General features: G+C 45.0%; 1 protein-coding gene across 1 annotated transcript; it reads right to left on the bottom strand.

Annotated features, from left to right (window-relative positions):
* Nucleotides 1-19,371: 19,371 nt before the first annotated feature.
* SLC34A3 (solute carrier family 34 member 3) lies at nt 19,372-31,728 on the bottom strand. The gene is made up of 13 exons (XM_044268774.1): nt 31,659-31,728; nt 27,572-27,709; nt 26,856-26,963; nt 26,638-26,766; nt 26,414-26,557; nt 25,461-25,572; nt 25,115-25,310; nt 24,894-24,989; nt 24,416-24,533; nt 23,392-23,559; nt 21,999-22,115; nt 21,561-21,685; nt 19,372-20,576 (listed from the first exon to the last, which is right to left on the bottom strand). The coding sequence occupies exons 2-13, from the start codon at nt 27,663-27,665 to the stop codon at nt 20,064-20,066; spliced, it is 1,920 nt and encodes a 639-aa protein (XP_044124709.1). The 5' UTR covers nt 27,666-27,709; nt 31,659-31,728; the 3' UTR covers nt 19,372-20,063.
* Nucleotides 31,729-61,636: the final 29,908 nt, after the last annotated feature.

Raw genomic sequence — 61,636 nt, 5'->3', positions numbered from 1 at the left:
TCATCAGGATCCCCTTCTTCCTCAGGATCCCCGCTTCTTCATCAGGATCCCCCCTTCTTCATCAGGACCCCCCTTCTTCCTCAGGATCCCCCCTTCTTCCTCAGGATCCCCCCTTCTTCATCAGAATCCCCTTCTTCCTCAGGATCCCCGCTTCTTCATCAGGATCCGCCCTTCTACATCAGGATCCCCCCTTCTTCATCAGGATCCCCTTCTTCCTCAGAATCCCCCTTCTTCATCAGGATTCCCCCTTCTTCATCAGGATCTCCCATCTTCATCAGGACCCGCACTTCTTCATTAGGACCCGCACTTCTTCATCAGGACACCCCCTTCTTCCTCAGGATCTTCATCAGGACCCCCCTTCTTCATCAGGATCCCCCCTTCTTCATCAGGACCCCCCTTCTTCATCAGGATCCCCTTCTTTCTCAGGATCTCCCATCTTCATCAGGACCCGCACTTCTTCATCAGGACACCCCCTTCTTCATCAGGATCCCCCCTTCTTCATCAGGATCCCCCTTCTTTATCAAGATCTCCCATGTTCATCAGGAGCCCCTCTCTTTATCAGGCCCCCTCTTCATCAGGACCCCTCTTTATCAGGATCTCCTTCTTCCTCGGGACCCTTCTACTTCTTTAGGACCCCCCTTCTTAATCAGGACCCCCCATCTTCCTCAGGGCCCTTCTACTTCATCAGGATCCCCTTCTTCCTAAGGACCCTTTGACTTCATCAGAACCCCACTTCTTCATCAGGATCCCCCTTCTTAATCAAGACCTCTTCTTCATCAGGATCCCCTTTTCCATCAGGATTACCCTTCTTTATTGGGATTCCTCTTCTTCATCAGGACCCCCTTTTCCATCAGGGTTACCCATTATCAAGATTCCCCTTCCTCATCAGGATCCCCACTTTTTTTATCAGGATCTCCCATCTTCATCAGGACCCCCACTTCTTCATCAGGACCCCCCTTCTTCATCAGAATCCCCCTTCTTCATCAGGATTCCCCCTTCTTTATCAGGATCTCCCATCTTCATCAGGACCCGCACTTCTTCATCAGGACACCCCCTTCTTCCTCAGGATCTCCCATCTTCATCAGGACACCCCCTTCTTCCTCAGGTTCTCCCATCTTCATCAGGACCCCCCTTCTTCATCAGGATCCCCTTCTTCCTCAGGATCCCCACTTCTTCATCAGGATCCCCCCTTCTTCCTCAGGATCCCCCCTTCTTCCTCAGGATCCCCCCTTCTTCATCAGAATCCCCTTCTTCCTCAGGATCCCCGCTTCTTCATCAGGATCCGCCCTTCTACATCAGGATCCCCCCTTCTTCATCAGGATCCCCTTCTTCCTCAGAATCCCCCTTCTTCATCAGGATTCCCCCTTCTTCATCAGGATCTCCCATCTTCATCAGGACCCGCACTTCTTCATCAGGACCCGCACTTCTTCATCAGGACACCCCCTTCTTCCTCAGGATCTTCATCAGGACCCCCCTTCTTCATCAGGATCCCCCCTTCTTCATCAGGACCCCCCTTCTTCATCAGGATCCCCTTCTTCCTCAGGATCTCCCATCTTCATCAGGACCCGCACTTCTTCATCAGGACACCCCCTTCTTCATCAGGATCTCCCATCTTCATCAGGACCCCCCCCTTCTTCATCAGGATCCCCCCTTCTTCCTCAGGATTCCCCCTTCTTTATCAGGATCCCCTTCTTTATCAGGATCCCCCCTTCTTCATCAGAGGTCACAGCTTGTTATGGATGAAAACTACCTATGTTCATATTGGCTGTAAGTCGTTCTCACTCCTCCTGTCTGATGACCTTAATAAACCCTCCGACTTTATCGACTGGTTTACAGTCATGGTCTGGTCCAGCTATTGTGTGCTGAGAGCACCCTGCACATGATGGCACCGCAGGTAAGTCTCCACTGATGGGCACTATCAGGCTGCAGTGGCACTGTGTGGCATTCATATATACTGACCGGGTACTACTATATAGGCACAACTGTGTGGTGCTATTAAATGGACACTACGATGCGGCACAGGACTGCTACACAGGCTTTACTTTGTGGTTTATGTGTATGGGTATCACAGTATGGGCAGTTTGGGGTCACATTAGTTTATGTTACTGCATTGGTACTACTATATAAACATTGATTATACATATGCTAACAATGCCACATTAATGCATTACAATACTACAAGGGCACTACTATCTAGTCATCCCTCACATTGATTATTTGGTACTATGATATTGCATGGGCACTACTACGGTATATAGCATTGCTGACATTAATGTATATTGCAGTATGATAGTACATGGGCAGTATTATATACTAATTCCTTAATGCATAGGCGCTACTATATAGCATTGCTTACATTAATGTATATGCGGTATGATAGTATGTGTGCAGTACTGTATAGTGACTCTTAAATGTATAGGCACTATGATACTACATGGGCACTGCGATATACAAATTCCTTGGTACTACATAGGCACTATTATATATTCATTGCTCACATTAATGTTTACCACAACCTTGAATTATATGTATTTTATTTATTGCTTTGTTTTAATCTTTTCTTTTTAATAACAATTTCTTTATTTTCTGCACTTTTTTTTTTTACGTTTATTTTACTATTATGTGAAAAATGTTTATTTTTTATTTTTCTTGTGTGACAAAAGCAAAACGTTTTTTAAGCTTTCAGTGGGAAATTTCACAGAAAAATCTCAAGCGCATCTCTTAATTATTTGACATTTTTACCGAGCCCCCGTGAAACAGAACCAAAATAAACAAAAGCAAAAAAAAAGCAAAAACACAATGATTTACATTAGACCCTTCCATAATATCCTATTATAAATGACTCTAATGACTACATGAATTATCTATGATATAATATAATCATTTGTAAACAATTGCTTATGCTGTAATTTTTGGAAATTTTGGTAGAAGAAATTCCTCAATTTTTTAAAAAATTTTCTTTAAAATATTGACCTCATCCCTGAAATCCACGCATCCTATACTACAATAAAAGCTATTTCATAGGTTTTTGCTGACAACCATCTTTTTTTATAATACGGGAGGTTGTCACCGCCCTGCAGCCTGTACAATAAGTATGAATATAACCAAAAAGTTTCTTCTTTTTACAATTTTATTTATTTTTTATGCTTTTTTTTTTTTAAACAGACATCCATCAGAAAATAACGATGGGGTTTGATGAAGAGGGTGTGTGTCTATATATATATATATATATATATACACAATATAATTAAAAAAAGGGAATTTTTTAAAGTTTTTTTATTGTACAATGTAACTGAAAATAGTGGGTCTCATCGCTGGGTCTCAAAGTCCTGCTGGGAAAGTTGGGTCAGTCGGTTCATGGAGGACTTAGAACGTTCTTCTTATCAGTGACCTTTGTTACGACTTTGCTCTTGACGGATCGAGATAAGATTCACGAGGAGAAAAACCTTTAATCACGATTATAACCATTCAGAAGCTCCAATTTATTTATTTTTTTACAACTCAGCATGCCAGTCTATAAATTCCTATGATTACAGAACATGTTGATCCACTGAAGACCTCAACCATTAGGTTCTTCCAGGTAAATTTACCTAGCATCGTCTGCTATAGGGTTAAATTTGCTTAAAGGGATCCTGTCACGTTGAACATGGCGTCCGATCTGTGGGCACCATGTGATAGAGCAGGAGGAGCTGAGCACGTTGATATATAGTTTTGTGGAGAAGGATACAGAAGAACATACATTTTTTTCCAATTCTAAATTCTAATCATTTTGAGCCTAGGAGAAATGTGGGCGTGTCTACTTCCTGTCAATCACTGGTGGCACCGCCCACTGATCTCCTAAGCCCAAAAAGGAACAGGAATTGAAATGAATAAAGTACAAGTTCTTCTAATCTTTTCCCATCAAACAATATATCAATCTGCTCAGCTCCTCCAGCTCTATAACCTGGTGTCCTCAAATTGGGATTCTTTTTGAATGTGTTAGGGTCCCTTTAAAAGTCATTTTGACTTCCAGCACCACCATGAAGCTGAGAAGTGGTGTGATCAGCGGCAAATAGATTTTTTTTTCACGTATGAAAGGAGCGGTGGGCACATATGTGTACTACTGCCCTTATTCAATGACAGATGAGTGCTGTCAGCCCCATAGATGTTCTGAGCATGTGCGACCACCACCAAGCAATGAGGAGGATCCCCCAGTGATCAGATATTGGTGACAACCCCTCTAAACCCCTTTAAATCTCATTGCCTTTTTTTCTTTAGTTGCTCTTCTCTGTGTAAATCTTTATTCTAATAATCTCTTAGATAAGTGGAAAACAACTTAATTGGATGTTTTTATAACTTTTTGTCCAGATAAAAATTCCCAACCCATAGATTACGGTGACTGGGGCTCCTCGGTGGTGTAACTAGAAATGACTGGACCCCACAGCTAATTTTTAAATGGGGCCCCCTTGCAACTGATGATGATGGGACACGGGGCAGCTGTGTGGAACTTGTCACTTTCCCCTCTTTCTGCACAGATTGTCTTACTCATATCTGGCCACTAGAGGTCACTGTGGTCTCACATCTGATACCAGCAAACATTTCCATTGCAATGCCTCTGCCTAAGCGATTGTCTTCAGGCATTGTCCCACTGACAACTTGTAAAGTAGGAGAAGCACCGCTGCTCTGTAGGTGCTTTTAACAGGACCATTTGATGCAGAAAGCAGAGGGTCTGTTACAGTGTTCGTTCTTTAGCACATCCTTACCCGCTTTCACAATGCCCACCAGATTTATTTTTTAAGCTGGTCATCTCGCACCGCTCATCTGAAGACAAGAGAAAAGGTAAGGAAGGACACAACTGTAAATCTTTATGAGGGTCTGTTTTTCTGATACAAAGTTTCGAATTCCCTGCATATTAAGGGATAAATGATAAAATGCTCACTTGCTGCAGCCACCACTAGAGGGAGCTCACTGCACACTGAGTTGTTACGGCTTCTACTGCAGCAAGCTCCCATTCTCCCTCTAGTGGTGACTGCAGGTTCCACACTCTTTTACATAATATATATTCTGGACACTTTTCAATTTACTTCTGCCAGACCATGAAGCCCATATACATTTGCTATGGGGCCCGAGGGTAAGGGGGCCCCCACTCACGTTAGCACTATCCCCCTTTTCTAATGAACTGAGCCTGCACATGGTGAGGGAGCAGGCAATATGCACGGTTCGTTTGTGTTATGCCATGTAGCATGGACCTGGATCACAGATGGATGGATGGTTCATGAGAATGATTGCAGCAGCACAGAGTATTTCAGAAGGAGTATCCTGACTGTGTAGGACTGATTGACTTCATGTGATGAAGGCACCATGCATGGTCATATAGAAAGGAGTGGAACAGAGACAAGACAGTGGAAGGAGCAGGTCTGCAGCAGCACAGAGTATTTCAGGAAGGAAAGGAACCTGGTGTTTTTTGGGGGCAGTGCATTCTCTGTGGGCAGAGCTGTATGTGACAGGGCGGTGTCATGTGAGACAAGTGGAGGATTGCGATGAGAAGGCCTCTCCAGCAGCACATAGTATTTCAGCCGAGGAGTGTACTATTACCCTGTATCCATCCATTACAGACCAATGAGACAAAGTTCACACCGCCAAGTGCAACGAGCGCCTCCCCCCAGGGCACTCTATATATAGAACGTGCGTCCCAGGTGTAGAAATGCCGAGTGGTATAGTGCAGCCTAAAATGTCCCTTTACATGTGTCACGGTGCTCCTACCTGGATACGGCTGGACCCCAGGCTTTGGCTCCAAAGCAATAAATAGGGGGAATAATTAAGGGATTTGAAAGAAAGACTGAGTCCAGACCTTGTATGTAGTTGAACAGCAGCTTTACTTTGCATAAACGTTCTCCAAAACGGTTTACAGGCTTTGTCTTAGTCCCAGCAGGCAAACTCCACTCTGCTACATCTGTTGCCCTCTGGCTCTGCTGCGCTGACAGGCTGACTGTATGACTTTGCTTCTTCTTTATGCTGCACTTCTCTTTGTATGGTCTGTCTCTAGATTAGGCCAGGGAACTTTCCTCCTGGCTCCTGAGGCTCTAAGCTTTGGCCTCCATGGCCAGCAGAGCTCAAGGTGCTCTGGCTGGCGTGGGCACATCTAGCAGAGACGTTGCCAGCAGGGGATAAGCTAGACTAACTCCAACTGGTCCCCACCCTTCCTGCAGGAAGTGGGACTAGCCCACTTCTCCACAGAGGGGGGGCTTAGAATGGAATAGAAAGTTCAATTCTATCTACATACAGCCCTGCTGTGTTTGCTGCCACCTGCTGGTGAACCAGGCACATTACATGTGAACATAACAGTTGCATAACAAAATAGGAATGCACATTATGGAGGACCTGGAATAAATACACAAGATGACATCAGGTTAGACCAATAAGGACAGTAACAAGGTGCAGATGTGGTAACACCACTTGTGGCTGTTCCACAAGTGCGGTACTACGCACCGTGTGTAATCCGTAATCTGCTGCCTGTCTGATATCATGACAGCCGGTCACAACTGGCGGCCAACCTTGTGCAACAGGGATGTGCTGTACAAGAAGCCACACATATCTAGGAGATAACGGCTTCCATTGTGTCCTGCTTGTGTCTCACTTACCCCTTTTCACCCTCAGAAGAGTTTCAGAAGCTGAGATATGGTGGACATGGGGTCCTGAGCTGCTTTGACATGGAGGAAACAGGGTGGTCATCTGAGTTTTTCAGTTTTAGTGTATGAGGACCCAGCAAACAGCTCCTCCTATCTCAGCTTCCTTGGAAATGTGAGTGTGAAAATAAAGGGTGAGGAACGCAATGTACATCAGAAAGATGGAGAACTTCTCAGGATCCCTGGTGTCAGGATAGGACTCGCTCTGTCTTCTCCCATAAAGTAGGACAGTGGTCTAAGGTCTGGCAATGACTCATTGGGATCTATAGGTGGCGCCAACAGAGGCAGAGCTCGTCTCTAACCACAGAAGGTTCAGGGGTGACTGCAATGAACCCCTACGTCTCACTTATAACTTATCACTCTCAGAAGAATCCAGGAAGCTGAGATATGGTGGGCTGTTTGGTGGAGTCCTGAGCTGCTATGACATGGAGGAATCAGAGTGGTCACCTGAGTTTTTCAGTTTTAGGGTATGAGGACCCAGCAAACAGCTCCTCCTATCTCAGCTCCCTTGAAACAGAGTGTAAAAACAAAGGGTGAGGAACGCAATGTACATCAGAAAGATGGAGAACTTCTCAGGATCCCTGGTGTCAGGATAAGACTCGCTCTGTCTTCTCCCGTACAGTGGGACAAGGTGACCCCATGGCCTCCTGGAGGCCCGTCTGTGTGGGCAGCTTAACTGTAAGTGGACCTTTGCCCCGTTCTGCCGCCGAGCTGAGAAAAGTCTACAGGAATGAACCCGGTTACATCTCTCCTGCGCCAGATAAAGGAACAGTCCGTACGCCGCAGACCTCACGATGGAATCCGACCCATGGATCTGTCTCAAAGGTCGAGAAAAACGCCGGAAATATGCACAGAAAAAACTGGGCAAAGTCTGAAATTCAGGTTGTGACACCACATAATATAGAATTATCTATAGGTGTACACGAGGCATAGGTACCCCCCCTCTCGGACAAGGTAGATGTGCCCTCCAGGAAAGTTGGGTGACCACCCTAGTGGGAGAAGGTTGTCATCGAGTGGGCTATGACATGACATCCTTGTTGAGTCTCATATCCTCTTTTTTAGTAGGGCTAGGACTGGTAGCGGTGGCTGGATCTGGAGAAGATGGGACTGGTAGCGGTGGCAATGGGGGTGGTGGTTGTCCTCACGGCGGCTAAACCCTCGGGCGCTCACGTGCAGTGAGTGGAGGGGCACAACCCTTCTCTTGCACAGGACACACCCTTTCCACATGCAGTAAAGTCTTTTGCCATAAACGTTTGTTTACTTTACTGTCTCAGCCTTTATTAGTGGTCCTCAACCTTCTGCACGCATACTCAGCACTTCGTTCTCCCCGGGGCAGTCTCTCACTTCAGTTGCTCTTCTGGCAGCTTTCAATCTCAGGGATGGCGGTTTCCTAGACTAGGCCTAGTTGTCCGCAGGTCACACACATGTCTTCTCTGTAGACCTGCTCAGCAAAGACCCTTAACCAGGGGGGTGGGACAAGCCCATCACCCTGGCAACTGCACTAAAGACTGACAGTTACCTATTTGCTGCCTATACACAACCATCTGGGATACACAGTGCACAAGACTACTTTACGTTGGCAATGAATCACAACATTAACTCTTTGGCAGTGATCCACTGGGTCACTGAAGTATTTATAGTGTATGGCACTGCTGCTTTATATGGTATAGTACGTTATTTCTGTGTATATAGAGGTGGCGGCACTGTATAGCATTACTATTTAGTCCACACTTACACAACTTTTTCAAACAGGTACTTTCTAAAAGATGGCTGCTAAAAACGTCCCTCCTCGATTGTATCGGGGACGTTGGTTTGTGAAAACGGCAAAAATAGGACATGATCTATATTTTGACGGATGTTTTTAATGAGACTTTTCAAAAAACGGCATGTGAATAGACCAATAGACCTCAATGATTCTAAAACTGTTGTGTAAATGTAGCCTTAGGCTGCTATATGGAAGTATTATGTGACCAACATATGGCAGTGGTATATGGCCACCATAGCGTAGAGCACTTACAAATAGGTGATGTTGGGTGTGGTGGCTGTATACCATATGGGAGGAGGGGGTCGGCCAACACAAGGTACACCATCGACAGTAAGGTGAGCCTTGTGTGTGTGATTACTGTACATTGCACAGTTAAAGATGAGATGTCCCGAGCGCTCCCTGCGGTATAACAACTGCTTATCACTGCATTCCCAGGTTACCGACAAAATTGTTAAGTTAATAAACCTGTAATGAGTCAGCCATTAAACATGCATAACCATCATATCACCAGACCGTACTATATGTCAGAGAATCACAGACTGTATCCACATCACTGGTTAATGCCACATTCTCCAAGTGGCGGTATTATTATAAGACAACCTCACTGACAGCAGCATAGACCCAGTCCTGTAAATTTGTAACGATTAAAAAGCAACGATCATAAACTCCTATACAGTGTGCAAAAGCGGGTAGTCGAGGCCCTTGGCTGCATCCGCTAAATCAGAGACAGAGGGCAGTATTATAGTAGTTATATTCTTGTACATAGGTGCAGTATTATAGTAGTTATATTCTTGTACATAGGAGCAGTATTATAGTAGTTATATTCTTGTACATAGGAGGCAGTATTATAGTAGTTATATTCTTGTACATAGGAGGCAGTATTATAGTAGATATATTCTTGTACATAGGTGCAGTATTATAGTAGTTATATTCTTGTACATAGGAGCAGTATTATAGTAGTTATATTCTTGTACATAGGAGGCAGTATTATAGTAGTTATATTCTTGTACATAGGGGCAGTATTATAGTAGTTATATTCTTGTACATAGGAGCAGTATTATAGTAGTTATATTCTTGTACATAGGAGGCAGTATTATAGTAGTTATATTCTTGTACATAGGAGGCAGTATTATAGTGGTTATATTCTTGTACATAGGAGCAGTATTATAGTAGTTATATTCTTGTACATAGGAGGCAGTATTATAGTAGTTATATTCTTGTACATAGGAGGCAGTATTATAGTGGTTATATTCTTGTACATAGGAGCAGTATTATAGTAGTTATATTCTTGTACATAGGAGGCAGTATTATAGTAGTTATATTCTTGTACATAGGAGGCAGTATTATAGTAGTTATATTCCTGTACATAGGAGCAGTATTATAGTAGTTATATTCTTGTACATAGGAGCAGTATTATAGTAGTTATATTCTTGTACATAGGAGGCAGTATTATAGTAGTTATATTCTTGTACACAGGGCAGTATTATAGTAGTTATATTCTTGTACATAAGAGCAGTATTATAGTAGTTATATTCTTGTACATAGGAGCAGTATTATAGTAGTTATATTCTTGTACATAGGAGGCAGTATTATAGTAGTTATATTCTTGTACATAGGAGCAGTATTATAGTAGTTATATTCTTGTACATAGGGAGCAGTATTATAGTAGTTATATTCTTGTACAGGGAGCAGTATTATAGTAGTTATATTCTTGTACATAGGAGCAGTATTATAGTAGTTATATTCTTGTACATAGGAGCAGTATTATAGTAGTTATATTCTTGTACATAGGAGCAGTATTATAGTAGTTATATTCTTGTACATAGGAGCAGTATTATAGTAGTTATATTCTTGTACATAGGAGCAGTATTATAGTAGTTATATTCTTGTACATAGGAGGCAGTATTATAGCAGTTATATTCTTGTACATAGGAGGCAGTATTATAGTAGTTATATTCTTGTACATAGGAGCAGTATTATAGTAGTTATATTCTTGTACATAGGAGCAGTATTATAGTAGTTATATTCTTGTACATAGGAGGCAGTATTATAGTAGTTATATTCTTGTACATAGGAGGCAGTATTATAGTAGTTATATTCTTGTACATAGGAGGCAGTATTATAGTAGGTATATTCTTGTACATAGGAGCAGTATTATAGTAGTTATATTCTTGTACATAGGAGCAGTATTATAGTAGTTATATTCTTGTACATAGGAGCAGTATTATAGTAGTTATATTCTTGTACATAGGATCAGTATTATAGTAGTTATATTCCTGTACATAGGAGGCAGTATTATAGTAGTTATATTATTGTACATAGGAGCAGTATTATAGTAGTTGTATTCTTGTACATAGGAGCAGTATTATAGTAGTTATATTCTTGTACATAGGAGCATTATTATAGTAGTTATATTCTTTATCAATTTCTTTTTATTGAAGTAATGCACAAAGTTATGTAAAATAACATACATCACGTGAACCAAACGCAGCTGGGTAATTAATTAATCAGCAAGTACACTACACCTCAGATGGTGGCATACATAACACAAAACACAATCAATCTGCGAAACAGATATATGGTGGGGAGAACACGACAAGACAAAGGAAGGGTAAAACTAAGGGAGGGAAGGGAAGGGTAGAGCAGATGTCAATCCTGTAGCTTTCCATCTAGTCAATCAAAGCTCATAACTTGCGGAATCGTTTCCAGGGGAGCCATATTTTTTCAAATGTCGCTCTAGAATGACTTTCCCAGTGGGCCAGTTCTTCAAACCGGTATAATTGGTCAATTTTTTCGGTCCACATCACGACCGAAGGGGCCGCATCGTTCTTCCAGAGGAGAGGGACCAGCAGTCGGGCTGCTGTTATAAGCATGGTTGGTAGGCTAGACTTTGAAGGCGTAAGCGTGCTATTAGGGCACCAAAGTAATAGAAGCTTTGCATCTAACCTAACCTGGGTGTTACAGATCTTATTTATAGTTGTAACCACTTCTGCCCAAAAAGGTTTGATTTTCTCACAATTCCACCAAATATGTGATAAGAGACCGGGCCTCCTCCACACCTCCAGCAATTGTCCGGGATAGCGGGATTAAGCTTATGAAGGAATTCTGGCGTTTTGTACCATCTTGTAAGTAATTTATAAGAGTTAGCTTGAATCTTAATGCAGCGGTTAAACCGTGCGAGTGTGTGAGGATAAACGCTTTTTCAGGTTCCGATAGATGTCATGGACAATTCTTTCTCCCAGGCTGCTAGGTACCACAGATCTGGAGGCGTGGAGGAGAGCAGCTCCTTGTAAAATGTGGAGAGAGGTTTCTTTGGGCGAGTGGTGATAGAGAGTTTCCCTTCTAACCACGAGGGATCCGTAGTAGGCCTAGGGAGCGCTGCTAAGCACGCCAAGTCCTTTTTAAAAGCCATGACCGCTAGGAAAGAGAGCTTCTGGACGCTCGGAATTGCGTCTATTTTGCTCCAGTCTAAAGCACCCGACTCAGTCGTGATGTCTTGTAGTTTGAGGCCGGACAGCAATGCCCAGATTCCTGATGCCCCAGAGGTGGTAGGATGAATATATGCCTGCAGCAGTTGCAGGGGAAGGTTCAAACTAGGAAACTGGAGGGTAGAAGAGCTATATAGTTTGGACCACTCTATTAATAAACCCTTCCATAAGGGCGATGCGAACTTATTGTTGGCGGTGCATTTGCGTAAGCCCCAAAGAACTAGCTTATCGTTGTATGAGAGCATATCGCACTTCCAGTCGGGAGACAAGGCCGGGGGGGACGCCAAGATAAGAGGCTCAAGGCTCTATTTAGCATTGACGCCCTATAATAGAGGTACATGTCAGGTAGGCCGAAGCCTCCCAACCTTCTCTCCCGAGTGAGAGTCTAGGGGAACTGCCTGACCACACAAATGCTGAGAAGACTCTGCGGACCTCCACAAAGAAGGAATGGGGTAGCCAGATAGGGAGTGTTTGGATGAGATAGAGCAGTCTGGGGACAATAAAAGCTTTGAGGTAGTTCTTCCTGTCCTATCCATGAGATAAACGGGAGCTTTAGAGAGTGTAGGTGAGACTTCATGGATTTTAGCAGGGGGGCCTGGTTCAGCTCAAAGAGCTCCTCTGGATTAGCTGAGATATTAGTGCCCAGGAATGGGATTGACTTAGAGGCCCACGAAAAAGCAGTGGAACTTTTGAGCGTCTCAACTGTAGGAGATGGGCAAGTGATATTCAGGGCCTGTGACTTTGTATAATTAATCTTAAAGTTTGAGACCTTACCGTATTCTTCAAAAAGGGCCTGAAGTCTGGGAAAAGAAGTTAAGGGATTGGACGTTATGACTAAAAGATCGTCTGCAAAAGCAGCCGTCCGATGACTCTGCGACCCCACAGTGAGTCCTTCAATGTCCGGGTCCTGCCTGATCTTGGCCAGCAGGGTCTCCATGACAATAACAAAGAGAGCAGGTGAGAGTGGGCAGCCCTGCCGCGTCCCATTAGTGATGGGAAAGGATGGGGAGAGTGTTCCATTAATACGTATTCTGGCAGAAGGGAGCGAATACAGTGAGAAGACGGATTGGATGAACTGATCCGGAAGGCCAAATTTCGACAATGCTCGTGACATGAATTGCCAGCTAATCCTATCGAAAGCCTTCTCTGCATCCGTACTAAGTAGGGCTAGCGGTATCGAGTGCTTCCGGGCATGCGTAATCAATTGTATGACACAAACTGTATTCTCACTCCCCTGTCTGCCAGAAACAAATCCCACCTGCTCTTCGTTGATAATGCCAGGGAGAACCGCCTGAATCCGCTGAGCCAGGATCTTGGCCCACCACTTCACATCCGTGTTTAGGAGCGAAATTGGGCGGTAGCTCCCACAATTTAGGGGGTCTTTATTTTCCTTGTGGATTACCGTGATGTGGGCTGAAAGCGACTGGGGCGGGAGGGAACCTCCTTGAAGTAGATAGTTACACAGGGTGTTAAACCGGGGGATTAGAATATGCTTAAAGGTTTTATAGTAAGAAATGGTGAAACCATCGGGGCCTGGGCTTTTCCCTGAGGGTATGGAGGAGAGGACCTTACTGATTTCAGTGTCAGTGACGGGTGATAAAAGCTGAGCTGACTGCGCTGGGGAGATAGCAGGTAACTGTAGGGAGGAGAGAAATTTCTCCGTTGCTTCTCCTAGCTGTTCTGGCGATAAATCGTCTGGTGTTTTAAGATTGTATAGGTCTCTGTAGAAGGCACAGAAAGACTTTGCGATATCCGGAGTACTTTTATGCAACACGCCATTGTTGTCCTTAACTGCAGCGATAAAGGAATCAGTTTTCTGCTTCTTGCACTAGGGCGGACATTAACCTGTTTCCTTATCTCCGTGGGCATACGAACGGAATTTGGCTCTGAGTAACAGCTTGGCTGATGTGACATTCATCAGGTTTTTGAGCTTAGTGCGGGCTTCTGCGAGCTCTGAGGCACAGCTAAGAGCCTGGGAGGTTTTATGTGATAGCTCCAGAGCCTGAATCTGAGAGAGAAGTGTCGCCATAGCCTGAGTCCAGTTGTCGTTTAATATGGGCACCTAAGGCTATTAGTTCCCCTCTCAGGACCGCTTTATGGGTTTCCCAAATAATGGAAGGGGAGGGTGCAGTCAGGGCCTGAAGCGTTAGCTGTGAAGAAATCAGTTATGATAGAGGAGAGTTTAGCAGCATGGGAGGGGTCCGAGATAATGGTCTCGTTTATGCGCCAGTTCCATTCCCTCTTTGGGAGGTCCTGCAGAGAAATGCTCAGGAATACAGGGGCATGGTCAGACAGGGTGATGTTCCCTATGTGAGAACCGATAGCCCTATTAGCAAAGGATTTAGATAAAAATAGATAGTCTAGCCTATGGTAGGACAATTTAGCTGCTGAGTAAAAGGAAAAGTCCCTACCAGTGGGGTTAGTGGTACGCCAAACATCTAAGACTCCCAACCTCTGTAAGGCGCGTTTGAGGCGTCTTAAGCGAATGTGTGTAATGGCCGATTTCCCAGATGAAGAATCTAGTGCAGGTTCAAGGGTAGCATTAAAATCGCCACCTAATATAACCATTCCCTCCTTGAAGGAGGACAGTAATCCCAGGGTCTGAACGAGCCAAGCAACCTGTCCTCTATTGGGGGCATATACAGTTGCCAGGGTAACAGGAGTGTCAGCGATAGTGCCCTTAACAAACAGGTAACGACCCTCAGGGTCTGCAGAGACGGCAGAGTGCTTAAAGGGGAGCTGTTTGTGGATCGCTATGCTGACACCCCTGCTAGCCGAACTGTAAGTGCTGTGGAACCATTGGAAAACCGTTTGGGGGGCAATTTGGGGGTCTTACCCTCTCGGAAGTGGGTTTCCTGAAAGAAGGCTATAGACACTTTATCCCTCTGTAAAAGGGCCAGGATTTGGGACCGCTTGCAAGGCTCGTTCATTCCCCGGCGTTAAAGGATGAAATCACAATAGACGACATTCTGAAATAAAAAATGGACAATCAGCATCTGACAATGCAATATATGACATCTGATGGTGTAGGAGGGGGAGGGGAGACACACAAGGGAAGGAGGGGAGACAAACAGGTAAGGTACATAATAATGCAAAGACATATTGCAGAGAGAGCTCTACTGAGCACCCGACTGTGCGACCCTTTCTCATTATGGCTACCAGCCGGGGTCTGTCAGGTGGGGGGTCCCGCAGAGCTATAACGGGCCACTTACTGGCCATCACACAGGGGAAAGGTGACCCAGAGGTAGTACCGGGTTAACCCCTGCAGATTGAGAAAAGGGCAGGGGGTAGGCAAGAACAAGAACTACAGATAGACCGTATGAAAAATTAGAACTAGGTGATCTGGAACTGGAAGTTGGAACTCTTGGTTTCCACAACAGGCGGACATGAACTCAGGCCCATATCTTACCAGCAATCAGGGAAGCTTCAAGTCACTTCACTGTAAGGCACTAAGTCCCAGGCAAGCTGAACTGGAGCTGGAACTAAATGAAAATCTTCCAAAGGGTGATCCCCTGCTCATGTAGGGGAGTTAGCAGACTTCTCAGCCCTGGCTTTGGGCGACTTTTTATTATAGACCTGTCGCCAATCAGCTGCACGAGGTGGCGGGAGAGGGGGGTCCTCAATGTCGGCCGGCATCCAGGAGGGGATGTCAATCGGGTTCAATCCCAATTGATCCCAGCTGGCCTGAAGATCCCTCGGCGTACGAATGGAGACCTGGCGTCCGTTTTTGAGGACCGCGATCCCGAACGGATAAAGCCACCGGAACGGGGTAGCTGATGCTCTAAGAGCCTCGAGGAGCGGCTTGAGGATGCGCCTTTTCACTAAAGTGGACGGGGCCAGGTCCTGAAAAAACATAATCGGGGTACCTTCATAGTGCAGGCGATCCGATTCTCTGCCAGCCCTCATGAGCGCAGCGGTATCGATGAAGCTAAGCAGACCGCAGATGACATCTCTTGGGGGATCGGTATTCTTAGGCTTAGGCCTAAGCGCCCTGTGGATCCTCTCTATCACTATGCGCTCCGCTCTCTCAGGCCCCAGCAGGTCAGCGAACACTTCCCGCGCCACTTTCTCCAGCGCTTCACTTGCTATTACTTCAGGGAGCCCACGGATCCTCAGATTTCTCCTCCGGCTCCGGTTCTCCTGGTCTTCAACCCTCAGGAGCTGCATCGTTGAGAAGGTCAGTGTGTGAATTGAGCGCCTTGAATGTCTTCTCTTCCCGTCGGAGAGCCGCCTCCTGCGCGCCTTCCAAATCAGACACGCGGTGGCCGATGCTCCGGAGATCTTCTTTAATGTCGGATAAGTCCTTTTTAATCGGGGCTAGAGCCGAATTCAGCACCTCCAGTAGTGCCGCCTTAGTGAATGAGCCTCTCTGCCTCCTTGACTTGCAGGTGGAGGCATCTGAGACGCTGCCGCCATCAGTGTCTTCCTCCATATCAGATGCTGGGGCTATAGCGGGGGCCATCTTGGGGGTCTCAGCCGACCTCAGCTTCGGATGCTTTTTTAGGAAATGATCCATATCAGCCTGTCTGGATCTCCTAGGAGATGGATCAGCTTGATCTTTAACACGATCCTTGCCCGTTCTGCCCATAAAAGCGGTGCTGTGTGCTGAATTAAGGGGTTAAGTCACCGGTAAGGATGAGGAGCTCAGCAGGACACAGCCATTCAGCTAGGCAGCCAAGCTCCGCCGTAGTAGTTATATTCTTGTATATAGGAGCAGTATTATAGTAGTTATATTCTTGTACATAGGAGCAGTATTATAGTAGTTATATTCTTGTACATAGGAGCAGTATTATAGTAGTTATATTCTTGTACATAGGAGCAGTATTATAGTAGTTATATTCTTGTACATAGGAGGCAGTATTATAGTAGTTATATTCTAGTACATAGGAGGCAGTATTATAGCAGTTATATTCTTGTACATAGGAGCAGTATTATAGTAGTTATATTCTTGTACATAGGAGCAGTATTATAGTAGTTATATTCTTGTACATAGGAGGTAGTATTATAGTAGTTCTATTCTTGTACATAGGAGCAGTATTATAGTAGTTATATTCTTGTACATAGGAGCAGTATTATAGTAGTATTATAGTAGTTATATTCTTGTACATAGGAGCAGTATTATAGTAGTTATATTCTTGTACATAGGAGGCAGTATTATAGTAGTTATATTCCTTGTACATAGGAGGCAGTATTATAGTAGTTATATTCTTGTACATAGGAGCAGTATTATAGTAGTTATATTCTTGTACATAGGAGCAGTATTATAGTAGTTATATTCTTGTACATAGGAGGCAGTATTATAGTAGTTATATTCTTGTACATAGGAGCAGTATTATAGTAGTTATATTCTTGTACATAGGAGCAGTATTATAGTAGTTATATTCCTGTACATAGGAGCAGTATTATAGTAGTTATATTCTGTACATAGGAGCAGTATTATAGTAGTTATATTCCTGTACATAGGAGGCAGTATTATAGTAGTTATATTCCTTGTACATAGGAGGCAGTATTATAGTAGTTATATTCTTGTACATAGGAGCAGTATTATAGTAGTTATATTCTTGTACATAGGAGCAGTATTATAGTAGTTATATTCTTGTACATAGGAGGCAGTATTATAGTAGTTATATTCTTGTACATAGGAGGCAGTATTATAGTAGTTATATTCTTGTACATAGGAGGCAGTATTATAGTAGTTATATTCTTGTACATAGGAGGCAGTATTATAGTAGTTATATTCTTGTACATAGGAGGCAGTATTATAGTAGTTATATTCTTGTACATAGGAGCAGTATTATAGTAGTTATATTCTAGTACATAGGAGCAGTATTATAGTAGTTATATTCTTGTACATAGGAGCAGTATTATAGTAGTTATATTCTGGTACATAGAAGCAGTATTATAGTAGTTATATTCTTGTACATAGGAGCAGTATTATAGTAGTTATATTCTTGTACATAGGAGGCAGTATTATAGTAGTTATATTCTTGTACATAGGAGCAGTATTATAGTAGTTATATTCTTGTACATAGGAGCAGTATTATAGTAGTTATATTCTTGTACATAGGAGGCAGTATTATAGTAGTTATATTCTTGTACATAGGAGCAGTATTATAGTAGTTATATTCTTGTACATAAAAGGCAGTATTATAGTAGTTATATCCTTGTACATAAGAGGCAGTATTATAGTAGTTATATTCTTGTACATAGGAGCAGTATTATAGTAGTTATATTCTTGTACATAGGAGCAGTATTATAGTAGTTGTATTCTTGTACATAGGAGGCAGTATTATAGTAGTTATATTCTTGTACATAGGAGCAGTATTATAGTAGTTATATTCTTGTACATAGGAGCAGTATTATAGTAGTTATATTCTTGTACATAGGAGGCAGTATTATAGTAGTTATATTCTTGTACATAGGAGGCAGTATTATAGTAGTTATATTCTTGTACATAGGAGGCAGTATTATAGTAGTTATATTCTTGTACACAGGAGCAGTATTATAGCAGTTATATTCTTGTACATAGGAGCAGTATTATAGTAGTTATATTCTTGTACATAGGAGCAGTATTATAGTAGTTATATTCTGTACATAGGAGGCAGTATTATAGTAGTTATATTCTTGTACATAGGAGGCAGTATTATAGTAGTTATATTCTTGTACATAGGAGGCAGTATTATAGTAGTTATATTCTTGTACATAGGAGCAGTATTATAGTAGTTATATTCTTGTACATAGGAGCAGTATTATAGTAGTTATATTCTTGTACATAGGAGCAGTATTATAGTAGTTATATTCTTGTACATAGGAGCAGTATTATAGTAGTTATATTCCTGTACATAGGAGCAGTATTATAGTAGTTATATTCTTGTACATAGGAGGCAGTATTATAGTAGTTATATTCTTGTACATAGGAGCAGTATTATAGTAGTTATATTCTTGTATATAGGAACAGTATTATAATAGTTATATTCCTGTACATAGGAGCAGTATTATAGTAGTTATATTATTGTACATAGGAGCAGTATTATAGTAGTTATAGTCGTGTACATAGGAGGCAGTATTATAGTAGTTATATCCTTGTACATAGGAGGCAGTGTTATAGTAGTTATATTCTTGTACATAGGAGGCAGTATTATAGTAGTTATATACTTGTACATAGGAGCAGTATTATAGTAGTTATATTCTTGTACATAGGAGCAGTATTATAGTAGTTATATTCTTGTACATAGGAGCAGTATTATAGTAGTTATATTCTTGTACATAGGAGGCAGTATTATAGTAGTTATATCCTTGTACATAGGAGCGGTATTATAGACATTGTATATGAGACTCTAGTTCCTCTCTAGATTGATATAATTCCTAAATAACATTTTTGCCATGTTTTTCTTTTTTGTAGTTTGTCAGTTGTAATGAGCCAGTGACCACACCCAAGAAGACAAATGACCAGTTTGAGATCTTTGTTTTTTTATTTTTTTATTTCATACATGAAAGGCTGAACACCCATGTCTGCCATTTTGCAGTTATCTGCTGGGTACTGCAGAATGTGATTCTCCTGGCAGGCAATCTGCATTGACCTTACAGATGCTGTGGTCTATTCCGGGAGGTCCCATAGGTGACAGTTGGGCTTTGTTTAAGGCAGTTGTTTCATTTGACGTGCTGTTTCTTCTGTCCTCCTATAGCATTGCTCATCTTAATCTTCCTGGTTCATATATAGAATACCAAGAGTGCAGGGAATACTGACACTTAGCACTTGGTAGGACCGAACTGGGGAGGGATCTACACTACATTACAATACATATTTTTTTGATATTTTTCGTGTATGTCTTTGTCTGTGACCTCCTAGTAGCTGCTGAGATTGGAGCTAAGGCTTTACCCTCACCCCTGCAAAGATTATTATATTAACCTTACTTTTTGAATTTTACGATGAGAAGCTGCTAAATATCAAGTACTAGGGCTCGGGCCTGTATAACATGGTCACGTGATCCAGATGCCAATGTGCTTGGTTCTCTGGAGCAGAGCTACGTACAAAAAGCAAGAATTTTAATAAAATACAAAAAAAAATATTTTTATTTGCCATAAATAATTTGGGAGAGTCTTAGTGAGAGTGGGAATTTTTAGTCCGTGGTAGGGAAAGAGTGGTCATAGATCTTGTGATTGAACATAGTCCGGATTTTCGTAGCAGTGAGTCTCAAGGGATGGGATATCCACGGGCAAGAGATCTTTTGATTTTTCTTCTTCGTTGTCCGTGTGCTGGGAGCATTTCTTACAACAGCAGCCGCACATTTTGAAGATAAGCCTGTCCCAAGGAGCCAAGGAGTGTAACCAGAGGGGAAGGAAGTCCCAGTTTCTCAAGAAAGACGGAAGGCATTTAGGGAACCTCTTCTGAAGGACACTAATGATGATGACGACAATGAACAAGAAGAGGAGAGGACCACCCACGGCAGCTAGGACAATCCATCCAGCCATGGACAGGCCAAATATGGCCAAAGGTATGATTAGGAAGGTGAGGAGCAGGTACAAAACGGCAAACCAGCGGTACTTGGCTGTGATATTTCCAAATTTCTTGGCCACGTGGATGGGAAGACGAAAATAAGGAACAACATACCAGAGAACGATGCCGGTGAGGTTGAAGAACAAGTGGATGAAAGCCACCTGGAACAGAGAAGACAATTTAGATGTGTTATCAACTTGTGGAGATTTTTTGATGACTAGGACATCTAGATGTGTTATCAACTTGTAGAGCTTCTTCAAGACTGGACAATTGCAGCTGCTATTAACTTGTAGAGCTTCTTCAGGACACAGATGAATAGTTCCTAGTCAGAAAAGCCTTGGTAGACTCCCAATATTCAGTACCTTGTCATGAGGGTTCAGGTGGGGACAAGTCATGTATTAATGTACGGTATATAGCTCCTGACTTGGTGCTAAAGTCCCCCTGAAATCTGCAGGACAAAAAGTTCTGTGATTGAACTTTGGACGGCAGGGCCAGAATTCCCACCACTGACTGAAGGGCATGATGTTTTCATTTGCCACTCCATGGCCCTTGGACCAGTTCTTCATCTCCTGCAATAACAGAGGTTGGGTACGCTCTCTCAAAGGACCTTATAAAGGAACCAATGTCTGAATGGTCCTATAGTGTCCCTGGACCCTACTTTGACCACTGGAACTTATTGAGCTTAGATCCTTCCCTTCTCTATATAAATAGTCTGAATCTATATTTTCTTCTGATCCCCCCCCCCCCCCCTACATGGGGTATTTTTGGACTACTCATTGGACGTATGGGCCCACCTTGAATGGGCATTAGCTGCAATATCAGTCATGGCCAGCAGACAAGAGTGGCCCAGTTTGCTGGATAAGTCCTTGAAACCCCTTACCCCATAGGATGTTGTCAGTGGGTGCCACCATTTTTATTGGCATCCACAGACATGTATAGGTTTATGGGTGGTTCTTTGGCACCCTTTGGACCTCTGTTTTCCAGGGAAAGTTAAGTCCTTACCCCATTGTTTGCCCTCGACATCAGGCTAGAATTTATATCTGTATAGCTCCATGCACAGGAGAACATTGTAACATGTATAGTCAACTTAAGAGTCTAGCGCCACCATGGCTTCAGGATAGTCAGGGTATTACAAGTCATTTTACCTGTACTGATTCACTCAGGGACTCTGCAGGACTGGCCAAGGCTGCCAACACCGCTGTGGTGGTAGTTCCGATATTAGATCCGAGGAATAAGGGGTATGCCCTGTTCATGCTTATGACCCCGACACCTGAAAAACAAGACATTTAGGATGCCATGACCTTAAACCACTAAATATGGCTTCTCAATTACTATCATTGCCACTGAATGATTCTTACAAAATGGGTTATCTTGGATTAGCTAAAAGGATCCGATTTTTGTTTCTCCATAAACAGCGCCTCTCTTGTCCATAGGCTGTCTGTGGTATTACAGCAAGTAACTGGGGTTGAATACCAGGCATAGTCCATGGACAAGAGAGGTGCTCGTGCATAGGCCTAATGATAAAACACTGTAATACTTGACCCTGTGTCCTATATCTTCCATGTATGTTCTATTTCACTCACCCATTAAAGGCACAATAGTTGCAGTGAAGACAGAACTGCTCTGGACCACGAACGTCATTATAGCGCCAACAATAATCGCCAAATATCCGGAGAGCCAACTGAATGGGAATGGAAAGTCTGTAGGTATATAAAGGAAAACAGTGAGACGGATCATACTGGTAGAACCTGGGCATCTCCTGTATATAATTATATATGTACAGCTGGTATAACCTGGGCATCTCCTGTATATAATTATATACGTACAGCTGGTATAACCTGGGCATCTCCTGTATATAATTATATATGTACAGCTGGTATAAGTTATACATTTTCTTGTATATAGTGATATGGACCATGCTGGTATAACCTGGGCATCTCCTGTATATAATGATATATGTACAGCTGGTATAACCTGGGCATCTCCTGTATATAATGATATATGTACAGCTGGTATAACCTGGGCATCTCCTGTATATAATTATATATGTACAGCTGGTATAACCTGGGTATCTCCTGTATATAATTATATATGTACAGCTGGTATAAGTTATACATCTTCTGTATATAGTGATATGGACCATGCTGGTATAACCTGGGCATCTCCTGTATATAATGATATATGTGCAGCTGGTATAACCTGGGCATCTCCTGTATATAATGATATATGTACAGCTGGTATAACCTGGGTATCTCCTGTATATAATTATATACGTACAGCTGGTTATGATATATAATATCTATGTGCTGCCAGTAGATGACACTATTGCTCTGCAGTTGCAAATGGTAATATTGTTTCGGACATTTTTCTATCTGGTGGACGGGCCCTCGTCTCACACAGTGGATGACATTTAGTTGATGCCCCTCAGGTATCTTTTGCTCCAAGGACTCATAGCTTGCAACTCCTAGGCCCCTTTTCATAAGAGCGAGTTTTCCGCACAGGCGCAATGCGTGATGCGAACGCATTGCGCCCGCACTGAATCCGGACCCATTTATTTCAATGGTTCTGTGTACATGAGCGTTGTTTTTCACGCATCAGTTCTGCGTCACGTAAGAATCGCAGCGCGTTCTATATTCTGCGTTTTTCACGCAGCCCTGGCCCTATAGAAGTGAATGGGGCTGCGTGAAAAACGCATCGCATCCGCAAGCAAGTGCGTTTTTCACTGATGGTTGCTAAGAGATGTTGTTTGCAAACCTTCAGTTTTTTATCACACGCGTGAAAAACGCATCAAAACGCATCGCACCCGCGCAAAAAAATACTGAACCGCTGAATTCAATCGCAGACAAAACTGACTGAACTTGCTTGCGGTATGGTGCGAGTTTTCCTAACGCATCCGGACCTAATCCGTATCGTTCGTGTGCAAGAGGCCTTCCGTTTCCTGGGCTTTGTGGCCCTTGTGTCGGCCTCGGTGCTCACCTGCATTAATGATCTTCTTGATGATATGAGCGATCTGGCCCTTCAGGACGGAGTTGAGAAGCTTGACGATAAGGATGAGACATGTGCAGAGGACCAGCAGAGAGGCGGTCAGGAGGATGAAGCCCACCGCTATGTCTGGGAGGTTGGCATAGGCAAAAATATGGGTACCTAATAAAGAAGAGCAGGAGAACTATTCTCATACACCCCAAGGATCAAGATTCTTAGCCTTCCAGGATATATAATATATAATGAAACAAGAGCTGCCTGGGACCAATTTAGTCTACAGTCATCCTTAAAGAACATTTTCCAGCAGGATCAACTCTATTAAACAAGGCACACTGTTTGGTAGGGCTGATCCTGCTGATTAAAATGATACCTGTCTTGTGAGAATCGGTTGTGGTGTCCCCCCAAAAAAAAGTTTTTATTCTTTAAGCACATGATGGCTTTAGTGCATGAAGGGGCGTGGCTAGTTCTTAGCTTGTCACTGCTGACCACGCCCCTCGCTGCACTGCAGCCCTCATGTGCATGAAGAATGAAAGTATATTTTTCTCGGGAACAGCACGCCCGATTTTCACAAGACAAGTATCGTTTTAATCAGCAGATTCAACCCTACAAGACAGTGTGCTTGGTTTAGTAGTGTTGATCCTGCTGAGAAGTGATCTTTAAGCGGGTCACTTATATATAGAGGCTCGTTACAACGTATCCGTGTAAGTAAGAACTGTCAACCTGGACGCCAGGACAGAGGATAAATTGGTGTTGCCGTGTAGGGAATTGTCTAGACCAGGCATGCTCAGCCTGCGGCCCTCCAGCTGTTGCAAAACTACAACTCCCAGCATGCCCGAACAGCCTACAGCAGGGCACTGTGGGAGTTGTAGTTTTACAATAGCTGGAGGGCCGCAGGTTGAGCATGCCTGGTCTAGACCGATACATTGTAGTGCTGTCTGACCTTCTGAATGTGATCGATGTTTCCACTTACTGACAACAAGCAGAGATCTTGAAAAATGCAGAGGAATCATTTACTTACATCTCTCCACATTCTCTTTATTTGTGACGGTATTTTCTATGAACGTTCCACTTGCATTGGTGAAACAGGTGACAGCGCTGCAGTTAGTCAGATTTGTGGCTGCTATGTATTCTGTTACCTGCAACAGCCGACAGTATCCAATGATAATTGTCACACATATCATTGCCTGCACATATACGGTAGTTACACACATAATTTTCCATTGTGGAAGTCTTTCACCTAACATCCTACTGATTTTTAGAATAAAAGTTTTGATTTTCACTCAATATCTCCTTACAATGATAGAAAGTTATTGTATGACCTGCAGTACCACTTTCAACCACATACTTACCATAGCCACTAATGGAACAGCGCCCCACTTGCAATCTATCTGACATTCCATACATTTTGGCTGTTTCTAAGCAGCGTCACAGTACTGTTTCAATACAGTAAGCAGTAATGGCTGCCTGGTGAACTGCCGCATGATACCCTTGCTTACATTTGTTTCGGTGGTGACGCACCATCTCTTGATCAGGCTTTTGTTTGCAAATTCTTCATTTCCAATAGCGTTTCCGGCGATAACGGAGCTGTCCAGCTACAAGACATGAAATTGAAAGCCACTGAGCTGGAAGATCTGGTGACAGTCCGGGGTCTACAGTGTTAGCAGCTCATTTCAGGGAACGAGGAATCTTTATCACTTAAAGGGGGCTGACATCTTACCTTGACGATGAGATCAGTTAAAGGCCGGGTGATGACTTTAAGAATATCCGGTGCGTCTCCTCCTGCATGGATGTTAAAACTCTTGATAATAGCATCAGAGACGTAAAAGAGGTATCCTGTTCCAAGCTCGATAGGTAGCAGAATGATGACTGTCAACCAGTTGAACATTCCATGCACAGCGGAACCTCCAAACGCCCTAGAACAAACCAGTTCATGTCCATTATAGTGTGCACTTGGGAGGTTGGCACAAGCCCATAGTCATGGGGCATCTCCAAAGGGTACTACTATACTTTATAAGCCTTATAGACGTAACCCAAAACCATATAGATAAGCTCAAGGACTCTACCTTCGAAATTCATTGCGGTCTCCAGATTGAGCCAAAGACACCAAGGTGCTGGTTACCGATGTTCCCACATTGACCCCCATGATGATGGGAATAGAAGCTTTCACATTCAGAACTAGGGAAGAACAGGAGTCATATTGGGTAAAATGTTCTTCATATGCAACCAAGCTCAGCTCTACCATTAAGTGCTAGAGTTAGGTCTTCACTGTCTACCCTCAAGATGCCTCATCATGTCTACGCAATAAATCCTTGCTTCCCATGCAACTCAACCCAACCTGAAACGCCAACTTAACTAACAAGTTGTTGCTTCATATCAAACCCAACTCAACCCTTCACCAAATGCAAGACTTACCCCACAAATTATTTGTCAAATGTAACCCAACTCAACCCAACCCCAACATGTTAACTTAACTAACTAGTCCTTGCAATTCAATCCAACCCTAGAATGACTTACTCAACAAATCCTTACTTTGTATACCACCCTACTCAGCCCAACCACCAAATTCTAGACTTGGGTCTTCAACATCCTCCAGCTAGTCCTTACTTCATAAACCGAACCCAAACCTGAAATACTGAATTTAGAAGGTCTTCACCATCCACCCTCAAGGGGTCTCATCATGTCTACCCAATATATCCCTACATCATATTCTACCCTACTTAACCCAACCCTCAAAATCTAGACTGCGGTCTTCAACATCCACCCTCAAGATACCTATTATTTCTACCCAACTAATCCTCACTTCATAAACTGAACCCAAAGCCTAAAATGCTGGGCTTAGAAGGTCTTTATCTTCCACCCTCAAGGTGTCTACCTATCAAGTCCTTATTTCATATGAAACCAAACCCTGAAATGCTATACCTACCCATCAACCCAACTAAAATTTTAGACTTATTCATCAAATACCTGCTTTATATACAACCAAACTCAACCCAACCATGAGCCAACCAGTCCTTACTTCCAGATGAAACCATGCTGACAATGATGGAAGATGAGGTACTTGAGCTCTGCACCAGTACTGTCACCAGCACACCAATGACCAGGCCGGCAATGGGATTGGCAAGAACATCGTTATCGCTGAAGATATCTCCTGTGAGTTTACCTAAGATACAAGACATATTGAGATCCTTGATACATTCTGAAGATGAGGACACATATCACAAGAGAGAATGGGTCACTTACTTCCAACAAGCTGGAATGCTGAGCTCAGAACGTCCAAGGAACAGATGAACAAGTAGAGGAACCCAATGAGAAGACAGCCCTTCACGATCCCACTTACGACACGTTTTACCCTCTGTTTGTTGTTCAACTCTAAAGAATGATCATATATAATATCACCAGTAATATCAAGGGAAGATACTGGGGAATACTAGTAAACAACAGCTACAAAAATAACCCACCTTTCCAGGAAGGACCAGAGGCTTGAAGTTCTGGTAGAGCCCACGGATCAAATTCTTCATGTACTTCTTCATATGGTGCCAAATCCATGGATAATGTGAAGGCGGAGTCTAAGGAGCAACATATAAGTGGTATGGGCTCAGTACATGGCCCTGGACATTGGGATCTACTATGTCTTAAAGGGGCTCTGTACTTGCCCCATAGGGAACTTATATACCACAACCTAATTGTGCCTCCTTACACAGATCACAGGGCTTGTGGGGGTGATTTAGTACAGCCCTTCCTGGACGAAGTGAAACTAGTGAAAGTATGTAATAAAATCTGATTTCTGCCACAGCCTTTAGCTGAGGACTGATTTATAAGAGTGCGTATCCATTGCAACCTGTATGACCCATTGACTCATCTCAATGCTGTTCCACATCCCAGCCTGCAGTATTAATCAGATTTTTCTTTAGTAATCAGATTTTTCATTAGTAAACAGATTTTTTTCTGATTTAGTAGAGAGACTGAACCCTTAAATCCTTAATAGAAACAACCATGTGATGACCCTTATAAACATCCTCCAGGCCCTGATAGAACCCCCTGCCTTGCTATGCCTTTGGTTTACTCCTTTTGGGTTTACTTGGATAGGGTGATCTCAGGATATGGGACTAAGGTGAACTAGGCCGCCCATCCATAGCGTCAGGGGGCACCTCCATGTCACTCATGCAAGTCTTACCAAGATTGTCCTGTGGGACCTTCATGGGAGTATCATCGATGGTCATCTTCATGTCAGGCAAGGGAACCTGTGGGTTGTTGCTGGTGAATGGCATGTTGGTTGCTTTGCTCTAAGACTCTTGTAAAGTCTGGTGTTACTCTGCAGACGAAAACATCACATCAACATGGAGCGCAGACACTATATTGTCATGGAACGTATAGATTTTAAGGTTGGTCCTATATAGGACAAACTTCACTGACTTCGGCCTCATTGATGATCTTTGAAGATCAACTCCACTCCTTAAAGGAATTCAAAAATTACCGTATCAATACACATTAGGGTTCCAAATTCTGAAGTGCCCATGGATTCTCTCCTAAAGTTCATCATCCTTGAAGTCGCGCCAAAGCTACAACTTCAAAGATGTCCCACCTTTGTGTGGTGGGAGGAGCTTGACAACCTTTACAAGTTTGTGACATGCCACCAAGAGTGGGAGGTCTCTTCTACAGCCCTCCAGGCCATTACCTGGGTGGAAGAACCTGCAGTGTATAAAGTCTTCACAGGTTGGAGACTTCATACACTGCATGCATAAATGTCAACCAGTATTATTTAGATTTTTGAAGGACAGTTCCTCAAAGGGATTGTCCACTTGCTGTATTTTCTCCCATGTGTGGCAGTGTATCATCATCTATCAGAGCTTGGACCTTCATTAATACCCAAGATGATGGACCTTAGTTCAAGACAATCCATTGACTTCAGGTGCTGGGTCCTTTAAGTGAGCAGCTCCTTGAAGTCTTCACACGTGTACATACGTTATCTCACTGCTTTTTTTAAGTAATTGCCACTCTGCAAATATTCTGCGAGTATCTTTGACTTGTTCATTCTTTCTGGTTCTTCGCTCGTACAAAGTGCGGAAGGTTGTAACTATTTATGGCCGTATGAACGCAATGCTTTTGTATGGTAAAGGTGTCCTCTGCTCCTCTGCTCCATGGTGTAAAGACCTGATGAAGACGGGGGGGGGAGGTCACAGACTGATAATGGATGGAGCAGTTTCCAACAGCAGCACAGAGCATTTCAGTAGAGGAGGGACCTTTTGACTCCAGGGATGATGTCAGTAGGGACAGGGCTGTATGTGACAGGGGCAATGTGGGAGATCACTGACTGATAGTGGAAGAAGCCCGGGCAGCACAGAGTATTTCAGAAGAGGAGGGACCTCTCAGTTCATGTGATGTTAATGGAAAATGCAAAGAGAGCTCTCCCCCCTGTACATATGAATGCTTGGTTCGGCTGAGTATGCATGTGTTCTCAATGAGGAGAGGAGAATAAGCTGTTGCCTGACATCGTATCTCAAATGGGGATAAAAGGATCTGACATGTTGAAATCCAGTATGCTTGATCCTCCTACCCCCCCCCCACATTTGCTGAGGTGTTGGTATGACCCATACACATAAGGGGATCAGCCTAAAATCGGTGGGTTTGGCTTTGAAAGAGAGAGAGAGAGAGAGAGCAACTTTTTGGGGAAGGGGGGGGGGGGGGGGGGGGGAGCAGAGGTTATCATTAAGGAGACCCGACCATGTATGTAGTCCGTGCCCTGACTGGCACAGGGTGGAGGCATCAGTGCAATGACTGGCACAGGGTGGAGGCATCAGTGCAATGACTGGCACAGGGTGGAGGCATCAGTGCAATGACTGGCATAGGGCGGATGTATCAGTGCAATGACTGGCATAGGGCGGATGTATCAGTGCAATGACTGACACAGGGGTGGAGGTATCAGTGCAATGACTGGCACAGGGTGGAGGTATCAGTGCAATGACTGGCACAGGGTAGAGGTATCAGTGCAATGACTGGCACAGGGTAGAGGTATCAGTGCAATGACTGGCACAGGGTAGAGGTATCAGTGCAATGACTGGCATAGGGTAGATGTATCAGTGCAATTACTGGCATAGGGCAGATGTATCAGTGCAATTACTGGCATAGGGCGGATGTATCAGTGCAATGACTGGCACAGGTTGGAGGTATCAGTGTAGTGATTGTCACGGGGAGGAGGCATTGATGCAGTGACTGGCACATGGTGGAGGCATTGGTAGAGTGACTGGACATGGCAGAGGCATCAGTGCATGACTGGCACGGGATGGAGACATTGGTGCAGTAACTGGCACAGGGTAGAGGCATCAATGCAATGACTGGCACAAGGTGGAGGCATCAGTGCAATGACTTGCACAGGGTGGAGGCATTGGTGCAGTGACTGGCACAGGATGGAGGCATCAGTGCAATGACTGACACAGGGTGGAGGCATTGGTGCAGTGACTGGCACAGGATGGAGGCATCAGTGCAATGACTGGCACAGGGTAGAGGCATCAGTGCAATGACTGGCACAGGGTAGAGGTATCAGTGCAATGACTGGCACAGGGTAGAGGCATCAGTGCAATGACTGGCACAAGGTGGAGGCATCAATGCAATGACTGGCACAGGGTGGAGGCATCAGTGCAATGACTGGCACAGAGTAGAGGCATCAGTGCAATGACTGGCACAGGGTAGAGGCATCAGTGCAATGACTGGCACAGGGTAGAGGCATCAATGCAATGACTTGCACAGGGTAGAGGCATCAATGCAATGACTGGCACAGGGTAGAGGCATCAATGCAATGACTGTCACAGGGTAGAGGCATCAATGCAATGACTGGCACAGGGTAGAGGCATCAATGCAATGACTGGCACAGGGTAGAAGCATCAGTGCAATGACTGGCACAGGGTAGCGGGATCAGTGCAATGACTGGCACAAGGTGGAGGCATCAGTGCAATGACTGGCACAAGGTGGAGGCATCGGTGCAGAGACTGGCATGGAGTGGATGCATTGGTGCAAGTGATTGACACATGGAGGAGGCATTAGAGGTGTACGATGTAACCTTTGGATAAGGAAGAACTGAGAAGCCCCGTGTGAGGCCCTTACTGCGACCAAGGGACCACGGACCGCTACTCAAACCATCTTCCCATTTCTCATCTGACAAACCATCAATATCTTTTTTTTTCCTTTTTTCTCTGGTATTTTTCTCTCTATTTGTATTAATTTCATTAGCATCTGATATCTCCTTTATCCTTTCCATCCCTGAGAAACTGATCAGCATTTCCCGAAGCGGCTCCTTTATATTTCCCACCTCTGCTGATGAACTGATTGCTTCCCTTATTTGCTAATATTCTAAATAATCTTTTCTTAACATCCCAAATTCCTTCAATTTATCCCCATCAAAAACGTGACAAACGAACCCCTCCAGTCTCCCAAGTTACCTATTGCCTAATTTTCTGAATCTCACGTAAATTAATAGTATTCCATATTAATATATAATATTCCATTCCTTTTATCCCCATTATTTTCTTGTATTTCTCTCCAATAAATTCAGTATTCGGTTATTAGTGCTTGTATTCCCCAAAAAGTGCCTGATTCTAATACTTCCAGCAAACTAACCTGATTACCCTTAAGGGAACCTGTCACAGGGATTTTGTGTATAGAGCTGAGGACATGGGCTGCTAGATGCCGCTAGCACATCCGCAATACCCAGTCCCTATAGCTCTGTGTGCTTTTATTGTGTCAAAAAAACCGATTTGATACAAATGCAAATTACCCTGAGATGTGTCCTGTCCCCTGACTCATCTCACGTACAGGACACATCTCAGGGTAATTAGCATATGTATCAAATCAGGTTTTTTTGACACAATAAAAGCACACAGAGCTATGGGGACTGGGTATTGCGGATGTGCTAGCGGCATCTAGCAGCCCATGTCCTCAGCTCTATACACAAAATCCCGGGACAACCCCTTGTTCAATACTTTCCCTCCCAACAAGGGGCTTTCTTCACTCACCTTCATGTGTTCATATTGTGCCATTAAGAAATATAGATACCGATTTGGAAGGGAAAGACCCCCTTTTTTTTTTATCCTCCTTTCCAAATAAATTCCCCCATTAACCCATGCACCATCTTAAATACATTATTTGGCAACCAAATTGGGGGAATTTTGCAAAACATACAATATCTTGGGGAGAAAAACCATCTTTGTCAAGTTAATTGGCCCCCCCCCCCCCCACCATTGAGAGTGATAACCGGAGAAGTCACTTACCGGTGAGAGCAGGCTCTGCAGCTGGCCCAAATGCGAGGAGCAGAGGTGCTCGCCCCCTATATAAACCTCCAGGAGCGAGGTCAAAGTTTTTTGCCTTCTCAGCAGCTCGTCACTTTCTATTGCTCCCATTATTAATGTTTATCGGACGCGGTGTTTTTTTCTCTCAGGTGGCGCTGTTCTCATTTGCTGCTGAGATATATTGTCCTGTTTACTATGCTCACGTTATCAATATTATCTCCGGGGGGGTTAAGTACATAATAACAATCACCTTGTTCACTATTTACATCCATTCCATACTGTGACCTCCCCCTCCCCTCTTCTATCTTGGTAGGACCCATAGTTCAGCACATCCTAAGCTTCCTGCCTCATGAATAGAATGTCAGAACTACAGTGAAGACTGACACACGGTCAGAGGGATGTAAGTATTCATTTACCCAACTTTTCCAGTGTCTATCCACTATTGCCGAAGTTAACGGCTGATGAATGCAATGGCAGGGCTTACAGTGAAGACTGACACAGAGATAGGAGAGAGGGCTCTAGGGGAATTTAACCATTTCACCACAAGCTGGTTCACAAATATAATGCTAGGAAAACAGTGCAGACTGACATAAAAGGGTCTGTTCCTGCTGAGCTTACTGGTCCATCAAAATAATTCCAGAAATACAGTAAGGACTGACATACAGTCACAGAGGTAGGAGATGTAACCATTTTTACCACTATTTCTGTCTCTTCCCACAATCCCTGAGCTTTCGTGAATATAATGATAGGACTACAGTGAAGACTGACACTCCGCCAGGACAGTCGGCAATACGGTGAGGACTGACACACAGTCACAGAGGTAGGAGATAGGAAGCTAAGGAAATGTAACCATTTTTACCACTATTTCTGTGTCTTCCCACAATCCCTGAGCTTTCGTGAATATAATGATAGGACTACAGTGCAGACTGACACTCCGCCAGGACAATCGGCAATACGGTGAGGACTGACACACAGTTACAGAGGTAGGAGATAGGAAGCTAAGGAAATGTAACCATTTTTACCACTATTTCTGTGTCTTCCCACAATCCCTGAGCTTTCGTGAATATGATGATAGGACTACAGTGAAGACTGACACTCCGCCAGGACAGTCGGCAATACGGTGAGGACTGACACACAGTCACAGAGGTAGGAGATAGGAAGCTTAGGAAATGTAACCATTTTTACCACTATTTCTGTCTCTTCCCACGATCCCTGAGATTTCGTGAATATGATGATAGGACTACAGTGAAGACTGACACTCCGCCAGGACAGTCGGCAATACGGTGAGGACTGACACACAGCAATGCAGAGTCTGCAAAAAGCTGGGTGAACAAATCTGAGACCTGGAAAAAATTCCATTCTGTGCTGTAATCCCGCGACGTTGCTGTAAGATAATGCGCCAAAGTTATAAAATCCTTCACATCGGAAAGCGCTGCGAGGAATGGCGGGAATCCATAAATTACTCCTCATTAATATGCATCATTGCTTTATTATGAGATTTGCTAAGGGCTGAAGACGCGGATACGGGGAGTGCGCCGCGCGCCTCGCGCCTCTCCTAAGTACTAAGCCCATTAAGGGAGATGGTTCTGGTATGAAATGCGCGGCGCTCTCCCCGGGAGACGATTGTGAATCTCTAACAGAGTTAATGTATCCTTTAAAATATTCCTTCAAGATCTTCACGGTTTTCATGAAGGGAAAACTTAACTTTTATAAATTGATACTAAAGCAATACGGAAAAATTCCTTCAATCCAGCATCAATGGGATATGACCGATGCCGGATTATCAGATGCCCTGGATTATTGGACAAACATAGAAGTTATTTCTTGGCATGTTAGTTTGTCAGTGGTATATACAGTCTATAGCTCCTGGTGGTCAGTCATATATACAGTCTATAGCTCCTGGGGGTCAGTGGTATATACAGTCTATAGCTTCTGGTGGTCAGTGGTATATACAGTCTATAGCTCCTGGTGGTCAGTGGTATATACAGTCTATAGCTCCTGGTGGTCAGTGGTATATACAGTCTATAGCTCCTGGTGGTCAGTGGTATATACAGTCTATAGCTCCTGGTGGTCAGCGGTATATACAGTCTATAGCTCCTGGTGGTCAGTGGTATATACAGTCTATAGCTCCTGGTGGTCAGTGGTATATACAGTCTATAGCTCCTGGTGGTCAGCGGTATATACAGTCTATAGCTCCTGGTGGTCAGTGGTATATACAGTCTATAGCTCCTGGTGGTCAGTGGTATATACAGTCTATAGCACCTGGTGGTCACTGGTATATACAGTCTATAGCTCCTGGGGGTCAGCGGTATATACAGTCTATAGCTCCTGGTGGTCAGTGGTATATACAGTCTATAGCTCCTGGTGGTCAGTGGTATATACAGTCTATAGCTCCTGGGGGTCAGTGGTATATACAGTCTATAGCTCCTGGTGGTCAGTGGTATATACAGTCTATAGCTCCTGGTGGTCAGTGGTATATACAGTCTATAGCTCCTGGTGGTCAGCGGTATATACAGTCTATAGCTCCTGGTGGTCAGCGGTATATACAGTCTATAGCTCCTGGTGGTCAGTGGTATATACAGTCTTTAGCTCCTGGTGGTCAGCGGTATATACAGTCTATAGCTCCTGGTGGTCAGCGGTATATACAGTCTATAGCTCCTGGGGGTCAGTGGTATATACAGTCTATAGCTCCTGGTGATCAGTGGTATATACAGTCTATAGCTCCTGGTGGTCAGTGGTATATACAGTCTATAGCTCCTGGTGGTCAGTCATATATACAGTCTATAGCTCCTGGGGGTCAGTGGTATATACAGTCTATAGCTCCTGGGGGTCAGTGGTATATACAGTCTATAGCTCCTGGGGGTCAGTGGTATATACAGTCTATAGCACCTGGTGGTCAGTGGTATATACAGTCTATAGCTCCTGGTGGTCAGTGGTATATACAGTCTATAGCTCCTGGTGGTCAGTGGTATATACAGTCTATAGCTCCTGGTGGTCAGTGGTATATACAGTCTATAGCTCCTGGGGGTCAGTGGTATATACAGTCTATAGCTTCTGGGGGTCAGCGGTATATACAGTCTATAGCTCCTGGGGGTCAGTGGTATATACAGTCTATAGCTCCTGGTGGTCAGCGGTATATACAGTCTATAGCTCCTGGTGGTCAGTGGTATATACAGTCTATAGCTCCTGGTGGTCAGTGGTATATACAGTCTATAGCTCCTGGTGGTCAGCGGTATATACAGTCTATAGCTCCTGGTGGTCAGCGGTATATACAGTCTATAGCTCCTGGTGGTCAGTGGTATATACAGTCTATAGCACCTGGTGGTCACTGGTATATACAGTCTATAGCTCCTGGGGGTCAGTGGTATATACAGTCTATAGCTCCTGGTGGTCAGTGGTATATACAGTCTATAGCTTCTGGGGGTCAGCGGTATATACAGTCTATAGCTCCTGGTGGTCAGTGGTATATACAGTCTATAGCTCCTGGTGGTCAGTGGTATATACAGTCTATAGCTCCTGGGGGTCAGCGGTATATACAGTCTATAGCTCCTGGTGGTCAGTGGTATATACAGTCTATAGCTCCTGGTGGTCAGTGGTATATACAGTCTATAGCTCCTGGGGGTCAGTGGTATATACAGTCTATAGCTCCTGGTGGTCAGTGGTATATACAGTCTATAGCTCCTGGTGGTCAGTGGTATATACAGTCTATAGCTCCTGGTGGTCAGCGGTATATACAGTCTATAGCTCCTGGTGGTCAGCGGTATATACAGTCTATAGCTCCTGGTGGTCAGTGGTATATACAGTCTATAGCTCCTGGTGGTCAGCGGTATATACAGTCTATAGCTCCTGGTGGTCAGTGGTATATACAGTCTATAGCTCCTGGGGGTCAGTGGTATATACAGTCTATAGCTCCTGGTGATCAGTGGTATATACAGTCTATAGCTCCTGGTGGTCAGTGGTATATACAGTCTATAGCTCCTGGTGGTCAGTCATATATACAGTCTATAGCTCCTGGGGGTCAGTGGTATATACAGTCTATAGCTCCTGGGGGTCAGTGGTATATACAGTCTATAGCTCCTGGGGGTCAGTGGTATATACAGTCTATAGCTACTGGGGGTCAGGGGTATATACAGTCTATAGCTACTGGGGGTCAGGGTATATACAGTCTTTAGCTCCTGGGGGTCAGTGGTATATACAGTCTATAGCTCCTGGTGGTCAGTGGTATATACAGTCTATAGCTCCTGGTGGTCAGTGGTATATACAGTCTATAGCTCCTGGGGGTCAGTGGTATATACAGTCTATAGATCCTGGGGGTCAGTGGTATATACAGTCTATAGCTCCTGGTGGTCAGTGGTATATACAGTCTATAGCTCCTGGTGGTCAGTGGTATATACAGTCTATAGATCCTGGTGGTCAGTGGTATATACACTCTACAGCTCCTGGTGGTCAGTGGTATATACAGTCTATAGCTCCTGGTGGTCAGCGGTATATACAGTCTATAGCTCCTGGTGGTCAGTGGTATATACAGTCTATAGCTTCTGGTGGTCAGTGGTATATACAGTCTATAGCTCCTGGTGGTCAGTGGTATATACAGTCTATAGCTCCTGGTGGTCAGTGGTATATACAGTCTATAGCTCCTGGGGGTCAGTGGTATATACAGTCTATAGCTCCTGGTGGTCAGTGGTATATACAGTCTATAGCTCCTGGTGGTCAGTGGTATATACAGTCTATAGCTCCTGGTGGTCAGTGGTATATACAGTCTATAGCTCCTGGGGGTCAGTGGTATATACAGTCTATAGCTCCTGGTGGTCAGTGGTATATACAGTCTATAGCTCCTGGTGGTCAGTGGTATATACAGTCTATAGCTCCTGGTGGTCAGTGGTATATACAGTCTATAGCTCCTGGTGGTCAGTGGTATATACAGTCTATAGCTCCTGGAGGTCAGTGGTATATACAGTCTATAGCTCCTGGTGGTCAGTTGTATATACAGTCTATAGCTCCTGGTGGTCAGCGGTATATACAGTCTATAGCTCCTGGTGGTCAGTGGTATATACAGTCTATAGCTCCTGGTGGTCAGTTGTATATACAGTCTATAGCTCCTGGTGGTCAGCGGTATATACAGTCTATAGCTCCTGGTGGTCAGTGGTATATACAGTCTATAGCTCCTGGTGGTCAGTTGTATATACAGTCTATAGCTCCTGGTGGTCAGCGGTATATACAGTCTATAGCTCCTGGTGGTCAGTTGTATATACAGTCTATAGCTCCTGGTGGTCAGTGGTATATACAGTCTATAGCTCCTGGGGGTCAGTGGTATATACAGTCTATAGCTCCTGGTGGTCAGTGGTATATACAGTCTATAGCTCCTGGGGGTCAGTGGTATTCAGAGAAGACTGGCAGATTCACAGCCAGGCAGAAGAAACAAGTAATCTCTATTGGAGCCATCATGGCAGGCATTCATGTTTGTCATCCAGCATCTTTTATTGTGAACAGAATGCCAGGACTTCAGTGAACACTGACATTTCCACAGCCAGGCAATTAGATATAGGGAATCAGTGTGATGGCAGCCATTTGGCGATGGGTCAGATCAGGGATATGGGCACAGTCAGCCCGGGGTCAGCAATGTGACCTGTAGATTGCTCCTTGCTCTGCACGTGTCCTGGAGTCCTGCGGAGGCGTCGTCCCCGGCAGCACCTCTTGTCTTGAGGAGGCAGCGGTTACCTGCTTACGCATTTACAGACCTGTTAAAGCTGGAAGAAGATGAACTTCTGTCACGATAAACACTTCACACAACGAGACAATAACTAAGAAAACAGACAATTGCTTAACCTGCAACTCCATAAGTCCGTTATGTGATTGGCTCATCCTTCATGATTTACACTGCAGCTCTGCTTGTTCAGACTATCAGAGAATGTACTACTCATGGTTGGTGACACTGGTGAATCTATGGTGAAAAGGAGAAGTTGTGCATTGCTTCATTATCACTGTTATGGGGGGTCCTGTGGTTCTCACTGTTATGGGGGCACTCTTTCTGTCACTGTTATGGCATGCTGTGGTTGTCACTTTTATGGGGGCCTCTTGCTGTCACTGTTATGGGGTGATGTGGCTGTCACTTTTATGGGGGTCCTCTTGCTGTCACTGCTATGAGGGTCCTCTTGCTGTCACTGTTATGGGGGCACTCTTGCTGTCACTGTTATGGGGGTGCTGTCACTGTTATGGGGGTGCTGTCACTGTTATGGGGTGCTGTGGCTGTCACTGTTATGGGGGGTCCTCTTGCTGTCACTGTTATGGGGTGCTGTGGCTGTCACTTTTATGGGGGTCCTCTGGCTGTCACTGTTATGGGGGCACTCTTGCTGTTACTTTTATGGTGTGCTGTTGCTGTCACTGTTGTGGGGTCCTCTTGCTGTCACTGTTGTGGGGTCCTCTTGCTGTCACTGTTGTGGGGTCCTCTTGCTGTCACTGTTGTGGGGTCCTCTTGCTGTCACTGTTGTGGGGTCCTCTTGCTGTCACTGTTGTGGGTCCTCTTGCTGTCACTGTTGTGGGGTCCTCTTGCTGTCACTGTTGTGGGTCCTCTTGCTGTCACTGTTGTGGGTCCTCTTGCTGTCACTGTTGTGGGTCCTCTTGCTGTCACTGTTGTGGTGTCCTCTTGCTGTCACTGTTGTGGGGTCCTCTTGCTGTCACTGTTGTGGGGTCCTCTTGCTGTCACTGTTGTGGGGTCCTCTTGCTGTCACTGTTGTGGGGTCCTCTTGCTGTCACTGTTGTGGTGTCCTCTTGCTGTCACTGTTGTGGGGTCCTCTTGCTGTCACTGTTGTGGGTCCTCTTGCTGTCACTGTTGTGGGGTCCTCTTGCTGTCACTGTTGTGGGGTCCTCTTGCTGTCACTGTTATGGGGTGCTGTGGCTGTCACTTTTATGGGGGTGCTGTGGCTGTCACTGTTATGGGGGCACTCTTGCTGTCACTTTTATGGTGTGCTGTGGCTGTCACTGTTGTGGGGTCCTCTTGCTGTCACTGTTGTGGGGTCCTCTTGCTGTCACTGTTGTGGGGTCCTCTTGCTGTCACTGTTGTGGGGTCCTCTTGCTGTCACTGTTGTGGGGTCCTCTTGCTGTCACTGTTGTGGGGTCCTCTTGCTGTCACTGTTGTGGGTCCTCTTGCTGTCACTTGTGGGTCCTCTTGCTGTCACTTTTATGGTGTGCTGTGGCTGTCACTGTTGTGGGTCCTCTTGCTGTCACTGTTGTGGGTCCTCTTGCTGTCACTGTTATGGGGGTCCTCTTGCTGTCACTGTTGTGGGGTCCTCTTGCTGTCACTGTTGTGGGGTCCTCTTGCTGTCACTGTTGTGGTCCTCTTGCTGTCACTTTTATGGGTTCTCTTGCTGTCACTGTTGTGGGGTCCTCTTGCTGTCACTGTTGTGGGGGTCCTCTTGCTGTCACTGTTGTGGGGGTCCTCTTGCTGTCACTGTTGTGGGGTCCGCTTGCTGTCACTGTTGTGGGGGTCCTCTTGCTGTCACTGTTGTGGGGGTCCTCTTGCTGTCACTGTTGTGGGGTCCTCTTGCTGTCACTGTTGTGGGGTCCTCTTGCTGTCACTGTTGTGGGGTCCTCTTGCTGTCACTTTTATGGGTTCTCTTGCTGTCACTGTTGTGGGTCCTCTTGCTGTCACTGTTATGGGGGTCCTCTTGCTGTCACTTTTATGGTGTGCTGTGGCTGTCACTGTTGTGGGTCCTCTTGCTGTCACTGTTATGGGGGGGTCCTCTTGCTGTCACTTTTATGGTGTGCTGTGGCTGTCACTGTTGGTGGGTCCTCTTGCTGTCACTGTTGTGGGGGTCCTCTTGCTGTCACTGTTATGGGGGTCCTCTTGCTGTCACTGTTATGGGGGTCCTCTTGCTGTCACTGTTATGGGGGTCCTCTTGCTGTCACTGTTGTGGGTCCTCTTGCTGTCACTGTTATGGGGGTCCTCTTGCTGTCCCTGTTATGGGGGTACACTTACAGTACCTGTCCCCACGTAGTCTGTTAGCTCCCTAAGTCAGCATTATGTGGTCACTGTATGGTGCTATGTGTTCTCCAAATGACACTTTTATGTAACCACTCTATGGCAGTATTCTGTGGACACTATATGTCAATATTATTTGAGCACGTTATGTTGATATTATGTGGCACTTTGGACACTATATATCAATATTATGGGGATACTATATCTCAGTATTATGTGGGTATTATATGACAGTATTAGTAGAAACTGAATGGCAGTTTTATGTGGGTACTATGTGACTACAATATGAGAGTATTATGTGGCCACTATATTGCAGTATTATCTGGCCCCTGTATATCAGTATTATGTGAAAACCATATGTCAGTATTTTGTGGTTACTGTATGGCGGTAGTTTGTATATATAATACTTTGGAAAAATGTAAAGATAAAATCTAGAAGAAATCTTCCCCACGCTGCAGATTTGCGGTGTATGGCCCTTTAATGGTCAGGCCGGGGGTAAACCTTCCCGTATATGGCCGGCGCTATCACTATATAGCAGTCTTAGGGGGATTTAGAAGAATATCATGGAGAAAATCCCATGACGCGGCTGTGACCCCCCGGGGGGCAGGAATCAGGGGATCAGACGGGAGCGCGATCCTGGCATGTCTCAGAACTATTATTAACAACATTCAGACACCTCAAACCGAAGCGGAACGTCTTCTAATAACCCAAACAGAGCGAGAAAAATGAGTCCGTGCCTCACAGCAGGCGACCCCCTGTCCAAAATATCCTCCCGACATGTTCCAGCCCGCGCAAGACACTACGTCAAACGGCCGGATATTTAGGGAGCACTTCCCTTTAAATAAAGAAAAAAAGTCTGTTTATCCGTTTTGTGACAACCAATATGGCCGCCAGATCAGGCTCCATGGAGGTGGTCACCCGGCTGTTCCATCCTGGGTAAGTACCAAGATGTTAGAGGGGGCGTTCATCTCCGGGTGATAATAATTCAACACCTTCCTCAAATACTCTGTGCTGTAGTTGCAGTCTTAGTTCCCCCATCTCGGTGTCCCTATTAACGGTCACAACCAGAGTGCCCACATCACAGCCAGAGACTGCCCCCAAGGGCCCACATCACAGCCAGAGACTGCCCCTAAGTGCCCACATCACAGTCAGAGAGTGCCCCCAAGGGCCCACATCAGTCAGAGACTGCCCCCCAAGTGCCCACATCACAGTCAGAGACTGCCCCCCAAGTGCCCACATCACAGTCAGAGAGTGCCCCCAAGGGCCCACATCACAGCCAGAGACTGCCCCCAAGGGCCCACATCACAGCCAGAGACTGCCCCCAAGGGGCCACATCACAGCCAGAGACTGCCCCCAAGGGGCCACATCACAGCCAGAGACTGCCCCCAAGGGGCCACATCACAGCCAGAGACTGCCCCCAAGGGGCCACATCACAGCCAGAGACTGCCCCCAAGGGCCCACATCACAGCCAGAGACTGCCCCCAAGGGCCCACATCACAGCCAGAGACTGCCCCCAAGGGGCCACATCACAGCCAGAGACTGCCCCCAAGGGCCCACATCACAGTCAGAGACTGCCCCCTAGGGCCCACATCACAGCCAGAGACTGCCCCCAAGGGCCCACATCACAGTCAGAGACTGCCCCAAGGGCCCACATCACAGTCAGAGACTGCCCCCAAGGGCCCACATCACAGCCAGAGACTGCCCCCAAGGGGGCCACATCACAGCCAGAGACTGCCCCCAAGGGCCCACATCACAGCCAGAGACTGCCCCCAAGGGGGCCACATCACAGCCAGAGACTGCCCCCAAGGGGCCACATCACAGCCAGAGACTGCCCCCAAGGGGCCACATCACAGCCAGAGACTGCCCCCAAGGGGCCACATCACAGCCAGAGACTGCCTCCAAGGGCCCACATCACAGCCAGAGACTGCCTCCAAGGGCCCACATCACAGTCAGAGACTGCCCCCAAGGGGCCACATCACAGCCAGAGACTGCCCCCAAGGGCCCACATCACAGCCAGAGACTGCCCCCAAGGGCCCACATCACAGCCAGAGACTGCCCACAAGGGCCCACATCACAGCCAGAGACTGCCCCCAAGGGGCCACATCACAGCCAGAGACTGCCCCCAAGGGCCCACATCACAGCCAGAGACTGCCCCCATGGGCCCACATCACAGCCAGAGACTGCCCCCAAGGGGCCACATCACAGCCAGAGACTGCCCCCAAGGGCCCACATCACAGCCAGAGACTGCCCCCAAGGGCCCACATCACAGTCAGAGACTGCCCCCAAGGGGCCACATCACAGCCAGAGACTGCCTCCAAGGGCCCACATCACAGCCAGAGACTGCCCCCAAGGGGCCACATCACAGCCAGAGACTGCCCCCAAGGGCCAACATCACAGCCAGAGACTGCCCCCAAGGGCCCACATCACAGCCAGAGACTGCCCCCAAGGGGCTACATCACAGCCAGAGACTGCCCCCAAGGGGGCCACATCACAGCCAGAGACTGCCCCCAAGGGCCCACATCACAGCCAGAGACTGCCCCCAAGGGCCCACATCACAGCCAGAGACTGCCCCCAAGGGCCCACATCACAGCCAGAGACTGCCCCCAAGGGCCCACATCACAGCCAGAGACTGCCCCCAAGGGCCCACATCACAGCCAGAGACTGCCCCAAGGGCCCACATCACAGCCAGAGACTGCCCCCAAGGGGGCCACATCACAGTCAGAGACTGCTCCCAAGGGGCCACATCACAGCCAAAGACTGGCCCAAAGGGGCCACATCACAGTCAGAGACTGCCCCCAAGAGCCCACATCACAGCCAGAGACTGCCCCCAAGTGCCCACATCACAGCCAGAGACTGCCCCCAAGGGCCCACATCACAACCAGAGACTGCCCCCAAGGGGGCCACATCACAGTCAGAGACTGCCCCCAAGGGGCCACATCACAGCCAAAGACTGGCCCAAAGGGCCCACATCACAGCCAGAGACTGCCCCCAAGTGCCCACATCACAGCCAGAGACTGCCCCCAAGGGGCCACATCACAGCCAGAGACTGCCCCCAATGGGCCACATCACAGCCAGAGACTGCCCCCAAGGGGCTACATCACAGTCAGAGACTGCCCTCAAGGGGCCACATCACAGCCAGAGACTGCCCCCAATGGGCCACATCACAGCCAGAGACTGCCCCCAAGGGGCTACATCACAGTCAGAGACTGCCCTCAAGGGGCCACATCACAGCCAGAGACTGCCCCCAAAGGGCTACATCACAGTCAGAGACTGCCCTCAAGGGGCCACATCACAGCCAGAGAGTGCCCCCAAGGGGCCACATCACAGTCAGAGAGTGCCCCCAAGGGCCCACATCACAGCCAGAGACTGCCCCCAAGGGGCCGCATCACAGCCAGAGACTTCCCCCAAGGGCCCACATCACAGCCAGAGACTGCCCCCAAGGGCCCACATCACAGTCAGAGACTGCCCCCAAGGGCCCACATCACAGCCAGAGACTGCCCCTAAGGGGCCACATCACAGCCAAAGAGTGCCCCCAAGGGGCCGCATCACAGCCAGAGACTGCCCCCAAGGGGCCGCATCACAGCCAGAGACTGCCCCCAAGGGGCCGTATCAAAGCCAGAGACTGCCCCCAAGGGCCCACATCACAGCCAGAGACTGCCCCCAAGGGCCCACACCACAGCCAGAGACTGCCCCCAAGGGCCCACACCACAGCCAGAGACTGCCCCCAAGGGCCCACATCACAGCCAGAGACTGCCCCCAAGGGCCCACATCACAGCCAGAGACTGCCCCCAAGGGCCCACATCACAGCCAGAGACTGCCTCCAAGGGCCCACATCACAGCCAGAGACTGCCCCCAAGGGCCCACATCACAGCCAGAGACTGCCCCCAAGGGCCCACATCACAGCCAGAGACTGCCCCCAAGGGCCCACATCACAGCCAGAGACTGCCCCCAAGGGCCCACATCACAGCCAGAGACTGCCCCCAAGGGCCCACATCACAGCCAGAGACTGCCTCCAAGGGCCCACATCACAGCCAGAGACTGCCCCCAAGGGCCCACATCACAGCCAGAGACTGCCCCCAAGGGCCCACATCACAGTCAGAGACTGCCCCCAAGGGCCCACATCACAATCACAGTGCCTCCATCACAGCCACAGTCCCTAAATCACAACCTGAGTGCCCCATCATAACCACAGTGCCTCCATCACAGCCAAAGTGTGCCTTCATCACAGCACAATGCCCAATCATAATCCCAGTGCCTCCATCATGACCACAGTGCCCCATCATAACCACAGTGCCTCCATTACAATCCCAGTGCCCCATCACTGTCTCCATCACAGCCACAGTGCCTCCATCATGACGACAGTGCCTTCATTAGAGCCACAGTTTACAATCATAAACAGTGATGGCCAGTTCACATTGTTCGCCCACAAAAATATGCAGGCTGCCATCTTTTTTCACAAGTCCGGCGAGGCACAGGTGAGCCCTTACCTGTGCCCTGTGCCGCGAGCCGATCTGAAAACAAGTGCGGTCACCGGGAGCAGGCAGTACTGGGGCCTTCATCGGGCTGTTCTCGAAACTGCCTGCTCCCGGTGACCGCACTTGTTTTCAGACCGGCTCGCGGCACAGGGCACAGGGCACAGGTAAGGGCTTACCTGTGCCTCGCCGGACTTGTGAAAAAAGATGGCAGCCCGCATGTGTTCGAACAATGCGAACTGGCCATCACTGATCATAAGCACAGTGCCCCATCATAACGACAATGCCTCCATCACAGCCACAATGCCCCATCATAACCACAGTGTCTCCCTCAAAATCACCACTGTGCCTCCATCACAGCACAGTTCACAATCATGACTACAATACCTTCATCACAGTGCCCCATCATAACCACAGTGCCTCCATCGTGATCACAGTGCCTCATCATAACCACAGTGACTTCATCACAGCCAGCGTGCCCCATCATAACCACAGTGCCTCCTCTACAGCACAATGCCCAATCATAACCACAGTGCCTCCATCATAACCACAGTGCCTCCGTCCTGATCACAGTGCCTCATCATAACCACAGTGCCTCCATCACAAAGTGCTCCATCTTAACCACAGTGACTTCATCACAGCCAGCGTGCCCCATCATGACTACAGTGCTTTCATCCCAGTTACAGTGCCTCCATTACACCACAGTGCCCCATCATAACCACAGTGTCACCATCACAGCCAGAGTGCCATAATAACTATGGTTTCTCCATCACAGTCATGGTGTCCCATCAGGACGGCAGTAACTTCATCATAGCTACAGTACCTCCATCACAGCCAGGGTGCCCCATCATAACCAAAGTGCCTCCATCATAACCACAGTGCCTCCATCATAACCACAGTGCCTCCATCACAGCCACACTGCACCATCATAAACACAGTGCCTCCATCATAACCACAGTGCCTCCATTATAAACACAGTGCCTTCATCATAAACACAGTGCCTCCATCACAGCCACACTGCACACCATAAACACAGTGCCTCCATCAGAACCACAGAGCCCAATCATAACCACAGTGCCTCCATCATAACCACAGTGCCTCCATCATAACCACAGTGCCTCCATCATAACCACAGTGCCTTCCTCACAGCCACAGTGCCTCTGTCACAACCAGAGCGTGCCACCATAACCACAATGCTTCCATCCCAATCTTGATACCCCACCACAACCACAGTGCCTCATTTATTGACTAAGATGCCCATCCTACCCACTGTGCCCTCATTATAGTTATAGTGCCCTTATTAGAGCAGCAGTGCCCCCACAACAGTGCCTCTTTCTAGCCATAGTTTTCCCTTCTTAACCCCAGTGCCTCCATCACGAGCCCAGTAAGAAAACTTCTTATTTAGGAAATATTTTTAACCCTTCCCCTACTTGTCTTGTGATCTGTCTCTCTAATTCCTCATTTCTCACTTCACGGGCGGCAACAGCAGAACCTTCATTTCCTGGAAAATTCATTATTCACAGAAATTGTCAAATATATAATTATCCCTCGAGGAAGAAACTGTGTTTATAAGAAGCCGCTCGCCAGATGTCCGCAGCCGCGAAACAATGCTGAGCCTAATGTATACAGCGCTGCACAATACTGCACTGTTCTCCTGCACCCGGGCCACGAAAACAGAGCCCGAAATGTTCTCCTTCAAAAGACCCCATTAATCCCCCCCATCCCCGACATCCCTCACTGTCTGCACAAGCAGATTTTCCGGCTTTGAGGATTGTAATATGTGGAACTATACAGCTGCTATTATGTGTACAGTTGTGTTCAAAATAATAGCAGTGTGTTTAAAAAAGTGAATAAAGCTCCAAATCCTTCTATTTCCATCCACACAGATGCATTGGGAACACGACACATTCTGTTCCAAAGCAAAACATGAAGAAAAATATATCAAATTTGTGTTGTTCCGCTAAAAAAAATTGAAGAAAAGTGATTAGACTGTTCAAAAAAATAGCAGTGTTTGTCTTCTTCTTTACAAACTCAGACATTCACTCTATAAACGGAGAAATGTCTGAGGATTTCCTCTCCTCTGAATCCCGTCACTGATACTCAGTTGTATACCCGCTGTCTCTGAGACCTGCTGGACGTCTGTGCCGCTCGGAGTCACCACCTTCTGCCCCTGTCACCAGGTTCTCCCGCCCAGGAGGATCGGACCACATGCCACGGTTCTTCTCTATTTCTTGGTTTTGCCTCAGAAACTGCATGTTTGATGTCGCCCCACAAGTTTCCTATTGGATTAAGATCCGGGGATCGGGCCGGCCGCTCCAGAGCGTCAGTCTTGTTGGTCTGGAACCGAGATGTTGCCCGTTTACTGGTGCGTTTGGGGTCGTTGTCTTGTTGGAACACCCATTTCAAGGGCATTTCCTCTTCGGCATAAGGCAGCAGGACCTCTTCCAGTATTCTGATGGATTCAGACTGATCCATGATGCCTGGTCTGCGATAAATAGGCCCAACACCGTAGTCTGAGACACATCCCCATATCATGATGCTTGTCCACCATGCTTTACTGTCTTCACAGTGCACTGGGGCTGGAATTCAGTGTTTGGGGATCGTCTGACAAACTGTCTCCGGCCACTAGACCCAAAAAGAACCATCTCACTTCCATCAGTCCACAGAATGTCTCTTCAGGCCGTAAATGTGCTCTTGGCAGATTGTAAGCTCTTCGGCACATGTCTTGTTTCCAGCAGTGGGACTTTGCGGGGGCTTCTTGCAGATCGCTCGGCCTCACATCGGCGTCTTCTCATTGTAACCGGACTCACAGGGAACTTTACACCTTCTTTCATCTTCCTGGAGCTGATTGTTGGCCGAGTCCGTGCCATTTTGGCTATTCTTCTATCCATTCGAAAGGTAGTTTTTCACTTTCTTCCACGTATTTCAGGGTTTGGTTGCCATTTTAAAGCATTTGCGATCATTTTAGCTGAGCAGCCTATCATTTTCTGCACTTCTTTATATGTTTTCCCCTCTCTGATCAACTTTTTATTAGGTACGCTGTTCTTCTGAACAATGTCTGGAACGACCCATTTTCCTCAGAATTTCAGAGAGAAATGCACGGTGACCAGCATGTACAACATTCGCTGCCTTCCTTCCTTAAATAAGGGCAATAATTGCCACCTGTTTTTCAAAGAATGAATGACCTCATTGATCTCCACACTGCTATTATTTTGAACATGCCCCTTTCAATAAGTGATTGAATTACACAGAATCAGCAGCAGGCATGTCATGACTGTTGGGTTTCTATTACTCTACTACACCTGCTAGTAAATTATTTGCCATGTAGAAATATAATTTCTACCGAAAACAGTGATTGATCAGGTTAGTCATGTCTGACTGCTATTATTTTGAACACAACTGTATGTAAACCATGTGTGATACAGTCTCAGGGAACCAGACATCGCTACATCCCCGAACATGTAATCTCCATAGGAGGCAGTATTATACTAGTTATATTCTTGTACATAGGAGGCAGTATTATAGTAGTTATATTCTTGTACATAGAGCAGTATTATAGCAGTTATATTCTTGTACATAGCAGCAGTATTATAGTACTTATATTCTTGTACATAGGAGCAGTATTATAGTACTTATATTCTTGTACATAGGAGGCAGTATTATAGTAGTTATATTCTTGTACATAGGAGCAGTATTATAGTAGTTATATTCCTGTACATAGGAGCAGTATTATAGTAGTTATATTCTTGTACATAGGAGCAGTATTATAGTAGTTATATTCTTGTACATAGGGGCACTATTATAGTAGTTATATTCTTGTATATAGTAGTTATATTCTTGTACATAGGAGCAGTATTATAGTAGTTATATTCTTGTACATAGGAGCAGTATTATAGTAGTTATATTCCTGTACATAGGAGCAGTATTATAGTAGTTATATTCTTGTACATAGGAGCAGTATTATAGTAGTTATATTCTTGTATATAGGAGTTATATTCTTGTATACAGGAGCAGTATTACAGTAGTTATATTCTTGTACATAGAGCAGTATTATAGCAGTTATATTCTTGCACATAGCAGCAGTATTATAGTAGTTATATTCTTGTACATAGGAGCAGTATTATAGTAGTTATATTCTTGTACATAGGAGGCAGTATTATAGTAGTTATATTCTTGTACATAGGAGCAGTATTATAGTAGTTATATTCTTGTACATAGGAGCAGTATTATAGTACTTATATTCTTGTACATAGGAGCAGTATTATAGTAGTTATATTCTTGTACATAGGAGGCAGTATTATAGTAGTTATATTCTTGTACATAGGAGCAGTATTATAGTAGTTATATTCTTGTACATAGGAGCAGTATTATAGTAGTTATATTCTTGTACATAGGAGCAGTATTATAGTAGTTATATTCTTGTACATAGGAGCAGTATTATAGTAGTTATAGTCTTGTACATAGGAGCAGTATTATAGTAGTTATATTCCTGTATATAGGAGCAGTATTATAGTAGTTATATTCTTGTACATAGGGGCAGTATTATAGTAGTTATATTCTTGTACATAGGAGCAGTATTATAGTAGTTATATTCTTGTACATAGGAGCAGTATTATAGTAGTTATATTCTTGTACATAGGAGCAGTATTATAGTAGTTATATTCTTGTACATAGGAGCAGTATTATAGTACTTATATTCTTGTACATAGGAGCAGTATTATAGTAGTTATATTCTTGTACATAGGAGGCAGTATTATAGTAGTTATATTCTTGTACATAGGAGCAGTATTATAGTAGTTATATTCTTGTACATAGGAGCAGTATTATAGTAGTTATATTCTTGTACATAGGAGCAGTATTATAGTAGTTATATTCTTGTACATAGGAGCAGTATTATAGTAGTTATAGTCTTGTACATAGGAGCAGTATTATAGTAGTTATATTCCTGTATATAGGAGCAGTATTATAGTAGTTATATTCTTGTACATAGGGGCAGTATTATAGTAGTTATATTCTTGTACATAGGAGCAGTATTATAGTAGTTATATTCTTGTACATAGGAGCAGTATTATAGTAGTTATAGTCTTGTACATAGGAGCAGTATTATAGTAGTTATATTCCTGTATATAGGAGCAGTATTATAGTAGTTATATTCTTGTACATAGGGGCAGTATTATAGTAGTTATATTCTTGTACATAGGAGCAGTATTATAGTAGTTATATTCTTGTACATAGGAGCAGTATTATAGTAGTTATATTCTTGTACATAGGAGCAGTATTATAGTAGTTATAGTCTTGTACATAGGAGCAGTATTATAGTAGTTATATTCCTGTATATAGGAGCAGTATTATAGTAGTTATATTCTTGTACATAGGGGCAGTATTATAGTAGTTATATTCTTGTACATAGGAGCAGTATTATAGTAGTTATATTCCTGTATATAGGAGCAGTATTATAGTAGTTATATTCTTGTACATAGGAGCAGTATTATAGTAGTTATATTCTTGTACATAGGAGCAGTATTATAGTAGTTATATTCTTGTACATAGTAGCAGTATTATAGTAGTTATATTCTTGTACATAGGAGCAGTATTATAGTAGTTATATTCTTGTACATAGGGGCAGTATTATAGTAGTTATATTCCTGTACATAGGAGACAGTATTATAGTAGTTATATTCTTGTACATAGGAGCCGTATTATAGTAGTTATATTCTTGTACATACGAGCAGCATTATAGTAGTTATATTCTTGTACATAGGAGGCAGTATTATAGTAGTTATATTCTTGTACATAGCAGCAGTATTATAGTAGATATATTCTTTGTGAGGACTCGCTCTGGTAGACAGGATTAGCGGACGCAGTATAGAGACAACAACAAGTTTAGTGTTTTATTCACACTTTAGGCAAGTGACCAAAACAATCAGTCATATTCAAACAAAAAGTCATCTTGCGGTGTTGGTGGTAATTCACACCATGCGGCAATTCTGCCTCAAAGAGTCCTTGCTGACAGCAGCACCAACCTGTTTTCACGCCAAACAGGTAGCAAACCTTCATCCAGGCACCAGGCTCCCAGATCCCATCACAGAGACCTGGCTTCTGAGCCCAGCTGCCTATTTAAGGACTCCTGATTTTACTCCTGAAAGTGTGGGCTATAACTAGGACATGGTTGAAGGTTAAGGGTTCACTTACATTTACGCCCCTCTGGCATAATTTCTATTTACAAAGGCTGGATGATATTGCAGCCGACACATTTTGGCAGAAGAATAACATTTTATATATCTCACAGGTAGCTAAAGATAGAGAAATTAAATCTTTTATAGAAATGACACATAATATAAGAAACCTTTCATGGTTTAGGTATTTTCAATTGCGATCTGTATTATCCAGTTTGGAAGATAAGCGGCTGCTGGATATAGATAATTCATCTTTTTTGAATGATTGGGTAGGGGGTACACCTTCTAGAATAAAAATTTCAAATATATATAAGTTATTACTTAAGGCACGGTTTAGTGATACACACTCACCAGGACAAAAAGCGTGGGAGGCGGATTGTCCGAATTTACAAATAGAAGGGTGGGAGAATATTTTTGGGAATTTATCTTTACTATCCCAGAACTTTAACCATGTTCTAATACAATTCTATATTTGCCATAGATTATATATTACTCCCCTATGGATGAATAAATGCGGGTTAAGAGACACGTCCAACTGCCCCAAATGTGACACTGCAGGAGCGGACTTTCTCCATATGATATGGACTTGTCCAGAACTTATAAACTACTGGAATAGTATTAATAATTGTATTATGTATAAGCTAAAAATTCGAATTCCTTTTGAACCACAAGTATTTGTGCTTAATGATCTATCCAAATTAAAAAATTACAAGTATCAAAAGATCTTTCTGAGCAGAATACTGATGTTGGCTAGAGTTTTGATTAGTCGGACCTGGTTTTCCCGATCCACTCCAGACATAAATACATGGATAAATTTAACTGATAAGGTAAAAAATTATGAGAAAATTATATACAAACGGAGGGAAGGTGAGGACCAGTGGAATAGGATATGGGGTGGTTGGGGGATTGATTAGCTGAGGTCAAATTGTTTTATTTATAAGGGTCCTACTTTGAGGCACCACAGACTAGGGGGGAGGGAGGGGAGGGTTTTCTAAATGTAACGAAAGGATGAGTTGAATATATTTATATTTATATATAATTAGTCGGGTCACTAAGAATTGAGAGATTGTAAAAATTTGTACTGTAAATGTTTTGTAGTTTTCCCAATAAATTTAAAAAAAAAAAAAAAAAAAAAGGACAGCCAGTTGCTGCCAAAACCCGGACCGGCATTTAAAATCCGATCCGGTATTTGACCTCACCTGGCTGTAAATCAGCCTAGAAGCACATGCTGGGAAAAAAATACCTGTTTTCCCAGACCAAACCTCTCACTGTGTCACATACCCCCCCACTTTGTTCATCCCTGAGGGGGTGAACACACGCCAGACAGTGTACCCGGGACAGGGCATCCGCGTTTCCCTGTAACCGGCCTGCCCTGTGTTCCACTGAAAACTTAAAGTTTTGCAGGGAGAGTAAACATCGGGTGACCCGAGCATTCCTCTCTTTGGCCTGGCTCATCCACTTGAGAGAGGAGTGGTCGGTCACCAGGTGGAATTTTCTCCCCAATAAATAATAGCGGAGAGACTCGAGTGCCCACTTGATGGCCGGGCACTCTCTCTCCACTATACTGAACCTGGTCTCGGCTGGGGTGAGCTTACAGCTGAGGAAGACAATGGGATGCTCCCCCCCGTTGACTTCCTGAGACAGTAGAGCGCCGAGGCCTACTTCGGAGGCATCTGTCTGTATTATAAACTCCCTATTGAAGTGGGGTGTCACCAAAACTGGGGACCCGCCTAGGGCTGACTTCAAAGTGGTAAAATTCTCTCCGCCCGATCCTCCCAGCGAACCATCATTGACTTGTGTCCTGTCAAGGGCGCGGCTAGAGTAGCAAAGTGGGGAACAAACCTCATGTAATAGCCCACCATTCCCAGGAATGACTTTACTTGCCCAGTGGTGACAGGTCTGGGCCAATTCCGTATCGCCTCTATTTTGTTCACTTGGGGTTTGATGACTCCGCGCCCAATGACATACCCCAGGTATTTGGTCTCCTCTAACCCTATCGCACAATTTTGTGGGTTAGCGGTTAGGCCAGCTTTCCGAAGTGAGTCCACAATGGCCGGTACTTTGGGTAGGTGACTTTCCCAGTCGGTACTGTGGATGACAATATTGTCCAGGTAAGCCGAAGCGTACCGACGATGTGGACGAAGCACAATGTCCATTAGACGCTGAAAAGTGGCGGGGGCGCCATGCAGACCAAAGGGTAAGACCTTATACTGATACAGCCCCTCAGGCGTGATGACTGCAGTTTTATCTTTGGCAGCCTCCGTTAAGGGCACCTGCCAGTACCCTTTCGTGAGGTCCAAAATAGAAAAATACCGAGCTTGTCTTAACCTCTCGATGAGCTCATCCGCCCGGGGCATGGGATACGCATCGAATTTGGAAACCTCGTTAAGTTTTCGAAAGTCGTTACAAAACTGCAATGTCCAGTCCGGCTTGGGTATCAATACTATAGGACTGTCCCACTTACTTTTTGGCTCCTCAATGACGTCTAGCCTCAGCATTAGCTGCACCTCCTCCAAGATGGCTTGTCACCGAGCCTCGGGTACCCGGTATGGTTTTAATCGGACTTTTGCCTGAGGCTCAGTGACAATGTCAAGCTGTATTGCGGAAGTGCGTCCAGGGAGGTCCGAGAACACATCCGTGTTCCGACTAACGAACTCCCTGGCCTCCTGAGTCTGTTTAGAGGAGAGGCTGTCAGCAGTTCTTACTGTGGCAGCCGCCTCTCTAAAACACATAATGGAGCTCTTTCTGGGGCCCTCGGGATGAATACTCACAAAAGAACTGGTGGTCAAATGACCAAATACTCCCTTTAGGGGTCCTAGCTAATGTACATGATCAAAACTATATCTTTTATTATAGTCTATTAAAACGTATAACATAGAAAAGGTTTTTCTTTTCTATGTTATACGTTTTAATAAAATATAGTAAAGGACGTAGTTTTCATCATATACATTAGCTAGGACCCCTAAAGGGAGTATTTGGTCATTTGACCACTAGTTCTTTTGTGAGCCGCCTCTCTTGCATCAGACAGAGGGGCCGGTACCTCTTCCCCATGGGTATCAGTAACTCTCATAGCAGGCCACAGGGCTGGGAAGTCTCTCCCTATTATGAGTTCATAATGTAAATTGGTGGTGACGCCCACCTCGTGAGTCCACCTGCTGGCCACCGTGGACAGAGACACCAGGGCGGTGGTATAGTCCTTTAAGTCTCCATGGATGCACACGACCCGACTTTTCGGCCAGTATACTCGGCGGGCTGCACCAGGGAAGCTCTTACCAGGGACACCAGACTCCCTGAGTCCAGCAGAGCTACCGCCAGAGTGTCTCCCACTTCCACCTGGTGCAGGTGGCTAATGTCTATAGTTTCTGGGGTACCTGTTGCAAACAGCTTACTGGCATAAAAGGAGTGGCGGTAGACATATTTAGTATCCATGGGTTCGCCCCGATGGGGACAGCCGGCCCTTATGTGGCCAGGCTCCTGACACCGCCAGCAGACTATCGGCACCCACCTGTTTTCACACCAAACAGGTAGCAAGCCTTCATCCAGACACCGGGCACCCAGATCCCAACACAGAGACCTCGGTTCTGAGCCCAGCTGCCTATTTAAGGACAGCCAGCTGCTGCCAAAACCCAGACCGGCATTTAAAATCCAGTCGGGTATTTGACCTCACCTGGCTGTAAATCAGCCCAGCAGTACATGGTGGGAGGAAAATGCCTGTTTTCACAGACCAAACCTCTCACTGTGTCACATCTTGTACATAGGAGGCAGTATTATAGTAGTTATATTCTTGTACATAGGAGGCAGTATTATAGTAGTTATATTCTTGTACATAGGAGGCAGTATTATAGTAGTTATATTCTTGTACATAGGAGGCAGTATTATAGTAGTTATATACTTGTACATAGGAGGCAGTATTATAGTAGTTATATTCTTGTACATAGGAGGCAGTATTATAGCAGTTATATTCTTGTACACAGGGGCAGTATTATAGTAGTTATATTCTTGTACACAGGAGCAGTACTATAGTAGTTATATTCTTGTACATAGGAGGCAGTATTATAGTAGTTATATTCTTGTACATAGGAGGCAGTATTATAGTAGTTATATTCCTGTACATAGGAGCAGTATTATAGTAGTTATATTCTTATACATAGGAGCAGTATTATAGTAGTTATATTCTTGTATATAGGAGCAGTATTATAGTAGTTATATTCTTGTACATAGGAACAGTATTATAGTAGTTATATTCTTGTACATAGGAACAGTATTATAGTAGTTATATTCTTGTACATAGGAGCAGTATTATAGTAGTTATATTCTTATACATAGGAGCAGTATTATAGTAGTTATATTCTTGTACATAGGAGGCAGTATTATAGTAGTTATATTCTTGTACATAGGAGCAGTATTATAGTAGTTATATTCTTGTACATAGGAGCAGTATTATAGTAGTTATATTCTTGTACATAGGAGGCAGTATTATAGTAGTTATATTCTTGTACATAGGGGCAGTATTATAGTAGTTATATTCTTGTACATAGGAGCAGTATTATTGTAGTTATATTCTTGTACATAGGAGGCAGTATTATAGTAGTTATATTCTTGTACATAGGAGCAGTATTATAGTAGTGTAATTTTTATACATCGGCTACAGTATTACCATAGGTATATTCATGTTTGCAGCATTTTTTTCCTTGGTTGCACACCTGCTGCTCAGTTTTATTGTCCCTGGAAGCTTAGTTGTTGGGATGCTCAGCCTTGGACTCAGCCTCAGCCCTTTGGTTTATAGTCGGGAGGGTGGGGGGAGATTTCTTTACAACTTGGTATTCCTGGTATTAAATTGAGCTTTTACAAGTACTAAATGAGACACTTTGGGATGTTTTTCTTCTGGTTTACTATCTTCTAGGTAATAGATCAGGATACTACGTGTTGGTTTTTCACAGATTTCCACCCAATCCATTGACAATCTGAGGTCCTTATCTTCAATCTATAAATACGTGGTGATAAGATTTTTCCTTTTCCTGATTTCCTTAAAGGAGTGTTTTGACGAAAGACATTTTTGGCACACGCAATGAATGTCTGTCAGGTGGGAGTGCAGTGCCCTGGAGCAGGGGGTACTTTGACGTTTACACATTTGTGGACTTTGCCTTTTTACCCTATGCAGTTCTAAACTTCTTTACTTTATTTCACTTGAAAAGGTTAACTTGCACTGTTTAATACTGTGTGACTGCATTTTATATGTTGTGTAAGGACTTGTTTTATAGGTCTTAGTTATCTGCTTATGTTTTTTAATTCCTTGTTTTCTTTTATCTTGGATGACATTTTGTGGCATTGGAACAAATTACTCAACATACAATGGTCTTCCTGGAACCGATTAATATTGTAAGGGTACTTTCACACTTGCGTTATTCTTTTCCGGCGCTGAGTTCCGTCCTAGGGGCTCAATACTGGAAAAGAACTGATCAGTTTTATCCCCATGCATTCTGAAAGGAGAGCGATCCGTTCAGGATGCATCAGGATGTCTTCAGTTCAGTCTTTTCGCCTTGTAAGGACGGAGATAATACCGCAGCATGCTGCGGTTTTATCTCATTCCAAAATTCCGGAATTTTTTCCTATTGACATGCATTAATGCCGGATCCGGCCTCGAGTGTTCCGGCAAAATGGATCCGGCATTGCGATCTGCCAATGCTCAGACTGCAAAAAAATGTAAAAAAATAAATGCCGGATCCGTTTTTCCGGATGACACCGGAGAGACGGATCCGGCATTTCAATGCATTTGTCATACGGATCAGGATCAGACTGCAAAAAAATGTAAAAAAAATAAATGCCGGATCCGTTTTTCCGGATGACACCTGAGAGAGACGGATCCGGCATTTCAATACATTTGTCATACGGATCAGGATCCTGATCCATCTGACAAATGCCATCAGTTTGCATACGTTTTGACGGATCTGACGACGGAACTGCCTGCCGGAATCCTCTGCCGCAAGTGTGAAAGTACCCTTACTTGAGTGACCACTGTATTTGCAAGGCTCTGTGGAAAGGGTTAATGAATACTGAGAGACTGCTCGGACTTTGAATAAGAAGCTGGTAATTTTCCACAGCTGCCGTAGAGTTTAAAAAAAGACCATGTTTTGGAGGGAAAAAAACAAAACATTGTTTACCACAAAACCCAGACAGCCCGACCTTGAGACTGTCTGGTTTAGGCCTCTTTCACACTTGCGTTGTCCGGATCCGGCGTGTACTCCACTTGCCAGAATTACACGCCGGATCCGGAAAAACGCAAGTGAACTGAAAGCATTTGAAGACGGATCCGTCTTCAAAATGCGTTCAGTGTTACTATGGCAGCCAGGACGCTATTAAAGTCCTGGTTGCCATAGTAGTAGTGGGGAGCGGGGGAGCAGTATACTTACAGTCCGCGCGGCTCCCGGGGCGCTCCAGAATGACGTCAGAGCGCCCCATGCGCATGGATGACGTGCCATGCGATCACGTCATCCATGCGCGTGGGGCGCCCTGACGTCACTCTGAAGCGCCCCGGGAGCCGCACGGACGGTAAGTATACTGCTCCCCCGCTCCCCACTACACTTTACCATGGCTGCCAGGACTTTAGCGTCCCGGCAGCCATGGTAACCATTCAGAAAAAGCTAAACGTCGGATCTGGCAATGCTCCGAAAACGACGTTTAGCTTAGATCCGGATCAATGCCTTTCAATGGGCATTAATTCCGGATCCGGCCTTGCGGCAAGTCTTCAGGATTTTTGGCCGGAGCAAGAAGCGCAGCATGCTGCGGTATTTTCTCCGGCCAAAAAACGTTCCGTTCCGGAACTGAAGACATCCTGATGCATCCTGAACGGATTTCACTCCATTCAGAATGCATTAGGATAAAACTGATCAGGATTCTTCCGGCATAGAGCCCCGACGACGGAACTCTATGCCGGAAGACAAGAATGCAGGTGTGAAAGAGCCCTAAGTCTATTACAGGCAGAAAGTGTAACATTGTATCTATTTGTGGTGAGCTTCTCCACCCCTCCCACTAGAAGGTAACTGTATATAAGGAGAGCAGTCAGAGCCCCTAGTGTTCTGCAGTTAGGGACCAGTGCTTGGAAGAGGAGACTCTGCCAGACTACTGAGTGACCAGAAGAAGACGCTGAGACAGAGATACTATGCCACAGACCAGCCTTCTGAAGAGAGAGAGGGACAGCTCGCTCAGGCCTTTCCTCAGCATCAAACCCTTTTTCTGCCAGGGAGCAGACTGGAGAAGCCAGCCCTACGCCTCACCTGTATTGTTCTGCACCTGAATTCTTCCAGTACTGGTTTACTGCAGACCCTGACTCTGGACTTATTTCCCGTTGGGGTGCACTACGCTTTACCATCCCTTCCCAAGAGCAGCAACACGTAGTGACACCTCGATGGTGTCTCGGGGACCCAGCATAGCATTGGGGCCACCCCAAACCCTGCCACTGCCCATCCCTTTTCTTGAGGGACATTCATAGAATATAAACTAAGCGGGTCATTTACTATTCTGAAATACGCCTAAATTAGGCGTGATGGAGGCGCAACGGTTAGTTCCAGATCACGCCAGGTCTAAAATTGTGGGCAGCGAAGCGGGCGGGCGGGCTGTCAGGCTGTCTTACATTTAGAACTGGCACTGGCTCTGGATGCGCAGAAGTTATGGAGAGGCCAGCGCACAGGGCGTCTAAAACGTTGGTCTTAATAAATGTGCCCGTTAATATTGTCTGTATTCTCAGCAGGGGGATTTACGCACAACACTATGGGGTGAATTTACAATATGGCCTCTATCTTACCCCATATTAGGATCATCTACAGCTTTAAAATGTAATTCAGAAATCCCGACAATCCTGCACTGTATAGCGTTCTTGCTATTTGTGCGTCCCCCGCAGAGGATAAGTATTGTGTTCTGTAATTATCTGTGCGTGGAGCGCTTTGTGTTGTGGATGGAAAAGCTTTTAAATGCGGTGGAGGAGCAACAGGTGGAACGCAGAGCAAAAAACAGCAGGTGACCTGCGTACATTGTACAGAGCATTGTAGGGAAATTATATGGTATTAAAGGGTCCGGCTCGCTAGATGAATTGGGGGCAACGAGACACGTTATTTCTTGCGACTATTATAGAAAGGGAGTTTATTCTTGGCATTAGAAATTTTTCATTTCGATAGTAATAAAATTAGGGATGAGGGAATCAACTTCGGATGGAACATCCAAACTCAATACGCATAAAACTTAGTTCCAATACTGTACAGAGCGAGCGCTCCGTACAGTATTAGAATGTATTGGCTCTGATGAGCCGAAGTTTTTACTTCGCGAAGTCTCGCAAGGCTTCGCATAATAACTTCAGAAATTGATTTATACTGTAAAAAAAAACATTTCCCGAACTGAGGCTCGGTTCCAAGGTACCCGCTTGGGGCCGCTTGGAGGCTTGTGTCACCCCATCGGGACTCATAATGCCCGGTGCGGCTCGTGTGCCATTGCTGCAACTAGAGGCGCATCTGTTCTTTGGGGGTCAACATGGCTCCCTACCAATGCCTCCCTGCGTGTCACCTTTTCTTCTTCTCTCACACCCTAGGGAGTAGCATGCTGAATTCCAAATTCGATTTTCTGTCCAGCTCATATTAGATTTTCATTGCATAGTGGAGGGAATATTGACCAACTGGACACCGGGGAATATGATTTAATCTCCTCTTCTCACCTCCTGGACACCAGGGAATATGATTTACCCTTATCCACTGGACACATGGGAATATCATGTATACTCACCTCCAGGACATCAGGAAATATGACTTTCCCTCATCTTGTCATCTCCTGGACACCGGGGAATACAGTCTATACCCTGAACACCAGGGAATATGATTTACCATTAACCACTAGACACCAGGAATGTAATTTCTATATATCTTCATGTCACCTACTAGACACAAAGTAAGATAATTTACCCTCACCTATCGGACATTGGGAAATATGACTTTCCTCCATCTTGTCAACTCCTGGACACAAGGGAATATAGTTTACTCTGAACACTAGGGAATATGATTTACCCTCACTGGACACCAGGGAATATGTCTCGATGTCACCTACTGGACACCAGGGAATATAATTCAGCCTCATCTCTTCACCTTCTGGACACTGGGAAATATGACTTTCCCTTGTCTTGTCACCTCTTGGACACCAGGATATATAACTTATATTGAACACCAGGGAATATTACCCTCCTCTCCTACTAGACACTAGGGAATATAGCCTGCACTAAACACCGGCCACTAGACAATATACTTCACAGTCAGCACCAGGGAATCTAATTTAGACTGAACACAAGGGAATATGACTTTCCCTTGTCCCCTCAGCTACCGGACACCAGGGAATAAAGCCTACACTGAAGACTTGGGAATATGTTTTAATGCCACCTACTGTACACCAGGGAATATAATTTACCCACACCTATTTACCTCCTGATCACCAAGGAATATAACTTTCTTCTTCATTTTATCACCTGCTGGGCACTGGGAATATAAATTATATTTGTCAATGGTGAATGTAACCTACTGTCATTGGCCCACTCAAAACCAAGCAATATCGATTCTAAACCGGTCAGTACCTACCCACTGCAAACCAGAAAATTAATGACTCTTACCTGCTGGACAATTTAACTCCACTAGACACCTGGGATTATAAAGTTCACCCACTGCACACCAGGCAATATAACCTACCTTTCTCTGCTCATCCAATAGACACTGGGGATCGAAGGGCATACAGTATAACACCGAACACCAGAGCATATGATTTACCCTTCTATAAACCAAGGTAAATAATCCACTTTAAACCACTAGACACCAGGGATTATAAAGATCACGCATATTACACTAGAGAATATAACCAACTCTCATCTACTCATCCACTTAAACCATGGAATATAGTCTGAACTGTACATCAGTGAATACAATCTAATTGTATCTACCAATTTACTACAAATTAGGAAAAATAATTAGTCCTTACCCACTAGACGCCAGGGATTATAAGAATCAAAAACAAGAGAGCCATGGACATAGTCTACCCTCATGTAATCCCTACTAGATACCAGGGATTATAGGACAGTAAAGAATACAGTCACAAATATCGTAGCCATATCTATCTTCCTGCTAGAAACCAGGGATAATCTCAAAAACCACTGAGCACCATTGGAGTATAAGCTATTTTCATCTATGTACCCACCCTCTAGACACCAGGGACTATGGGGAGGTATACCTATCAGAGTAGCTAAAGAGGAGACAGATCAACAGCTGTCTAAGGAATATGGCCACCGTTATCCATCAATCTTCTAAAACAGTGTTTCCCAACCAGTGTGCCTCCAGCTGTGGCAAAACTACAACTCCCAGCATGCCCGGACAGCCTTTGTCTGTGCGGGCATGCTGGGAGTTGTAGTTTTGCAACAGTTGGAGGCACACTGGTTGGGAAACACTGTTCTAAAAAACAAGCAAAATAACCTACCTCCACCCACCAGGGAAAATAAATATCATTCACTGGACACCATCTGAAAAGAACCTACACACGTGCTAGACAACATGAATTAGAGGACTCACCCACTGAACACCAAGACGGATAACCTACCCTTATCTAGCCACCCACTAGACACCAGGGACTATAAATACAAGAGAATATAGCTTCACTGGGACAAAGCCAAAGAGGATACAGACAAAAGCTAAAAAGATATGGCCACTGTTATCTACAAATCTTCTAAAAAACAAGTAAAATAACCTACCTCCACCCACCAGGGGTGATAAAGATCCCCCAGTGGACACCAGGGAATATAACCTATATAGACACCTATATGTACTTACCTGGGTTGGAAAATCACCACAGATAAATGCTATAAAATATACCACTAACCTACCCTAATTCTACAGCCTTGTAGATACTTTTTAGTAGTTTATTTAGCTATGGATCACGTAAAGAATCTTCACGATGGGACATTTTGTGGCATTTAAAGAAGTTACAAACTTGCTGTGTGTACTCCATCATATAAAGGGTCATGGATTTCAAGCCCAGCAGATGTGCAGACTATATTGCTGCTGGCTGGAAACCAGTTTAATGCAAATTGAGCGTGTTGGATTTCGCCGGTACCTGGGGTAATCATGTAATAACCACTGGGGACCAGGACATGATGACAGATCCTGGGGAAAGTGATGGATGATGAAGGAAATTGCATTGATACATTATAATACGCCTGTAGTTGATGAGGGATGTATCGGTCCAGACACCAACACACTGACACACACATATCATTTCTGGAGGGGGCAGGGAGTCCGAGCAGAATGAGCCCTTATACCA

This window comes from Bufo gargarizans, chromosome 9, assembly GCF_014858855.1.
Source record: "Bufo gargarizans isolate SCDJY-AF-19 chromosome 9, ASM1485885v1, whole genome shotgun sequence".
Taxonomy (NCBI): Eukaryota; Metazoa; Chordata; class Amphibia; order Anura; family Bufonidae; genus Bufo; species Bufo gargarizans.
This window is presented reverse-complemented; position numbering and strand designations above follow the sequence as displayed.

What these genes read in the sequence shown, in the direction of transcription:
- SLC34A3 (XM_044268774.1), bottom strand. Translation starts at nt 27,665, where the DNA reads ATGCCATTCACCAGCAACAACCCACAGGTTCCCTTGCCTGACATGAAG. An exon ending in AGCATTCCAGCTTGTTGGAA is followed by an intron (nt 26,558 to 26,637) that starts GTAAGTGACCCA and finishes CTTGTATCTTAG; the next exon opens with GTAAACTCACAGGAGATATC. An exon ending in TAAAGAGAATGTGGAGAGAT is followed by an intron (nt 23,560 to 24,415) that starts GTAAGTAAATGA and finishes CTTCTTTATTAG; the next exon opens with GTACCCATATTTTTGCCTAT.